This window comes from Zeus faber, assembly GCF_960531495.2.
Source record: "Zeus faber genome assembly, chromosome: 18".
Taxonomy (NCBI): domain Eukaryota; kingdom Metazoa; phylum Chordata; class Actinopteri; order Zeiformes; family Zeidae; genus Zeus; species Zeus faber.
The window spans coordinates 18625708-18697796 of NC_137210.1; the positions used below are offsets into that span (position 1 = coordinate 18625708).

At 43.2% G+C, this 72089-nt stretch overlaps 3 protein-coding genes across 5 annotated transcripts in view; 1 reads left to right on the top strand and 2 right to left on the bottom strand.

Moving 5' to 3' along the window:
• kcnj3a (potassium inwardly rectifying channel subfamily J member 3a) overlaps nucleotides 1–6452 on the bottom strand; it is a gene marked incomplete at its 3' end in the record, with an annotated part of 19403 nt that extends 12951 nt beyond the window's left edge. The window contains exons 1-2 of the mRNA XM_080019308.1: nucleotides 5717–6452; nucleotides 4606–4822 (exon numbers count right to left, since the gene is read on the bottom strand). Coding sequence (XP_079875434.1) covers nucleotides 4606–4822; nucleotides 5717–6400 — 901 coding nt within the window. The 5' untranslated portion in view covers nucleotides 6401–6452. The remainder of the gene's footprint in view (nucleotides 1–4605; nucleotides 4823–5716) is intronic.
• Nucleotides 6453–17152: 10700 nt separating this feature from the next.
• galnt13 (polypeptide N-acetylgalactosaminyltransferase 13) lies at nucleotides 17153–56447 on the bottom strand (the record flags this gene model as incomplete). 3 transcript variants are annotated; one of them, XM_080019305.1, is made up of 12 exons in its annotated part: nucleotides 24310–24489; nucleotides 29045–29074; nucleotides 29337–29471; nucleotides 32319–32417; nucleotides 33420–33559; nucleotides 36487–36667; nucleotides 37313–37430; nucleotides 37733–37903; nucleotides 41282–41489; nucleotides 42393–42559; nucleotides 45971–46139; nucleotides 56306–56447. In XM_080019305.1, the coding sequence occupies 12 exons, from the start codon at nucleotides 56445–56447 to the stop codon at nucleotides 24310–24312; spliced, it is 1740 nt and encodes a 579-aa protein (XP_079875431.1). The 3 variants fall into 3 exon arrangements, with proteins under 3 accessions (XP_079875433.1, XP_079875431.1, XP_079875432.1); XM_080019307.1 differs by lacking the exons at nucleotides 24310–24489; nucleotides 29045–29074 and adding an exon at nucleotides 17153–17293; XM_080019306.1 differs by lacking the exon at nucleotides 29045–29074.
• A 7863-nt stretch (nucleotides 56448–64310) lies between these two features.
• On the top strand, nucleotides 64311–64665 carry rprma (reprimo, TP53 dependent G2 arrest mediator candidate a; the record flags this gene model as incomplete). The annotated part of the gene is made up of 1 exon (XM_080018872.1): nucleotides 64311–64665. The coding sequence occupies one exon, from the start codon at nucleotides 64311–64313 to the stop codon at nucleotides 64596–64598; it is 288 nt and encodes a 95-aa protein (XP_079874998.1). The 3' UTR covers nucleotides 64599–64665.
• Between the last annotated feature and the right edge of the window lie 7424 nt (nucleotides 64666–72089).

Here is a 72089-nt window from a genome sequence, read left to right on the forward strand (position 1 = left end):
GCAAGTTATGAAATTAATTTGATTGCAGGTCGGTGATTGGATTCACGGACGCAGGCTCCTCAACGGCTGTTTGCAATCTGCTTGTCGGAAAGCGCTAATGAAACAAACGCGCTTCCACGTGTGTATTGCTTTAAAGAAAAAGAAAAAAAAAACAACAGCAGCCTTATTAGGGCTTTAATTAGGACACCTCTCCAAACTTTTTGATCACTCCCTAATTTGTATAAATCAGATCAGATGTGAAAGAGCTGATGAGTCAATAAGAAGGGCCGTGTGAGGCCCCGTGGTGGAACAGAAACACACAACCTAACAACGCTGTAAGCCACACTGTTAATAATTTAACGCCAAAACATGTCTGCGTTTTTTTTAAATTTCTTTTTCGAGGACTAAAAACAAACAATGCGTTACGTGTGTGTTTAAATGTGAAATGACGCGCGGCGGAAAATAAGCAAAACAATGTGTGCGCGTGTGCGACAGAAATTAATACGCATGCGATTTGATGTGTTACCAGGGTGCCAGAGGAAGAAACAGTGGGGACACAGAGGCAGCTTTTCGGAACTCAGCTTGGAGCGCATTTTAGTGGATTTCTCTGTTAAACGCGTTAAAAATGACAAGGCCGTAAACACTGCAACCGTTCATCTTAAAGACCCCGAATTTGATAATAATGATAATCTATGTCAATAATAATCCACGGGGAGAAACTATGCGGTTAGTTCTCGGGTTTGTCTGTCGTGACTCGAGGTTTTTTTTTTTCTTCATAAGTAATCTACACGGCTAATTTGGACCATTTGACCTCGGCAACTCGTCTTAAAACCTCTCCACGCTCGACACCTGTGTCAAAATGCCGTCTCTCTCTCTTTCTCTCTCTCTGTCTCTCTCTCCCCCCTGTCTCTTTCTCTCTCTCCCTCTCTCTCTCCTTCTCTCTCTCTCCCTTTCTCACTCTCCCCCTCTCCCCCATCTCTCTCTATCCCTCTCTCTGCCTTTCCCGCCGTCTCTTTCCCTCGACCCCTCTCTCCCTCTCTCTCTTTATCTCTCCCCCCCTCTCTCTCCCTCTCTCTCCCCCCCCTCTCCCTCTCTCTCTCTCTCTCTCCCTCTTTCTCTCTCCTTCTCTCTCTCTCTCTCTCCCCCTCTCCCCCTGTCTCTCTCTCTCTCGCCCTCTCCCCAGTCTCTCTCTATTCCTCACTCCCTCTCTCTCTCCCCCTCTCCCCCTGTCTCTCTCTCCCTCTCTCCCCCGTCTCTTTCTCTCTCCCTCCCTCTCCCTCTCTCTCTGCCTCCCTCTCCCTCTCTCTCTCCCCCTCTCCCCCCTCTCTTTCTCTCTCCCTCCCTCTCCCTCTCTCTCTCCCTCCCTCTCCCTCTCTCTGTCTCCCCCTCTCCCCCGTCTCTTTCTCTTTCTCTCTCTCCCTCCCTCTCTTTCTCGCTCTCTCTCGTCGTGATCAAGTTGCTGCTGCTGTGACATGACTTACTGCAAATAAAGGAACCTTAAAATTCTCTCTCTCTCTCTCTCTCTCTCTCTCTATCTCTCTCTCTCCCCCTCTCCCCCCCGTCTCTTTCGCTTTCTCCCTCCCTCCCTCTCCCCCTCTCTCTCCCTCCCTCCCTCTCTCTCTCTTTCTCTCTCTCTCTCTCCGAGACGGACTGGGAACAATTAGCGCCGCTCACAAACCATCCATCCGACACCAAAAATCAGCTCGGTTGAGAACGTGCGTCTCGCCGTCTTTTAGGAATCCTCTCATCGACGCCAGCGGGAAGAATAATCTCCCAGAGCGGCAAAGTAGTCTCTGCGATACGGACGGTTATGTCAGAAATCCCAATGACACCGACCTCCTCTGGAGTCTCTTCTTTGTTTTTTTTTGTTTTTTTTTTCTGAGACGGTCCTTTTGGGGAAAGACTGTTAAGTGGTCCCTCTCCAGATAAAGGCCACAAAGACTCGACTATTATCGAATCCCACGGTGATTGATACATGCGCAAACTTTTGTTTATAATCTCAGAATTTCAGGCGCATAGAAAAGGACTTGTTTGGCAAGTTGGGCGGATCTTTACAAGTAAACAGCAAACCCCCATGAATATTTGATCTCATTCTGTCTCCGCTGTATCACCTGTTCGTATTACAGTGCGACGCTTCCCACATTCCACACAAACACTCTTGGGAACAAAGGCGCATTTTAAGGTTTTTTTTTTTCTCCTCCACGAAACATTACATTTTAAATACCCTCCTGTGTTTACTGGGCTGTTTACTGGGAAGTGCAATACGATTCCATACCATAGAAATAACAATCTAAGTTTAGGTGCAGTGCTGCAATCGCGGATGCTCAAGGAGAGGTTGCCATGGAAACAGAGTTACATTGGCCAGAAATGAAAGCGTCTGAGGATTTAGACTTTCACTGTACATCAATTTTTAACCGTAGATTGTTTAACATCGGCCCCTTCACCAACCTAACATGACTACAACACAGAAAAAACATATGCAGTAAACACGCAAAATGAAAGAAATAAGGCTTAAGTGATATTAATTACAATTGGGACTTAGTGAGTAATTCTATTTGACAATGCAAATTTATGATTTATAATGAGTAGAAGCACTTTTGGTTAATATTAATTATGAATATAAAAATATATAAGAATATAAATCTGTGTAAAAACATATAATATATATAAAATGTAATGTAAATATAAAATACTTGACTGCCCTCAGAGTAAACATCATAATATAAGCTTATCTATGTGAAAATGATTAACTATATAATGTTAAGAAATGGTGAATGAATGAATGAATGAATGGATGGATGGATGGATGAATGGATGAATGGATGGATGGTTGGGTGGGTGGATGGATGAATGGGTGGATGGATGGGTGGATGGATGGATGATGGGTGGATGGATGGATGGATGGATGGATGATGGATGGGTTGGTGGATGGATGGATGGATGGATGGATGGATAATGGATGGATGGATGGATGACTGGATGGATGGATGGATGGATAATGGATGGATGGATGGATGGATGGATGGATGGATGGATGGATGGATGGATGGATGGGTGGATGTATGGATGGATGGATGGATGGGTGGACGGATGGATGAAAGAAATGTGGGGTAGCAGTAACCACTATTACACTGTGAGAAGTGAAAAGAGGCTCTTTAGTAAAATCTTTATTGATGTAATTGAAATGAAAGGCAGATATCTAGAGTATGTCTTGAATGTTATTGATATATAGCTACTGAATTATTTCGTCACATATTATGTGGGATATGTCTTAGCAATGGGAACTTGCGCACTATCTATAAATAATTGATTGGACTTTCTAGTTATATTAGACACTTGGCTTCACTTACACTGCGGGCAAAAGTTGCCCAAATCAGATTTTTTTTTTGCTCATATGTGACTCTGATCTGTTTTTTTTTTTCATAACAGTGTGATCAGCAATAAATGACATGGAATCTGGTCTTTTAGATTCTGATTTTGCCAAACAAAAAAAAAAAACGATACAAGCGACAAATCCGAACTGAGCACTAAGGCTTGCAGGGTGAACGTAGCCTTAGTGTCTGACAGTCATAACTACATATTCACACTACACATGAGGCTATTACTGCTGTGTTAATCTTATTTTTATAAGATTCTGCAGTATTTTTTGGATTTTGGATTTGAACATGCAGCCTTATTGTGATCACAGATGGCATTTCCCCTACATCTCACCTAAGACCTTGCATCAATACTATGACTATTCTAGAGATGACATTTTCAAATTCCAGTAATACTGTGCAAAGAAACTAACTAAGCCATAGGAAATGAAAATAAACTCAATGCTACGGAAGCACAGACGTAATGGAATTTATTTCCAAGAAAGTTGCCAGCAATAAAAAGGAATGAAAACGTGTCTAAACTGTCTAAAAAATATATTGAATGCATCAGGTTGGAAAGCGTCTGGAAAAAAGGTTAGTACTTAACTCAAAAGATTAATTGAATGACTGTACAATAAAATCCATCATGTAACAAGCGCTACCCTTTGTGATAAAATGTCATGTTTGCCCCAGAAATGAAGATCAATAGGCTCCAATGCAATCGATGATCTGCCCCAGGGTCAATGAGAAACCCATTTGACGGACAAAAGACCACTTAAATTAGTACAAACGTTTTCCATTGATCGTATAGGAAACCTGAGGAGAACAAATACACTGTGTTGTCTAAAGCCGGTGATTCTTCCTTTTTCATATCAAGGACCGTCAATTGGATATGAATTAGGCCACAGACCTAATTTAATGTCATTTTTGTCTCTTGGACCCCAAACTGATAAGATTTTTATTGTTAGATATGATTTAGCCCAAACATCCATACCTTGTCTATATTATAGTTAGGGAGATAACAGTCAAACTATGATCAAAACAGCTATTAATGTAAATTATTTAATGGTGCTTATGTCTTCTAAATGAAATAACTGAGAATTTCAACTGGTAATTATTTTAACTAGGACCCCTCGGAACTTCTTGAAGGACCCCATGTTGAGAACCACTGTGTAATCCACCAAATACTGTAAGCTTTCGATCTGAATGCTGTCTATAGGCGCACATGCCTATAGACAGCATCCTACAAAAGGCTTGTTTGATTACTCACCCGTGGTCTCCACTATTCCTTCAAGTATCACAACAATCTCAAACTGCTCCGTTTGCATGGATCTCTGGGACAGTTCGTAGAAGGGGCTTTTGGTGTCAATCACATGGCAGATAGTGAGCGGGGAGACGAGGAAGAGCTGGTCGGCCCCGGTGCTGAAGCCCACGTCCAGCTCCAACTGATCCAGCGGCAGGAACTCGCCTTCGGGCGTCTGGCGAGACTACGGAAGAGAGAGAGAGAAATGATTGGTTGGTTGGGGGGGTGAAGAATGGGGCGGGGGGGACAGAAAACCAAGTGAGCCTGTGTGACAGCCACTCGCATTTTGCATGCAATCAAAGCGATCAATCGCCTGTGAGTGGACAGCAGAGCAAAAAGACCCAATGGTGAGGCCTGCTCATGAGGAGCATCAAAAGCACATTTAGACTTAGCGTCGACCCACTGGCAGCACACTGGCGTCCAGCCCTGTCACTCAGATGGTCAGAGCAGGTGCAAAATTAGCAAATGGAAACCATACTGAGGACCTGGTTGAATAACATTTTGTACTTTTTTTCCTCTAAACTATCCAGATGGGTTATTATATATATATATTTTCTTCTCGGAAAGTAAATGTTGTGTAAGAGGGAGGTGAATCTTTGGAGAAATGGTGCAATAGCCTTCCTTATTGTGATCAAAACAGACAATAGCCCAAACATTACATTACATTACATTACACGGTCGATATTGACAAAATCAAATATCACAAAATTTGATTGGCTCAATGTTGGTCATTTCGTGATATTTTGGGGATGACTCTTGGTGCTTTCATAACATATTTACAGCCAAGAGAAACAATCCTTAGTAACACGGGTATTATATCAAAGGATGTAGAGGCATTTATTAGAAAAGATAAAAACAATTAATGAAGTCCATAAGATTCTGATGTGCAAAAGCACTTCCGGGAATGTGCAAAACCAAATGTGTGCAAAAGCGCATCTGCAAATGCAAATGTGCAAAAGCCACTGTACTATTCATAGGGTAGAGCTGGATGGAGCCGGATGTGTCACTGTTATTGTCATCTCATCCAGGAGCACCAGTGATACATCCCCATATCATTCCAGTTACTTTCAGCACTTACTTTCAGCAGTTTGCAGCGGATCTGCGCGGACACCATATGGCTGTTTCTCAGGTTTCCAACCCTGAACATCAGAGTCAGTTTCCCATCTCTCATGGAGATGGCGGCGTGTTCACTGAACATCAGGGTCTCTGCCCTCTTCTTGGGCTGGGACATCTTGATGAACATGCAGCCAATCAGGAAGGCGTCCACGATGGAGCCCAGGATGGACTGGAAGAGGAACAGAATGATCCCCTCGGGACACTTGTCCGTGATGTACCTGTACCCGTACCCTATGGTGGCCTCGGTCTCTATGAAGAACAGGAACGCCGAGGGAAAGTTGTAGACGTTGGCCACGCAGGGGGTGTACTTGTCGTCGCCGTGCGCCCGGTTGAGATCTCCGCGTATGTAGGCGATGAGCCACCACATGGAGGCCATGAAGAGCCAGGCCACCGTGTAGGTCAGGATGAAGATGAACAGGTTCCAGCGCCATTTCAGGTCCACCAGGGTGGTGAACAGGTCCGAGAGGTAGCGGCTGGTCTCTCCACCCAGGTTCCCATGCTGGACGTTGCAGCGCCCGTTCTTGTCCACGAAGCGCTGCCTCTTCTTCTTCTTCTCCGGGGGAAGGGGCTGGTTGAACCCGGAGCCGCTGGATGAGGTGGTCACTACCTGGTAATCGTCCCCAAATTTCTTTCGGAGTGCAGACATACTACGATGGCGAGAAATGATATAGATGATCCAATGAAGTCGAGTCCGTCCGTCCCCTCTTCCCGTGCGTAAATGTCTCCTAGTTGGAAACGGGGAAGCGCGCTGTCTTCATCTGGTGTGGCCGTGCACCGTCCTTTCTCTCCGCACACTGCCGCCGCGACGCCCTACGGCCATGAAACATCGACGGTGGAGCGGAAAACACAACAAAAAGTCCAAACCGAAGCCATAAGCAGCACGAGGCGCGGCGCACCGGGTCGGGGTCTCCAAAATGCGCCGGTCTCCGTCCCGAGTCCCTCCGCGGTTTTGTTGGCTGCGTCGCGGCTCATTCGTCGTCCGTGCCCGTCGGAGCGGTGGAGGATCTGATCATCACTGTCTCCTCGGGGAGTTGGGTCTCGATTCGGGAGTTTAAAGGCAAATCTTCCAGCGCCCCGTAAATACCGAATCTCCCACGCGCGCAATTAAATTGTTGGAAACCGCCTCGGAGGTGATAACATTGATTTTTGCGCACTTTACGTTTTGATGATAGTCTGATTCCGATTATCTCCCTTTGCGATCCGTGGCCTGTAAATTGCATTTAAGCATGTGGCTGTAAAATATTGATCTGGGTAGAAAAAAATAAAAAAAAATAAAAAATCACCGTCCCGTTATCGTCATTTTTGGCTGCGCGCATCGATGGAGGGAAAAAAAATCGTGTTCCTTATCTCATATTCCTAATGGGATTGCGAGGGTCTTCTCATGACTAGTTAATAAAGATCCGTCAGATGCTCTTTTGGCTCATTTCGCCTCTTCTTTCCCCTCCGATTAGCGTGCACGGATCCTGCGCACTTCCACGCTCGGTGCGCAGTGAAGCTCCCACTGTGGAGCTACTACCAGACGCAGTCTGGTGGGTGGGAGGAGGGTCCACTATCTGGACAGGCTCGTCTTTTAATAGCAGTGGACATATCTGATAAACTACTTAGAATCTCTGCAAATTAATTGGTGAAAAAAATTGATTTTATTACATGAATTGAGTAAAAACATTTTCACAGAATGCACCGCAGCAGCAATATGATAACTAACTCAGTTTTGTTTTCTTTGTCTTTATGTTGTTATATGGTTGGAATTTTTATCCAGACCATGGTTTAGAACTGAACTTCATAACAACACATATTTTGAGTGGTAATCCATAAGATTATTTTGTTTAAAAAAAAGAATGCAGCCATTTAGCCAAGAAACAGCCATTTGCATTATGCTCCTCTATAGTCTGTTTCCATTGTTTTCCCTGATCAGTAAACCATATGGATGAACATTCACAAAAGACAACGGCATCAACAAATGAAAAAATATCCCCACCACACCAAGAAAAAATAAAGAAATCCATTGATCAGAAGAACGAACGCTGTCGAGACAAGAAAACTACCGTCTTAGAGCGAAGGCAAGGGTAAACCCAGATGTTGGACAAAAAAATTTGCAGTTTCGTATGGAATTATGGCACTTGTGTGATCTTCTGGATTGTCACTTTAAGAATAGAAGCAGACAGAATATAATAGGTGCAACAGGAGAGTATCATATTACAATTAAAATGGCATTCCCAAATTAAAACTACAAATCATATTTCATATTTCATATCATATTGACGTAACGTCAATTCTCCAAAATATGCAACTCGCTTTTACCCACTGTTCCTCAGGGTCTGCTCTATTAATAGGAACTAGCAACCCCCACAACCACCAGCAACCACCAGCAACCCTCTCAATCCCAACAACCTCTAAAATCCCAACAATTCCAAACAACACCCGACAACCCCAACAATTCCAAACAACCCCCAAAATGCCAACAACTCCAAACAACCCCCAACAACCCTAACCCATGCAGACAGCTATAGATGCACCCCACTTTTACTGGTTGTTCCTCTGGGTCAGCCCTGTTAAAAGGGACTGACAACCCCCAACAACCCTGTGAACCCCAACAACCTGCAACAACCCCAGCAACGCCCAACAACCTCAACAAAACCCCAACAACCCTGAACCGTAACCCATGTGATGCAGACAGTTATAGCTTCACCCCACTTTTTCCTCTGGGTCAGCGCTGTAAAAACAAACCCAACAATCCCGTCAACCCCCAACAATCACAGCCGAACAGAGTAGCAGGGTTATTTAGGAAAAGCTTCCGACTCTCCATGGTTTCTGTAGTACTGTAGTCGATATGGGGAGGGGGAGGACACAAAGAGCTCTGATGGAGCTGCACGACTCACTCACTCATCATATAACCAAGCATGCCACCACAAAGGAATACACCCACACAAACCCACCCCATCTCACACACAATAATATAATGTCATAAGAAGAGTGAAATGGTCGTCTTCCACCCTCTCTTGCTGTGACTTCCACTCCACTCTCTCTCTCTCATACACACACAGGGTTTTCACATAATCAATAAATTAGTCATTAATAATTACGGCCCCTTTGCACATTCCCGTTCACGTTCCCGTCTCCATTCTCGGCTTGAGTAATATAATGAACTAGCAATGCTGTAGGATCAATTTCCTTAGACTTCAAGGAATTTTATAAAAAAAAATAAAAAAGGGGTGATAACATTAAACTGTTAACTGTACAGTAAATAGAATAATAAATTAAGGAAATTGGTGCCGTTCCATTTAAATGTTTTAAAGTGATTTTTCAATCTATTGCTGAAGAAATCCACTGTGATGAATCGCCGACAGCATTGTGATTTATTCCACCTTAATTCTTAAATTAAGCATGAAGATCTTCCACAAGGCAGCGCTGCAATATTAGGAGGGTTTTTTTTATGTCTGTATGAGATATTCTCTGTATTCCTCTCCATTCATTCTCCACCTCCATGATTTGAAGCATTCCCCAAATTTCACAATGTCGGCATTTTCTGCAAATCATTCACTGGTTTCCATTCAATGTTTTTTTTTTCATCCATTTTTTTGGTGCTGTTGTTGTCTGAGCGCCGAGGGATCGATAGGATTTTGGATTGGTTCGATACACATGAGACTTCACCTAAAGTCCCGAGGTGTATTTTATACGTTTTTGCACACAGACACATTTTTCCTCCAACTGTTCCAAGGCTGTTGGCAAGAATGACTATTACCTCGCAAACGATTGCATAACAGCCCGGCGTTGCGCTTTGGCTTTTGTCACTACACTCTTAAAGTGCCTCCAATTGTCGACTGTGAAGCTCTCTAATTCAATTCTCAGGAGGAGGATGGGAAGAGATTTCTCCATCAGTCAACAGGCCTTCATCCTTGTCAGGTAAGGGAAACACCAGCAGCCACTACAGCAGCAGAACGGGTCCTTTAATGATGAAGGAGCGGGAGGACGCAGGTCATCCACTCCAGGTTTTGCTTCTCATTAGGAGGAGAAGGCGACTCGCATATCTGCAAAACAAGGCTAAAAACAAGGCTATTAGTTTGAACGAACTGGCCAGCAGCCAGCCTGCAATGGGGAGCTGCTCTTTTTTTTTTTAATTGCCATCCTCCGATGCACACATCTAAGCAAAAGCTTGTTTGAGCTCTCGTCTTGTGTTCGCGCTGAAAAGGCAATTAGGAAACTCCTATATCCCTCACAGTGCTTTTGTTTGTGACAAATGATTCCATGTCAGCAACGTATGCTGAGTTATATTACACTGCATGCCTATATGATGGAGTTGGTAATATCAATCATTAATGCCATTCCTCAATGGTCACTATGATGATGATGATGATGATGATGATGGCTATTATCATCCATCCATCTTCTGTAGCCACTTCTCCTGGTCACGACGGTGAAGCTAGGAAGTAAGGAGACGCCGGCCAATCACAAGGACCTTGTTTATGACCTTGTGACAAGGCCGGGGCGGGGGGCAGAGGGACCCCAGGGAACCCACCAAAAATATCACAGATGTCTGGGGCCAAATTCAAAGCCCTGGTCTTTCTTAGGAGATTCTCAATTTATTTCTCTATCAATCAATCAATCAATGTATTTAAAGTGTAGAATCACCATGCGGCTTGGTCCCGATACATTTCACAATTAAAAGAATGCACAGGAGAAAACATACAGCAAGAAACAACAACATCAAAAACAAAGAAGTCAAAGAGACGCCTGCACATAGCAAAAAAGCAAATATAAAAATAAAACAACCACATTAAAAACATCAAGGAATGTTTGAAAAGATGACAGACCCGACTAAGTTCTATGTTCTAGGGTAGGCTGAAATGAAGTGAACGGAGGTGGGTTTTCGGTCTATTGATTTCTGGATTTCAACCGAGCGTGCTTTTTTGACATGTACTGGGAGGCCATTCCAGAGATAAGGGGCACGGTAGGCAAATGCTCCGAAACCAGCTGATTTTTTTGTTAGCTAAGGGAATGACAAGGAGACCGGCATCGAGGGAGCGCAGAGGGCGTGCTGGTGTATATGGTATAATAATCTCAGACAAGTCTCAGCAAGCCTTGTGAGTTAAAAGAAGAACCTTAAAATCCGCTCAAGCTTGCACTGGTAGCCAGTGAAGAGAGGCCAGAATGGATTTCATATGATCAAATTTTCTAGTTTTTGTCAAGATTCTAGCTGCAGCATTCTGAACAAGCTGAAGACTTCCAGTAGCACAACTAGATAGACCAGACAAAAGGGCATTATAACAATCAAGTGTGGAGGATGGAGTGCATGGATAAGAGTTTCAGCATTCTGCAGTGATAGAAAGGGTTGGATTTCCAGCAATGTTACTAAGATGAAAACACTCTGTCTTGGTGATAGCCTTGATACGAGACTGCAATGTCCGACCAGAATCAAAAATCACTCCAAGGTTTTTGATGGCCGAGCATTCAGGAATACCACAACCATTGATATTAACACACAAATTCTCAAACAAGTGTCCATATTTGGCTGGTCTAACAACTAAATAACTCTGTTTTTATTACATTACATTTAGTCATTTAGCAGACGCTTTTATCCAAAGCGACTTACAATTGTTCAAACACCGACGGACGCAGCCATCAGGAGCAATTAGGGGTTAAGTGTCTTGCTCAAGGACACTACAGCATGCTAGCAGGAGGAGCCTGGGATCGAACCAGCAACCTTTAGATCACTAGACCACCAGCTCTACCGCCTGAGCCACCATCCCCTTTTATCAGCATTTAACAGCAGAAAGTTCATACCCATCCATTTTTTTTAAAATTTCTGATAGACATGCCTCTAATTCTAGGAGTTGGGAAAGGTCATGTGGCTTTACCGGTTCATATACAGTAGCTATAGTATCATCAGTGTAGCAATGCAATTAAAAACCACCATTTGCAAATAATGTCACGAAGGGGAATCATAAAGATAGTGAAGAGCATAGGGCCAAGGATCGATCCCTGGGGCACACCAAACTTTACTTCAGAAAATTCAGAGATTGTACTATTGTCACTTACATGTCGAGTCATCCCCTGGATGTCAATGTGCTTCTCCAAGCGGCTTAGAAGTATGCTGTGCTCCACAGTGTCAAAATCTGCACTCGAGTCAAGAAGCAGCAACAACGATGTTAAGTCACAGTCAACAGGAATAAGTGGATCGTTGACTACTCTGGTCAAGGCAGTATCAGTGGGGTGACGGAACCGAAAGCCAGATTTATCGAATACAATAATAACTATCATGTTCTTGTGTCGTTTCAGGTGGAATTTTGGTTTAGAACTCCACGCTGAATGATTCCAGACAGTGGAAATTACAGTCAGCAGTGGCATAATGGCAAGGAATGTGTCTAATGGCGTGCCCCCCGGCAAGATGGGAGATCAGGGACTTAGCGGGGGGCTCTGATTTGAACAATCATTTCAATAATGTCAGTCCTCACACCCCCGCACAATTAGTTCTTCTGGTTTTACTTGTTTTATTGACTTTGTCACTCAGACTTGGAGCACTGGAGGAAAAAAGGGGGCTCCAGCGTTGAGTTCGCTCCTCGTTCAGACACAGCGAGGAGGCAGAAGATTTGAAGAACACTCTGGGCTAGATTGGGAAAAAAAAAATCCAGACGAGTGGATGTCTCGAGACGCTTCTGAGTGTGTGCGCCGCCCGGGAGAAACGTCCTCCACCCCGCTCCTCCGCCCGAGCGTGAGGAAAATAGGGTGCGACGGCTTTTTCTGTTTTCACCGTTAAGTGATTGATTCTCTTGCGCAGCGACAAAATGTCCCATGTCCATCATTGACAAATCTGGAGTGGGGACATGAAATCGCCACTTTCTGCCTCTGCCCGTTGGAAGACTCCCATTAGACGCGGATGAGGAACTGTTTGATGTTGGTGTGTCACCCATTTCGCCAGAATAGCTTGTGCATTACCTGATGAGGGTGAGCTGAGATTGATTTATTAATCTAATCAGACCAGCGCAGCGGCAGAGATGCATTCGTCCGGCGGTCTGCATTAGCTTGATGACACTCGAGGTCACTTCCTGGGAGGTTTGAGCCAATCACTTCAGATGAGTTTCTCTTATTTTCCATCGCTCCTGTAATCTCTATAATCAGAGATACAGCATGGTCACCGCCTCTCCCTTTCAGGTTCGGCCTGATGGATTTCGTTCTTCGACCCCCCCAAATTCACTATATCCTCATTCAAAATTCTATGTAATCTTGTTTTGATGGCAACATATTGATTTCTGAATGCTTAACAAACAATCCCCCTGCTCTACAACAGATGTGTGCTATATATATATATTAACGTGATCTGGAACATGTTTGGAGCACTAGCGGGGCCGTCCTCCATTCTTGGCGTGTAATGTGAAACCATATGGTGGACGAAACGCAGTGGCACGTCTCAGCCAGCGATTCCACGGAGCCTCACAACTGGGTCATGCGTTGTATCTCGTGGAAGTCAAAGGATGTTACGGCTGCCTTCAAATATCTTATTGCTAAAAAGGGAAACCGCCGGGCGTTAGGTGATCTTTTTTTCCTTTTTTTTCGGCTGAAGGTGAAACGATGACCGATAGAGGGAATGTCACTACTAATGGAAACAGCTTTTCAGGCGGGGGAATCACCGCAGTGATAGCACTGTATGGGTACGGCACGGCGGCGAGCTGATTAAAAAATAAATAAATAAATGGGTATGGAGGGAGCCAGAAAGGACAAAAAAAAAAAAATAATCATTGTGTGTAGATTTTCTACTCCTTTTTACTCAGGAACCGATCGGTGATTTGGTTAAAAATAGCATCGAGAATAGGGGTGTTTTCTGGAACAAGCGCCGTGGTGATTGATGATTGATTACTACACAATTACCGTTGAAAGCAGCAGGGTCTCGCCTGATAATCACTGCTTTGGTCGCTAAAAGGAGATTACCACATCGGAGAAGCTTGTTAGAGGCACTTCCTCCCTACAAGTCGATAAAAAATTACTCAAGAGATTGCAAACATACATCAGAGGAGCCTTTCGGTGGAAGCTGGGGTTGTTTAAAAAATAAGAACAATGCTGTGTGTATGAGTGTGTGCGTGTGTGTGTGTGTGTCCAGGCTCTGCCGGAGGATGCAACCCCCTCAGAGACTGCTTGCCTCAAACCATGTCTAATTAAAGCTGCTTTCCGATGCAGGCGCTCTGGAACCCAGAGTCCCCTCAACAATTAAGTGCAGGATTTCTCTTCTGGTCTCGAGTCAGAGAGAAAAGGAGCCGTCCACAGGACTGATTACACCCCCCCCCCCCCCCACCCCCCCACACCTGCCCGCCCCACCTGCCCCCACTCTCCTTCCCCTCTCCCCATTATTGGATTCACATTCACTAGATGGAATCCCACATATTGAGCAGGGCAAGAGGGAGACTGACCATCGCACCATCAAGCTCACTGCCCATGCATGGAGGAAAATAAATGGTGCTGGACTGCATCCTAAAAGCCTATGACACAAGTTTTTTTGTTTTTTTTTTCTTTCTTTTTGCATTATCTGGAATAAACCAGTAGATCCACAATCCCAGTCGCGCCACCCAGTACGATGACCCGTCGCAGACAGCCCGCGGCACTCAAGGGTTAACCTGCCGGCGGTGGTCTCCACGGTGAGAAGCTGTGGTGGCGGTCCCTGTGAGAGGCTGCAGTGAGCCAGGTCAGATAAGGCCTCCATTAGGGCCATTATTTTAAAGCGTCTCACCTCCTAATGGACTCCCCAGGCCCAGCCGGGTCCCGGTTATCTTATCCCCACTGGTCCATTCGACCACCCCGCTCCCCCCTTCCTCAGGTGTGAGGACGGCTGATTGGCCGACCGGGCTTCCCGCTGAGGCCCAACCCGAGTGCTGATGTGCACCACAAGCCATTAATATCTGGTGCCGTGGGACGACTTTGGAGCGAAAGGGGAGCTAATGCGTGTGGAAAATAACTTATTTCCCTTCACTTCACTAACTTAAGTTATTTACAAAGCCGATTTACAGAATCAGCACGATGCTTTTGCTTGTTTGAATTGATAGTAATAGTCTGGAATCACCTTATCTTGTAACCTGGGATCTTTACATTACCCTTTATTTTACCAACTATATTCATACATGCAGTGTAGAATTACACTTTGTATATTTTTATATTTTTGGCTATTTTCATTTTTATTTTATTCATATATATTTTTTTACTTTTACAGGCTGTTGAGCTCTTTTTTTATGCTAATTGTCTGTATAGAAATACACCAATCCTCTCACCGCGATAAATCCCTTGTATATGAAAATGTACTTGGTGGAATAAACTCATTCTGATTCCAATATTTATATTTATATTTATACGACCGTTAAGCATCCTTTGTCTGCACTAGAATGCACTACAACTATTACCGAAGACAAATCCCTCATATGAAAATGTACTTGGCCCCATAAACACATTCTGAGATTCTGATAAGACATGTTTGACTTAAAAGCTTTTGTTTGTTGTTGTTTTTTTGAGAGAGCGAAAATGTCAGTAATGTTCCGTCACTTCCCAGCCCTTCAATACACTTTGCTGTCGATATCACTCAGCGTTTGTAGTGTCAATTAATCTAAAAGGGCGGACGCCTTTGTCCGTAACTCAAACGTTCTCCGCCTAAGAAGAAAGCTCCAAAATAACGATTCGTGACGGCGGCGAGAGGCGAGGACGCTCCCGCGACCTCCTCCGGTTCCGGACGTCTTCTTGGCAACGGGGAACAACAGGAGTCTTGAGACGCTTTAAAGACCAAGGTTTGGGATCCAAGATTTTTTACTTTTTTTTTTTCTTTTTCCTCTTTTTTTTTTTTTTTTTTAATTAGAAAAAAAAGGTACAAACAGGAAACATCACTTTAAGACCAACACACTGCGACATAAAACGACATTCCTATCATGGTACCACATGCACTTGAAGGGGATGAAGAAATGAGAAGGACGCGATGTGAAACGGGATGATTGGGTTTTGAGTCTGAACGCCGAGACACCTTCTGGTGGTTCTGGGAGTCCGGTTTTTACAATCACATTTCACTGTCACCAAAAAAAACCCAGAACCGCTGGATTTTTTATTTTATTTTTTTTATTATATTTCTGGATATCACATCGATCTGCTTCTGAGCTGCGGCCGACTCCCCTCAGGGGCGCATCAAGTTTTACAGCTTCTTAGAAAAATAATTGGTTCTGTACTGTATGTACAACAACGGCGATTTAAGACATGTTTTAAGTTATATTTACAGTTATATTTAATACCTCTTTGTTGCCTGATTCACAGCAATCTGTTCTGGTAGGCGTCAACATTCGATGAAATGTTCCTGATTGGATCACTGATCAGTTCTTTCTTATACTTATATACTGATATACCGGTGATCCTGAAGCTAAAAATGTTCTCGTACATTCTCCCTTTTTTTGTCACCAGGATAACTCGGTCGAAACAAATGCGAACCCACTTCCTTAAAGGCACACGCGCAATCACCACGTTCCCAGACATCGCGATGCTCAGAACATTGTAGGAAACTAATCAGGTAGTCAATATCCAAAGATAGAATAAGAATTAGAATAAGAATTCAAATGAACCTGATGAGGAAGATGAGAATATTTCATAACACGGTATGAAATCCAAAGCGCCACAGTGCAGAAGAGACGTTTTAACATTGGTTGGTGTTACATTCTTTCAATTTAAATCCGAACTAATTTAACAGCAAGTGCAGTGCTATTTAACTCCAGAACCACAGTCTTTCCTTCAAAAAAGAAAAAAAAATTAAGTTGATCTTGTACTTTAAGGCATACCTATTCCATATCAATCTAAGGAACGAATCAAATCAGCTGCAGCCCTTCCCCCGGTCTCTTCCAAGGCTGTACACAATGGAACATTAACTGATGAGCCATGCCGTTGTTCCCAAAAACAAGCAAAATGTCGTAGCAGCACTGGGTTTTCTTTTTCCTGCAGTAATTTTTCTACGGACCATCGGAGGATGGAAATCCTTAGTTTTGTTATAGTTATTATTTTTTTTGTTTACCAAAGTGACTTTTCCTATCAGTACAATGGTAAAGACAGATATGGAAAAGCACATCACCACCATGATAAGTCTTGCATCCCGTCATGGATTTCCTTATGGATGTAGGCCGATAAATAGAGCAGGACCACCATGGACCACCGTGGAGCTCATAGTCCCTATGGGCAGCTACAGTGCATCCGTCCCCAACCATCTCCTCCCTGCACCCGAGGAGAACCGAGGAGGAGGTCACCTTCACCACGGCTGCTTTTGTCTGACCTACAAAGGTCCCGCTGATACCTACAAGCCTGTGGAGAAGAGAAATGAGGGTGTCCAGGTTGGTTGGTGGTGGTGGTGGTGGTGGACCAGGGTGGAGGTGGCGGTGGAGGTGGATGAGGTGGGGTCTCAGATGCTCAGGGTCATGTTTCGGAGCAGCCACTGCTGCGAGCGCCCCCCCGTGCAGTCCCTGAGCGTGGGGACCATCTTGTCCTCCTCCGACGGCATGTCCAGGCACTGGTTGCTGTTCACGTGCAGCAGGGTCAGGCGCTGGGATAGAAAAAAGGAGGAGGAGGAAGATAGAGAACGAGAGTGAAAGAGAGAGAGAGAGAGAAAGAGAGAGAGAGAGAGAGAGAGAGAGACAACAATGCAGGTTATTTATATGGGGGGACAATAGCATGGGTCCACACAAAGCCACACACAGAACGCGGCAATCAATTTCTCCATCACACCAAGAATAAAAGAACTGATGGAAGGAACATGTCTGAAATTCCATTTGTCCATAGAAAAAGTACAAAAACAGTAATTTATTGACCCATGGGGGGGGGGGGGGGTCAGGTATCCCCCTTTTCCAAAAGTGCTTTTGCATTCTAAAAAAAAAATTAAAACGTTTTCATCAACATAAAAGAAAACGTCCTCTGTCTCCTAACAACACTGTGTATAATGCATTACGCTGAGTAGGGTCCCGTGTTCCAGCATCTGCCTCCCTATTAATCAAATAATCCAAAAGTCATAGGACACTCTGGAAGAATGCATCCGAAGTGAAATTGTTTTATTTATCAAATGCACAGCATAACACGGGGTCATTCTGAACAGTGAAATTCTTGTGACACGGCAAGCGACAACAAGGTAGAAGGCCTTGGAAAGAAGATATTAAATGATCAAAGAGTCCCAAATGAGCAAAAATGGCAGAAATATGGCAAGAATAGAAAAAATACACATAATAAAAAAAAAAACACTCTGGGGAAAACAGCTATGTATCCTGGTGGTAGTAGACAAAGGGATAGTATGACTGAACATTAAAGAATAAGAATATGAAATATTATATGAAGTGGAGGTGTGCCGACGAATATGCACATTAAATTTAGGAAATGTACATTGAATGTACAAGTGAAAAAAGCATATGTTGTTGGTTGAGAAGCCTGATGACTTGGGGTAAAAAAATGTTTGCGAGTCGGGTAGTCCATGCCCAAATGCTCCGGTAACGCCTACCAGACGGCAGCAACGTGAACAATGCATAGCCACTGGGTGGCTGCGGTCTTTCATGATTTTCCGTGCTTTTCTAAGGCATCCTGTGTGGTAGATGCCTTGCAGGGAGGGGAGATGGCAGCCGATGATGCGTTCCGCTGTCTTCACCACCCTCCGGAGGGTCTTGCGATCAGCAGCAGAGCAGCTGTCGTACCAGGCAGTAATGCAGCCAGAGAGGATGCTCTCAGTGGTGCCCCTGTAAAAGTTGATGAGAGTTTTGGCAGACATGCCAAACTTTATGAGTCCCCTCAGGAAGTACAGTATCTAGGCGCCGCAGGGTCTGCTTGCCCGGACCGATGAACACGCCTTCAGCTCCATCAATGTGTATGGGGGCGTCAATCGACAATCATTCAACAATCATTAGAGGTCAATTAGTCGGGCAGACGTTGAGAGAGAGAGATTGTTGTCCTGGCACCATGTTGCCAAGTCACTGACCTCCTCTCTGTAGGCGGTCTCGTCGTTGTTGGAGATGAGACCCAGGATATTGGCGTCCTCTGCAATGGTGGTGCAGGTCCTTACTGATGCTCCAATGAGGGAACCCCATTTGAGCACAGAGAGAACACGCAAACCCCACACAGAAAGGCCTCTTATCGGGAGATAACCCACCGGAGAGCGGTGCCAACGGCGCCCCAGGCGGGAATCGAACCCAGGACCTTGTTGCTGTGAGACAGCACAATGCACCGTGCCACCGTACCCTACAAACAACACCTCACGTATGTGTTTCCCTTAACCAGGTCGGAGAGGCTGGTGTGCACTGTCAGATTTGTTGGGAGTGTATGTGTGGTGCAGATATGGGTTCTGACTAGCCGCTCAAAGCACTTCATGATGATGGAGGTCACTGCTACAGGGCGGTAGTCACTCAGGCGGGTGATGGAAGCTTTCTTTGGTACGGCGACAATGGTGGTCTGTTTGAAGCAGGTGGGGACTGCAGATTGGTTCAGAGAGAGGTTGAATATAGAGGTAAATACCTCCACAAGCCGGTCGGCGCTCTGTCTAAGGACACGGCCTGGAATGCCATCTAGCCCTGGTGACTTCCGTGGGTTTTCTCTTTTAAAAGCTCTCCTCACGTCAGCTGTAGTTAGGGACAAAGTGCAGTCGTCCTGGTCCTCAGCTAGCCTCCCAGGGGTTGGGCATCACTACTATTTCTCCCTTTATAGTATTTATTATATATATAATTACATTATTTAGTTATGTTTATAATGATATATTGAGGGGGACAACTCTGTTTTTTTCCCAGCAAGGGGGGGTCCGGACCCCCCTGTCCCCCCCGTCATTTTTCCGCTCCTGCATGGGGATGGTAGCTCAGGAGGTAGAGCTGGTGGTCTAGTGATCCAAAGGTTGCTGGTTCGATCCCAAGCTCCTCCTGCTAGCACGCTGTAGTGTCCTTGAGCAAGACACTTAACCCCTAATTGCTCCTGATGGCTGCGTCCGTCAGTGTTTGAACAATTGTAAGTCGCTTTGGATAAAAGCGTCTGCTAAATGACTAAATGTAAATGTAATGCATGTAGTCTGTTTTGGCATCTCTGATGGCTTTCTGTAGGTCATATCTGGGCAAAAGGCCGCCAGGTCCCCAGAGCTACAGGCAGAGGACTGTGCTCTGAGCTTCCGTAGTGATGGAGTTGATCTCGGGCAGCCTAGTAACATGCATAAATCCATATCTTACTGCTGATCAATGGCCAGTGTGCACACAGCTCCAGACCAGACAGAGAAATGGAGTCGCATCGGACATAATTAGACGTTCAAGTCCATTTCATCAGAGGAAACTGATGAGAACTACTCTCACTTTTGTAATGCAGTGGTTTGAGTTTCCTCATCAAGTTTACGATCACATTGGGAGGACAATGAGTTTCTTATTCACCTAAAAGAAAGTTGAAGAAAGTAGCTTCATAGGCACTGCCTACTAATGCATTATTATCCTTGTCCATACCGTTGTATACATATTATAATTAATATTAATCATCATAAACAGAAATATCCAACTTTATTCATATTTGTACCCAGTCAATACTTACTGCCACTAAGGTCCCTCTCATAGCCTTTTTTTTTTTTGCAATTTATTAAACATTTATTTTCTTATTTTATTTATCATTATTTATTTATACGTTTGTTTGTTTATTTATTTATTTATTATAACATGCATTTATTAATATAATTTATATTTATTATTACATTTAGTTATTGTATTTATAATCTATTTTAAAGCTACTCATCTGTCTGCACTAGGACTAATTCCTGGCATCTGTGAATGTACTTGGCCCAATGAACAGATTGTGATTCTGATTCTGAAGATCGGGGAAGCTCAGTCTGTGAATGGGAATGAATAAGTGACACAATTCAATGTCTTAAAATTCATCAAACTGTCATATATAGATTACTGGGGGTTCCTGTGGTAACATACATGTAAAGAATCATTCACTTTTCCACCTGGACCTCCTATCTCCTATCATCTCCAGCCATCCCAATCATCTCTGACCAAAAATGTGATCAAATGCTGCATTACAGAGTTTATAACAATCCCAGCTTGACTTTCCAACCTGAAAAGCAACGCAACAGGATATGTACACCACACCAAGATATTTACTTAATCAGTGGCTCTCAATGTGAGGTCCGGAGGCCCCCCGGGGGGCCCTTCATGGGGTTCGAAATGGAAATGGTTGTTTTGTGTTAGTTTTCAAGAAACAAGTTACAGGGATTCTAAACTCTAATGGCTGAATATTTACCTTATTTTCACAGCTGCAGATTTTGAAAATGACATGTTTTGGGTCTTTATGTGATCATTTTTACTGTGGTGCCGATTCATTGCGTTGATAATCTGACAAACCATTGTGCATTTGAGTATATTTTAAATCAATCAGGCGGCAATTACTATGGCTGGAAAACAAACCAAAACGACTTCCAGCCCGGTTATTTCCGTAAGACACATAAATAACAATTTGCATGTAAATTATTTACAGCAGAAAAACATCAATGCATCATAATGATTCATACAGTATACTGTATGAACCAGCGACCGTGTTGTCTGTGATGGAGTTGATGTAAAAAGACTGATCGCGTAAGAGCAGTATCTTTTGATCCGAGGATGTTGGATAATCCTTCATTAAAATGTGATTATGTGTTAAATATTGACGGTGAGTCCACAATCTAATATCTAATATCTAATCTGGGGAGCGCACAGCCGAGCCGTGTCCTTGTTTGATCTGAAGCGTCGCTCAAAGTTATAAATCATGCAATTGTCTGAAGTCTGCTTTGATACAAAGACCAGGCACACACACACACACACACACACACACACACACACACACACACACGCACGCACACACACACACACAGGCACACACACGCACACACACGCACACGCATACACACACACAGATAAACACCAAAGAAGCAGGTGTGTGTTTGTCTGTGTGTGTGTGTGTGTGTGTGTGTGTGCGTGTGTGTGTGCCTCACCTTAAACACCTGTCATCACACAGTAATAGAGCCGACCATAAACGTCCTTTATGACACCGTTGTCTTCTCCAGTATCTTTATGTTTTCATAAAAAAAAACAAAAAAAAAAACGATTCCTACAAAATGCTACCCAAAGCTCTGAACCTGACAAAGTTCTGTCCTCCCACTTTTAGGAGTAAAGACAAACAAATTGAAAAAGTTAAATCTAATATTCCTAGAATGACGGCGCCCGTCTAAAAGAGGTACAGTTTCAGCAGCATGTGTCAAACGGCAAGCCATGGAAACAGACAGGTGTTGTGCCTCTCAGTTTTGCAAAAACAAACAAAGACGGAGGTCCACCATGTCTATAAAATCATAAAACACCGAAGGGATACTCAATCAACGATTTTTGTCTTTCACTCACGGAGTCAGACGTACTAGGAATCGACAGAAACGACGCAAGAGGAGACATGCGAGGGCCCTTGCGGGGCCACGAAAAGCCACTCCACGTCGAATGAAAATATAAGAACTGTGGAGAACCTTGTCCTCTGCTCATTACTATTTCATGGCCCCTGTGAGGCGGAGAAAAGTCCTATCTCAGCCTCCCAGTGAACCAGGCGGTGTCAGAGGACTGTGTGTGTGTATGTGCCTGTGTGTGCGTGTGCGTGTGTGTGTGTGTGTGTGTGTGTGTGTGTGTGTGTGCACAGCTGAGACCAGCTAATTAAATGAGGCCAGGTTCCTAACATCGGCCGTGGGCGGGGGGAACATTGATCCCCCTTTGTCGCCGAGCGGTGGCACACTGGACCTGCTGACGGCCACAGAATTCCTGTTCAACCTGGAAGGAAGTGGCTCTTCGGGGATGGACCGGGTGTGCGGCAAATCTAAAGACACAGCAGAGTGTTTCTGTCAGGGCGGCAGTTCCGCGGACCTCGGGCTAATGGCGGCGCGGCCCCTGTGTGTCCTGTGTGTCCTCTCTCAGCAGCGCCATGAAGTGGAGAGTGTGGAGGCAGCAAATCAGGCCATCGAACAGCAGGTCACTTCTCCACCGCAACTCTGACACAGACCAGCAGCCTCAGGAGCCGCTTACCCAATTTATCCAACACACACACACACACACACACACACACACACACACACACATACACACACACACACACACACACAAACACACACGCACACGCACACACAAAAGAAAAGTGAAAACACTGCGACATGCAAGAGTGCGTTCGCTCTGCAGCTTCCACGGAGATACAGCTATTCAGGAGAATGAGGCGGAACAGAACTGGCAACCTGGAGACCGTATTCAGATCAGCCAGATTGGATAAATACATCGATACCCTCCGTAAATGACCACAGGAAAAATAAACCCCATAAAAAAATAATGTAAATAGAGGGAGCGTTGAAGAGCGGTGATAATTGAAATGCGCTGCCTGGACAATGGGAACGTGGCGCAGGGTGTACACAGCTGCTCGGAGGCCGGCGTGGAGTGCTTCCATGCAGGACTCTCTACCCCGGGAGGGCAGGGCCATGAAAGCACGGCTCAAAATGAAGGATCACTTCAAAAGAACTTGTAAACAATGGAGAGCCCCGTTTCAATTTGCCCAGCGCGGGGATAATCAGCTAAAAATAAACACGCACACAACCCCATCCGTCGCCACCGCCGCCGCCGCCGCCATTTCAGGCTTATTGACCGAGCTGCGGCCGTCCGGGGGAAAGCCTGCGAATTTCCACATCAAAATAAAATATTTATGTTGGGAAATGAATGTCAAATGAGATCTAATTTAGCATGAAGCCCAGCTAAAGGTCTTGCAGATAGCGGCCTGCACATGGCACCATCTTGATGGGACGTCTGTCATGGCCCTCTGTGTCTGTGTTCCTGTCTTATTGCATTTACTTGGAGAAGGTCAGCGGTAATAGCGACTAAATGCCTTTGAGAACTATCTGCATCAACGTTTTGACTAATGGCTGGAAGCTCCAAATCTAAAGCAGCGGCTATAAATAACCTGCGTTGCGGTGATTCCTTCCACACGGATGGCACAATAAAAAAAAAAAAAGATATTGATCCCCCTTAACCCAGGGACCCAAACCGGGGTACGCGGCCCGCTAGGGGTCCTTGGGGGAATTGCAGGAGGGCCACAAAAACAATCTACTTAAAAAAAAAAGGTTTTTATAAATATAATGAACAATATAATCTCATGATGGTTTTTTTGTTTGTTTGTTTGTTTGTTTTATTACTTTTAGTATATATGCTTTATGGAGAAAATATGTAATTAAATATATAATTTAATACATTTGAATTAAAATAAAAATATATGAGTTTTTTCACATTTATTAATATACTACAAACATGTTTAATACATACAAATTGATTAAAACATTTGTAATATATAAAAATATACCGTATGCATAAAAACATCTTCATATATAAAATGTATGAAAAATGATTAACTATTTGAAAAAGTAAAAAAAAATAATAATAATTAGTACTATAATAATAATAATAATTATACTATAAAGGTTTGGAGACTAACACTACACTACTACAGCTGGTCTACCCCAAACTAGCAGCGAGGCCTAGTTGCACTGACCTGCTCCAGCCCGGGCTCATATTAGTAATCGGTGGGGCTGAAGTAGAGGTGTCTGAACACCTCCAGGCCGGTGTGGTTTCGGAGGGTCCAGCTCTGCAGGGGGCTGTCGTTACAGCACTGCACCGTGGGGCCGTACGAGGCGTCCCCCAGCCGGCCGAGGGTCGGACACGACTGGGTGATGATGTGCAGGAAGGAGAGCTTCTGCAGGAGCCGGGGGTTTGGTGGTTGTTGATATTGTTGTTGTTTTACTTTAATGAAATTAGGATTAGGATAGGAGTAGCATAGTGAAATAAGCTCTGACACAGAATGCACTCTATTAAATGTGAAAGTACCACATTGGCCTTTCTACTTAAGTTAAAGTATATAAGTTGTACTTAAAGTATAAAAATATTTTGTTCTGATATAACGGAGCCCATAATACAGCATAAAGTGCTGACTGTAGCTTTTTTTCTTAGCTTTTTCATGCATATTCTGAGTATACATTATAAACACAATAGTGGAGGTGGTGTCATATATTCATATACAAATATGAATATAAATCCTTATTGCACTACTCACAGAGCACTAAGGTTTAACTTGACGACAAATACATGTGACAGACGTTGCCTAAAATTAAACATTAAACACAACATTTCCGGGGCGGGGATGGGGAGTTTCACTGCCATTATTCTGTGTGTTTGGGAGTCTTTTAGAAAACAAGGGTTGTCACAAACGTGACATTTTAGATAGTCATACAAATTCATAGTCAGTCATACGATTAATAGTCATACAAACAATTCAATTTACAATTAATCGTCGTTTGTTGCCCCAATATATGCCACCATCATTATATAAGATTCTCAGAGTAAAACCTTTTTACCGAACATAAAAGGGCTATTATTATTTTCGTCATTATAATTTTTGGATTATTCAATATTATGTCAGCTTTATTTTCTATCTATCTATCTATCTATCTATCTATCCATCTATCTATCTATCTATCTATCTATCTATCTATCTATCTATCTATCTATCTATCTATCTATCTATCTATCTATCTATCTATCTATCCATCCATCCATTGATCTATTTATCTATCTATCTATCTATCTATCTATCTATCTATCTATCTATCTATCTATCTATCTATCTATCTATCTATCTATCTATCTATCTGTCTATCTATCTATCTATCTATCTCAAAATGCAGGTAGTCATATTACACATATTATTACTGTGGAATGTAACGATTTTACAAATGAACCATGATCATCTCAAATAATCGTTGATCAGGCGATTATAGGAACTATACTACACTACTATAAAGGAAGGAATCTCTGTCTGTCAAATCACTGTTTGACAGTCCTTCAATTATCTCGACAACCGTTCATCCGATCTACTTCACACTTGACGGATATTTTGCTGGGGACCCAAGGACGTGCCGTGTCGAATTTCGTGCAATTGGGAAGGACGACACACACGTGTAAGATAAATAAACTTTCAATAAACAAGCGAACAGCGAGCCACTCAGCTCACGGGGCGGGGCTTGGCGAACAGCGAGCCGTGTGCTTGAGCGGGGCGTGGCTTCAGGGCTCTGTGACACTTACGTCCGCAGTGCAGCCCATTCTGAACAGGCAAGTTTTGAACAGGTCAATGGATGTCATGGATCTGCCACACTCACAGACAAGATGGATAAAATTTGTATTCGGGGCAGTACCTGACATGCCGTCGTCCAAGTTTGATCCAGATCAGTCCATTGTGCAATAAGTGAGTTAAAAATGTTTTGTTTTTTTTATCATTGCCACAACGCACGCATGCGCAAACGATGACGCACACAGGTCACATGATAGCATTGCAGCTTAGTGATCGGTCGACAAGCGGGACCTCTGACCTCAGAACCTTATGGACGCCATGGATCGGACGAACCCACAGGCAATCTGAATAAGATGCATATTCGGGGCAGTTCCAGCATGGCGTCGTTCAGGTGTCATCCAGCTCGGCCATTCAGTATCAGAGGTTTGTGACCAACAATCTTGTGTGTGCGTTTGTGCAAGTTGACGGAGCACACAGATCGCCATGCACCGATATAGTCACGATTGAACTTGAACTAAAGGAATATAAGTGTTATTCATAGGAAATTACAAAGTGACAGGCATTACTTTATTACTATTTACCGTTATTATGTTTGAAAAAAATTAAGTATTACCAGAAGACAATTGGATTAAACAAAGCGCAGCGTATTAAACGTCATTAATATATATTCTTCTGAGGACAACTGGCCCGCACCGGAGTAAGTTCTACAAAATAAAAAAAACAATAACATAACTGTGAGAATTGATTCAGAATTGTTCAGTCGTGCACCATAGCGGTCTCTGTGGTCTACCAGGTCGTTTGCTTCTTCCAAATATACCAAATTTTATATCAGAGTTTATTTTGACGGACCGAACATTTTGCCAATGCCTATGATCTTATGTTTTAATCCTCAATATAATTGATGAAACTGTGCTTTACTCTTATTGATATTATTTCATTTTTCATTATTATTTCCTTATTTCCTTTACATTCATATTGAGAGTGGCAGAGATTACTTTGAAATTGATGCATAAAAAGAACAAATTGGTGCAGAAAGGACCCCCAGACCCCTCCTCGTTTTGTGCTGGGGCCCCTGGCAAGGTGTCCCTTACTTTTCCCCATTGACGGTGGCAACACTACACGCAGTGGCTCAGACCTCACCAGGCCGGAACCAATGAACTTCTTTTAACAGGGTCGACCCCACTGGACCCCGCGTATATTTGTAATTGTGGTAGCTCCGACTGAATCCACAGGTGATGAGGTGGATTTTTTTTTTTAATTGTTTTCCAGCTCAAAACAACCGGAATACAGAGGAAGGAAATAACAAAAAACCCTCTCAGGTATTTCCTGTCCGGCTACCTCTGACTAGATGAAAAGTTAATGCTGCCGTCGACGCGGACTTGATGCACTATCAGTCATATTCAGTCACATTAGCGCTAAAAATAAAATAAAACCCCCACCTGACCTTTGACAGTGTTGAAACCCCCACTGCTACTTCTGACAGGGACCAGTATTCATTTATGAATTATTCAGTTTTCCGTATTAGCAATGTTCCCAGAGAACAACGTGTAATGAGCAGATCCCTGGTCAGGTCCCCAGGCTTCCTCCCTCCATTACTTCCTTCGTTACTTCCTTCCTTCCCTCCTTCCATCTTCCTTCCTTCCTTGCTTCTCCCGGGTCAGATGAGACATCTCAATCACACACCATCCCATTCTAAAAGACTCTTAAAGGGCCACATGAATGCCCTTAAAAATAGCCACATAAATTGTTAATAATAAAGGATGCTTTCTCGTTGAGAGGCTCAAAATGCATTAGGGCTGTTTTTTTGGAATCAAAACGGCCCGTACGGTTTTATTGTCATTTTCCTATAAGTCAAATTATGGGGTTTTTTTTGTTGGCGTTCTCTCTCGTAAGCAGCTCGCAACATCTGCTTTGTAAAAAGTGGGTCAAAACCGAAAACGAGAAACTTGAATAATTCATGATTTATTTGTTTATTTATGTTTATATTTATTTGACCCGATGTTTAAAACCCTCACATTTTGTACTTCAATTTTTTTTTACCAGTTTATATAACCGCAAAAAAACCAGCACTGTTTTAATTCATTCACATTTATGATTTGCAGGAAGAGTGGACACTCTGGAAATTCACCAAATCAAATTAAATTTTGGTGATGTGCCTCCATATTCCACATTGAGGGAGGGGGGGGTCACTCAATTACACATAGATATTTAATTAAACTGACTAATGACATCCAAATATGTAGAAATAACAGTTTTTTACAACTGTTTGCACACTAAAACTAGAACTTGAAACCAAGACTGAAACCTGGAACTTGTACCAAATCCCGAAACCAAGGCTGCAGAATAACAAGCACAGTTTCTGCTTTACACACAGTTTTCAATTCTAAATCACACTTTTTTTATTTGCAAAACACACAGTTCTCTGCATTAGGCACAACATTCAAAGATAAAATGTCTTGTGTTCCTTTGGAAAGCAGCGGCGATCACAATGCAGAGCTTTATTTACCAGTTACCAGTTACCAGTCCTCAGGTGTTAACACAGAGCTCCAGTACTACACAGTTTCTGTTTTTAAACCCCTTTCATTTACCCAACGTTTTCCCTGGTTTTCCCGTGTTGGGTATGTAAGGTGTTACATATTAAACACAGGTGTTCTAAAAAATACATTTTGCCAATAATGTAAATAAAATGTAATAAAAAGAATAATAATGTAAAAATAAATAAATAAAATAAGATCAAATAAACCAATAAATAAAAAAAATCGATTTGAGTAGATATAAATTAATGTTACTATCTTTTACAACCCGCTGAAAATGCAAAAGGAATAAACCTACTGATAAAGCAGTGTTTTGAGTTGACATCTGTGTGTTTTTGTTGCTGTTTGGTAGAAAGATCTATTCATAGCATGATGTGTGTGTGTCATTTTGATGGAACAACGAAAAAAAACATTTTGGAATGCGAAGGAACAGTTTTGAATGCAGTGTTTGCTTTTGCTAGGGATTAGTAGAGTTTTGTATTTTGTGTTTGTGCGTAGAGTTTGGAATGAAAATGAGCCGACGATTCAGAAAAGGTGTGTAAACAATTGTGGAAAAACCGTAACAGATCTGTTTTAGGATAATATATTACTATGACACAACACCCACACGGCACATGATGTAAAAAGGAAAGAGGATTGGAAGACCTTACCTCAAAATCACACTGCCATTTACCAACATACTATATTTAGAGGAGAGAATACTCGTGATGTACTGATTATATGGCAGATAAAAAGCTGCTTTTATGCAAAATGCACTTCAGACACTGTGGCAATCCAAAAATAAAAACTGAAACTCTGACATGTGGCACCATCTGGCGGCCAAGACAGGAAATACATGTATTTCCCTGTATCCGTGTTCAGTGGTTTAATAATACCAATGTCTCGATCAGCTCACATCCCATCGTAAAAAAAACAAAACTGTGGGGGAAAGAAATTTCTTACCTCGGCATCGTACTCAAACATCTGGTTTCCCTTCATGTGGTGACACTTGAGCATCACCACGGGGCCGTTGAGGCGGGAAACGTCCAGACACAGGTCGTCCGTCCTGATCTCCTTGTCCGCCGTGTACGAGAAAACCTAGACGACAAAAACATGCTCATTTGACGAAAGCAATGCCAAAGCCGGAAAGAGTACGTAGTCAAGCCTACGAAAAAAATACTTTGGGTGAAGTCGTCGCGTCGTCCTCCACCTGAGAAGAGGAGGAGGAGGAATCGAACAGGCTCGGAAAGGCGAACGGCAGAGATGAGGGAGCGGTTTCGGTGAGGTGCACAAGGACTCCACAACCAGCGAGAACGGCTTCGCTGGTTGGAGTACGAGGGGCGGCTACGGAGTGAGGTGCGGGCGGAGAAGGCGCCGGCGACGGCCGTCCTTCTGAACATGACTTCATTACGGCGACAAACGGTCCAGCGGACGCCTGCCACGCCCCGCGTCAACACCCCCTACACACCTCCTGGAGTCAACGGCCACGCTACCCCCGCGCCCAGGGGCGGGGCCCTCATCTCACCCACCTCTGACACTGCTCAGAAAGTCAACGTCTGCTACCCTCTGTTCCATTCTATACCGTTTTTATTAAACCGGTTGCACTATTTGTGTGATCTTATCCAAATATATAGCATTTTTGTATTCAGACCAGAAACACAGGTTTCTCAGGTTTCCCTGCTGCGACACTCCTGATTCAGATGAACATGCAGGGCAGGTTGTCCCCGGGACTAGGATTGGGAAACACCGAGCCAGGACACCATTCAATAGAAAAGGGTCAATAACAGCAAATGGAGTACATTGAAGGATCTTTATTTACAAATAGAATTTTTTAAAAGAACGCCCGTCACCGCCTCTGGTATCCGTTGTGTGTTACCTCTCGCGGGCATGAAAGACCTCCGTGTCAGGCTGTTATGGGAGGTCAGTGGCAGCATCAAAAGCCAAAAGCTTCTCTTTGTTTATCTCACTGTGCGGTGCACGGCAAGCAGCAACAACGTCAGGCATTACACACACGTCCGCATCGTTGCGCTCGGCGAGGCATCCCCCACAGCCCTTCAGACGTCCAAATGCATTTTCGGCCCCCAATTTGAGTGGAGCATAGACGGGAGTTGAAGGTGTCCTGTTCGGGAGTCAGGCCGATGGCGACGGGTCGACCCTTTCATGAGCCACTTCTTCAGAGGGTACGCTGCGTCTCCGATGGGGTGCATGGGTACCGCCGCACCGTCTACGTGGCAGAAAAATAAAACATGGATAGATTTGTTTTTCTTTCTTCCACTGTTACCTGCTATATCGAGGTGCGGGGAGAAAAAACAAACCGTGCGGTGGACCTACATACTTAGCCATTCACCAGATAAGATGCCTTTGCACGTCAGTGAAAAAGCCTGGCCAACATTTCGCATCAATAGCCATCGTAGTTGATACGCACCTCACGGGGAAGCAAGTAACCATCTTGTTCTTCAGCTATCTGGAAGATAGGAGAGCTGCCGAGCACTCGTGCGTCATGTGTTAGACCAGGCCGCCTCGCGTATCTGTGAAGCTGAACAAAAGAAACCACCATGAGCAAAATGCACAATATTCCCACAGTTAACATTAAGCTGAGATAATAACAGGGCTAAATATTTAATGTATTTAATTAACGTTATCATTGAAAAAATAATAATCCTTACCGGAAATTGCGGTCGACAACCCCTTGCAGTACAATTGAAAGTCATCCTTTCTGATTGTGATAAGAAGCTGGATCATCCCTCGGAGAGATTATGGGAGTGCGGCTTCGGTCGGCGGCACCGGCAACCGGAGGATAACCCCGCTCTGCAGATCCACCTGTAGTCGTCTGGAGCTGTTCCCCTCTCGTCAGGCGAATCAAACGCTTGAGTAGGTTCTCCTTCGGAGCGGATGTGACTTCACGCACTGGGCCACATGCAGCAGAGAGCCGCTCGGCGTGGCGTACCCCCGGAGAACGACGGCCGGTGTCCGACGTGCAGTTCGAGTGGTTTTTCGCCCTCGTGTAATGTTTCGTGTTTAGTGCGGGTTTCACCAGACCTAGCAAATACTCCAACGTAGACCAGGACGTGCCAAAACCACGTCTGCACCGCACATAATCAAAGTTCTGCAAAGCACCTGCACAGGATATTTCCCCGCTCTGTCCCTCACGCCTCCATACCTTTTCACGCGGCTGGGATCTTGGTGGACGGAGCGTAGCTGCTTCCTACTCTTTTCTGATTTCCTCTACCGTATTTTGCTTTCCACTCCACTCGTTGATATCGCGGATACGTCCGAATGCACGTCGTCGTGGTATCAACGCAAAAACAATTACGGAGGAATCGGAGGCCGACAAAACGCCGCGATATCCGCAGCGTCATGCGTCGTTGGGTCAGGTCCTGCCTCCTGCTCGCTCTACACAGGCTCCGCCCCTCGTCGAAACTAAATGGAGTGTTTCCAGGAGGTGAGAACACGTCCGACACGGACAATCTCCTGTTGTGAGCGGTGTGTGTGAACGGGAAACTCTGGACAATGTCCGGACCTTGTCCGCAGTTCATATGAGAAAACCGATATAGATAGACCAATAGACAGATAGACAGATAGACCGATAGACTGATAGACCGACAGACAGATAGACAGACAGATAGATAGACAGGATAGACAGATAGACATTTAGACATTTAGACATTTAGACATATAGACAGACAGGCAGATAGACAGATAGATAGATATAACATTTTTATATAATAAAGTAGGAAACTGCAAGTTGGCATAAACCTGTCTCCATCTATACTGTGTGGAAGAGGGTGGAAAACCAAATGGTTATGAAAAATTCAGAAAAATTAAATCATATTAAATTAAATTAAATTAAATACAACATTTCTTGAGAACCCCTATTAAGATCCCTGCAATATGCTTTATGACTAAATGTCAAATGTAAACGTCCTGTGCTGTGTGTCTCCCCACCTGGTTTCCTCCCATCCCGTGGCAGTTGAAGAAGCCGACCTTCTCGTTCTCCTTCCGTCCCATGTTGTCCACGCACTGGTTGGTCTCAACGTTTCTGATCTGCAGGGAACATTTGGGGAGAGGAGGAGGAAGACATTAAAGATAATTAAAGGAGAAATGGAACATATAACTTCACACTCTCTCTGGGACGGGTAACATAACGTTTAATCACACGTATGCTATCCAGCAACAGGAGCAGTGTAGATTAAATTCCACAGGAAACATATGAAGTTATGGCCTCACACTCCGTTAAGCAATCGAATAAATTATGGGTCTCACAGTGAAGCTGCTTCTATACGTTGCATAGGCAGTTTATTTAATGCCGACCAAGCAAGAAAAGTCATAATCTGTTGATATGAAATGTAAATTGGTGAAACTGTTAAATGTGTGTGTATGTGTGTGTGTGTGTGTGTGGAGACTGGACAGAATCAGCTCTGAGAAGTGGAATAACGATGGTGGAGGGAGAGGATGTGCGTGGTGATGGAGAGAAAGAGAGAGGGAGAGAGAGTGAGAGAGAGAGAGAGAGAGAGAGAGAGAGAGAGAGAGAGAGAGAGTCAGCAGCACAGTCTGGCTGGTATGAAAGTTGAAGGATTACAAATTGGTTATTATGCTTCCTGCAACCCAAAACAGCTGATTTTGCAGCAACCTTTCTAAAAAAAACTGCAAAGTTTTATGCAAATTGTATTTGTTGTGGTTAAATTACTGTAATTGAAATTAAATTACTGACAGTTATTACATTACTGCCGATGACAAAAAAGAAAATACAGTTTTTTTGCCTGGGTTCCAGTAATAAGCATAAAAAATAAACTATCACTTCATCAAACAGAACACATCACGGTTTGACAATGTGCTGGGGAACGGATTTCCCCATTTAATGCAGAAAAGTCTGCAAATATTGCGGAGATTGGTTGAATCTGTATTAAGAATTGCAATTGCAAAACTGTAATTTACTGGAGCCGGCGTGCGTGAGCATTTAACTTTTCCTCGTGCATTTTACTCAGGATCTCTGACTTGGCGCCAAGCATTAGATATAATTCTTAGAAAACAAGAGGTAGCTCATACTTCACCAAGTGAGTAGTATCTCCTGGGGATCTGGGAGTCTGGGTAGATGTTCTCCAGGTACCAGGAGAAGGGTTTGCACTGCAGGGCTTCACGCAGGGCTTTACGAGACGACACATCCCCGTAGTCCACGCGCACCACACCTGCAAGGACATGAACCAACACCCGGAAGGCATCAAACGTCTAGAATGAAAAAAATATTTTTGACAGAACTTGCAGTGTTACAGACGCACACTAGAGGGACCCTCGGTATCGGCCCATCAAATCGAATGGAAGGTCAGGATCATGAACCGAAGGCTGTTGGCAAATCTGCGTTTGTTTGCTCGGTGTTACCGCATAGATTAATTGATATGTATCCTCTCCGGGACATTGCTTATTACAATTTCCAACATAACTGCGTGTGTTGAATCCATTTAAAAATGAAAGTTATAAGGCAAGGTCTTGTGACGTAACTCATGAACAGGAAAGTGCTTGCACCAGGAAGCAGACGCTCCGAGGGGCGCGTCTCAAGGAATCACAGTGTGCATATCAATAACTTGGTTATTTTTTTGTTTTATTTCGTGAATTTGCTTGTAATAAATGACAACAGGACGACAACTACAGTACTATGTTGTTTTGCAATTTGTACCGGCACTAGGCAAATTGTCCGATTTAAGGTATAAATACGTAAAAGACTACTCCCCTCATTCTCTCTTTCTCCTCCTCTCTCTACCTCTCAAAGCCTAACCCTCCCTTTTCTCTCTCTGCTCTCAGATCTTCGGGATGATGAATAGCCTCTTTGATCACCAGGACCTCCGCCGTGGAGCAGGGGACAGCGAGGGAGATACTCTCCTATTAGGGGCACTTGATACCGCCCCGAAAACTCGGCCTCGGCTGCCGTACGGTCGCTCTGCGGGAGGCCTTGCAGTGGCCGGCGGCCCCAAATCATCCTCCCCCCGCCCCCCAAAGTCCTGGAGGAAGGGAGCAAGGAAAGGGGGGGCAGCTCCACGGAGCGGCTCATCCATCACAGCCCCAAGTCCGTCTCCACACCTACCTCTGCGTCCCAGAGAAAATGTAAAAAAAGGGGAGCGGTCAGAAGCCGACGCGCCGTTAAAAATCTGAAGATTATGGATGGGGGCAGGCGAGCGACCCAGTCATCACGTGCCGTACGATCAGCAGATTATTATAGAGGATGATCTCTTATCGGTGGGTGGCCTGGCATTGGAGACACTTGGCCAGACGTCTCCGGGCCCCGGCTGTCCGCTAAATGGTGATGGCATTAGCAGGCCTGCAGATTGAGGAGCACAGTCGTTGTATTGTTCTGGTGGGATTGTGTCCGGCCGGGATCTGGTGGAGATTTACAGGAATTCTGCGTCTGCTCAGAAAAGTCGACGTTTTTTATTGTTTAATTTCCAAGCTCGAGCGCGAAAACAATTAAGTAAGGGATAATATGCAGGCGGTCGGTCGTCGTCGCAGAATAACCACAGACTGCGTGTCCATCACTGAGGACACGGTCACTAACATGGCTCGTTACGGAATTAAAGAATACACTTAGATGGAATATTGATCTGAAATGATTTTATAACTAATATGTCTAGTTTCAGAGAACTCGGCAGACAGCGGCCATTATTCAGAAATAAGTGACTGCTGATTGCCACTATTGGCCGATCAGAATGAATAATGTATTAATTGAATTAAAATATTTACATAAAATAAAAATTTCTGAAAGATCATGGAAAAATGAATCATTGATGTATTAATTGAGCTACTCTGTGTGGATGTGAATGTGAATGCTTTGCTGAACCCTAATGAAAGAAATGAAAAGGGAACTTTATGGCCGTTAAATGGGCAAAAGGCACCAGGCACTAAAAATTAAAAAGGCGAAAAGGCGATTTTCTTTTTAATTAGATCAATTTGTCAGATGTTAAGATAATGTACTACCAGCAGACACACAGCAAGTCTGCTTGTGCTATAATGAGAAAAGATTTCTATTCATATCCATGTTTGAACTGTGACACACTAAATAATACATCTGCCAAAATTCTAAAAACCATAAAACTAATACTTTTCCCTCATTATATTCAAGCCACTAGAGCTAGAACTAGTGCACATACAGTACATCATATCTTTAGGGGATGGATATTTTTTCATTATCAACCTGCATTCCTGTTAATTTAACATCAATTTGCATTGAAAATGTCCTAAAATTCCCAATCTCACAATGATGTGGAGTGCTAGGCCGAATGAAAATTGGTGCAGTATTGCTTTATTGGTGCAGCATTTTCTACTATTTTCTTCTCTTCCCGTTGCTGCAAACAGACTGTGTTCATTTTCAGCAGCCTTCTTGGAGGCTCAATAGCAAAACACCTTGCGGCTCCAGGGCGACTTCACAACAACAGGCTCTTAAGCCATCGAGCGAAGTAGCCGAAGTTGTACAACAAGGAATGAAGGCTACCTTTAGAGGTAGTTTGCGCACAAACAGACAAACTAGGTGTAATGAACGCTAACTTAACACGATCCAAAGCACGATATCACTATTTCAGTTGCACCAACTACATTGAATCTGAATCTTGGATCAAGTGTTTTTCAACCATTGTGCCGCAGCACCGCACTGTGCCGTGACAGCGCGCCGGGTATACAGGGAAAATGTTTCCAATTACACTTTAAATACATCAATTATGGAAAACAGCCATTGTGTTACAAGGTCAAAATTGCAAGGCCGCGCTAATTCACTTAATTATCACTTCCAGCCAGGGGGGCGGCTCCGTCTTCCTCAGAACAAGTTTCATACTGAAAGTGAGGACTACAGGTAGTGATGACAGGTTTGACTCATTCCGTTCTTGACGGCACTCGGTAAAGACTAAAGAGATGTTCCGCCTCTCCGTTCGTTTGATTCCATCGGTGGAACACGCGGTCAACTAGGGAGGACTCCCTGAATGAGCCTTCGCGAGTCACGTGTTCGCTGCGAACGCATCGTTTGGGATTCTTGCATCAGTAACTATCAGTTGGCCGTGACACTGTGCGCGTGTGCCGGGGGAGTCTTTCATTGTCCAACGAAAAAAGGTTGGGAAACACAAAACATGCACGCTACCTGGAGAAATGATGTAAAAGAAGTCCTTGAAGTCGTCCATCCAGACCTCCGCCAGGCGCCTGTTGTTCTTGTTGATGACCTGTCCGGTTCCTCCAGGGAAGCTGTAGGGCGTGGCCTTCCGGAACACGTGGCCCACGTGGGAGCAGGTCACGATCTCCAGGGAGCCCCCACACTGCCAGATCTGCAAGAACAAGTGAAAATAAAAATAAAAATATATAGAATTTTTATATACAAAATATATATTTTGTTTATATATATAAATGTATACGAAAATATATATATTTTCCAATACTGGGAGTAATTCTTTATAATATAAGGTGTCTTCAAAGTATATTTCTGCACGTTTGTATTTTTTTGTGACACAGGACCAGGAAAATACAACTCCAGTTATAAGAATGCATATTTTTACACACTAAAAATATATTTTTAGTATATAAAGTTATAAGTACATTTCTACCCATGTGTCCTTTTTGTGAGTACTCTTGAAGTGTGTTTTTTACTCATTTTATGTACTATTTTATAGTACAGATTTAGTACACTAGTCATTAATATGCTGTAAGTGCAGTGTAGTGTAAATACACTTAAAAATGGACAGTGAAACATTAACATTACTTAAGTTGTACTTGAGTGTACTTATTAAAGATCTATTGTTTTGATTGAAAAGCAGCCAAAAACCAATTAAGAAAAATATATCATAACAGTACATTAGTTTGAATATGTGAAAAGTATACAAAATATATTGATTATGCTTTTTTTTCCCACTTGGGAAATATTGTCATACACATGAAAGACGTTATGAATATCACGGTGGGATTTTACGACTTACTCTAAAAGACATTTCCAAGTTCTCTCCGCCCCAAATATCCATCCCCGGGTCATAGGTTCCTATTTCCTCAAAGTAGGTCCTGTCGATGGAGAACAAACCCCCCGCCATGGTGGGAGTCCTGCAGGAGAAAACATAATAATAATAATAATAATAATAACAACAATTATAATAATAATAATGTGATGATATTGACTGAGCAAATGGAGGAATGATTTTTAACAAAGGGACTTAATTGTTTTTCGGCGCTCCCTCTCACCACCACTGGCCTATTTTTAGCTGAAAGCAAACATCAGCCTCTGATTCTTCTTCTAAAAATAACCTTTTGAGTCTTATTGGAACACAGAGACGGAGGGATCTGATCACAGAATTCCCTCTGGAGGTTCTTTGGACCTTCGACATTTGGATATTTGTTCTTTGTACCTGACGGGCAGCGTGCGGTCGCCCTTGCGGCGGTCCATCTCACGCTGGGGGACCGGGTACCAGCGGAAGTTGAGCTTCCAGTTGAATCCTCCGTACGTCATGTCGGACCCCGCCATGTACTCGAAGGTCTCATCGCTGATCACGTCGATGATGGGGCACACCACTGCTTTCCTGGAGATACACATTAAGATTTATAGATATAAGATATTTGTGATATTGGTCTTGTTGATTGTTAATTGTTCTGGGTTTATTTTTTATTGTTCATTTCAGGTTCTTTATTATATTTGTTTATTTTTTGGTTTGTTGTTATTGTTTATTGTTCATTTGCAGGTTTATTTTATATTGCCAATTTTTCATATTAATTTAATATTATTATTTATTCATTATTATTATTATTATGATTATAATTATTATTATTGCCCACGTCCCACAGACGTGCTAGATCGGATTGAGATCTGGGGAATTCTGAGGCCAAGTCAACACTTGAATTCTTTGTCATGTTCCTAAAAGCATCCCTCAACAATTCTCGCAGTGTGGCAGGGTGCATTATCCTGCTGAAAAAGGCTACTGCCATCAGGGAATACCGTTGCCATGACCGTTGCCACTTGGTCTGCAACAATGTTGAGGTAGGTGGAATGTGTCAAAGTAACATCCACATGAATGCCAGGACCAAAGGTTTCCCAGCAGAACAATGATGTAACACAATGTAAAAAGAAAATGTGCTTCATCAAACCAGGCCACCTTCTTCTATTGCTCCATGGTCCAGTTCTGATGCTCACATGCCCCGCTTTTGGCAGTGGACAGGGGCCAGCATGGGCAGTCTGGCACTTTGAATGCAGGTACACAGCCCCATACACAGCAAGTTGTGATGCACTGTGTGTCCTGACACCTTTCTATTATAGCAGCATTAACTTTTTCAGCAATTTGTGCTACAGTAGCTCTTCTGTGAAATCGGACCAGAAGGGCTAGACTCCTTTCCCCACGCGCATCAATGAGCATTGGCCGCCCATGACCCTGTCACCGGTTCACTGGTTGTCCTTCCTTAGACCACTTTTGGTAGGTACTAACCACTGCATACCGGGAACACCCCACAAGACCTGCCGGTTTGGAGACGCTCTGACCCAAGAACCGACTGTTCACTTGCTGCCTAATATATCCCACCCCTTGACAGGTGCCATTGGAGCAAAATGATCAATGTTATTCACGGGGAGGGACAGCAGCACCTTGGACAGCAGCACCTTGGACAGCGCAGGTTGGCTGGTAGAGTGCAGTTGGGGAAAGTCATTGTTTATCACTATTTTCATTCCCAGCTGCTTCCTTACTGGGAACAGCAAACACATGGCAGTTGATTGCAAGTGCCCCACTTACGTGCCTGAAGTCTCCCTCACTACTCTCCCTAGCAGAGAGAAGTGAGGGACCTCTCAGTGCGCTGGTGGTTATGCTGAATCTTCAGTATGGTACAGTAAGGCGGCCTGTCCCTCAAGTATTGATGAAGACTCCCTGTTCAGGGATTACTGGATGATTTTGTATTAAGGACTGTTTTTTGGGGGTTTTAAGGCAAGAGGAGCTCTACAGGCCAGAGTTTGGGATAAAGAGAAGGACTTCTCTGAACTTACCTCAGCTAACCACTTCCCTGTTAAACTACTGTAACTGTGCCTTTTGCCTGTCCTGCGTGTCCGTCCCCCCAGTCTCCAAGGAGTGAGCCCCCAAAGCGAACAGAACATCAATTGATTTATTGACCCCGCACGGCCTTTATTCTTTTTGGTAAAATAAAACAAACCAACCTTTTGTTTAAATTAAATACAGTCTATGGCCATTTTAATTTCAAATTTCAAAGAGCCAATTGCAGCCATGGGTGCCTGATAGTCACTAACTATCTATCTATCTATCTATCTATCTATCTATCTATCTATCTATCTATCTATCTACCTATCTATCTATCTATCTATCTATCTATCTATCTATCTTAGCCATTACAATAACTTTAAAATTGTTTTTTACTGAATATTATGCACTTTTAATCACATTTAATATAAAAACACAATCGGCGAAGGTGGGTGCTTCAGTATTGACCCTGATATGAGCATGCAAAGTCACAGTTCAAAGATTATCGAGCAGTGTTAACAATACAATTACACAAACCAAAATACTCCAAACTAAAACAGACGGCTCCTTCATTTACAAACACAGAAGAGTTATCATATGAGCAAAGGCTGTCACACATCATAAATTGCCCTCTTTTACAATGAAGCCTCTGTGCTAAAAAAAAACCTGCGCGTCGTAGTACCATGGAGGCAGGTTTTATTTTTATTTTACTATTCCCTCCTGTGAGTTAATGAGTCTGTGCGTTGTAAATGCCGTAGAGCCGCACTCTGCTACTATTTTCTGCAGAGAACCAAATCAGCCGTGCACTTATAGGCATCAATATACGTGCACGTGTAATGGTCCCATAATATAATATCCTCCGTAACACAATGCTAATTTTGTCATATACCTGGGGCAGGATAAATGGCCGGCCCTAAAATAGGAGATGAAGTGGAACCTGAGCAAGATGATCAATCCATCCATTTTACAGCTCCACACACTCCCACAATAATCCTCCAGAACAAAAACAATTGAAGCGAGAACGGTGGAAAAGAGCTGAGAAAGGCAGTTCCTGAGTTTTCCGCGAGTTAGTTTTTGTCATACGATTGAATATTTCCTCCCACACACACGCACGCACGCCAGACACACACACACACATACACACAGTGTTTACTGCGACTGCAATATAAGGTTAAAACAAATGAGCACTAAACTCAAACTCAGTCCAAAAACTCCCCTTCCCATTCACGCTTGTTCCTTTTGGACCCACGACATTGAATGCTTTCTAATGCTTTGGTAATGTCTTACTAAAGCAAAATGGAAAATGGAACCTCTTCCTGATATTATGTGTTGCTGATAATTGATCTGAAAGGCCTGCTTCACACTGAACTCAACAAACAGCAAAGCCGGAAGTCCTGAAGCTGCGTTGTGGAATTTCCGTGTGTGTTCAAGGCTCCGGGACGCGTTCAAATTTTCCAACGCAAGTTTCGGGGTCTCAGGGCCAACACTACGACCAGAAGGTACTATACATTAGTGAAGTTTTTTTTTATTGGAACTGGGCTTAAAACACAGTAAATATGTCATGTATATAAAATAACGACGTTATTAACGTTAACCTTGAATGTCACCATTTCACTATCATTATAACTGTTTTTATATAAGTGAATTGTGTGTATTACTTTTTTTGTCAGACTAACTCTATAATTATGGAGTTTTAAACTCATGCTCATAATTTTCCAAATACTTGGAAAATTGTCAATTTCCATCTGATCAAACTGCTGTTGATCCAGAAAAAAATGCGCTCTCCCCGGCATATTTTGTGATTTTCAGACAAAGACTTACCACTAAGGGGAGGATCAGACCGTCAGACACCTTTTTGGATTTGGTGTGAAGCCGGCTTTTATATGGTCCCAGTCCCATGTTTCAGGGAGAAACATGTTCTCCTCCTCCCCCTCTTCCCCTCACCTGTCCTCCTTGATGCGGGCCAGCAGCGGCTCGAGCCAGCCCACCGTGCACTCGCAGTGGGCGTCCAGGAAGGTGATGACCTGCCCCCTGGTGGCGGCCGCGCCCCGCAGCCGCGCCCGGATCAGGCCCGAGCGCTGCTCCATCCTCAGCACCCGAACCGGGACCTTCAGGGTCCGGACGTAGCTCTCCAGACGCTTCTTCAGGAAGTCTGAGGGAACACGGAACATTTATCTTAAAGGCATTTCACTTATTGAGCAGTTTTTTTGTTTTTTTTTATTATTTCAATTACTATTGAAGGCTTTCAACTGTAGGTTCTTTGAACAAGTTTGAATGGAATTCAATAGAGTTCTGTGGAATATAAACATGGAGCATAATGGAGAAGTGAGGACAATAACACACGTGGATCTGGGCATGGGTGACATAAGGTTATTATCGATGTTGAATCAGCAGAAGATTTGGTTGTTTCATTTAAACACAATTACATGAAAATGTCTGTGAATCTAAAGGTAAAAGCAAGTAAAATAATGAAGGAAAAAAATAGTTCTTTGCGAAATAGGGAATCAGATTATTTATTCTAGTGGAACACCATGATATATTCAACAAGGCAAGGCATTTTATTTTGCTGTACAAAATACAGTAGATTTTCTACCAGACTTCGTAAAATCACTTTAAGAAGTCAGAGTCAAGAATGGTTTAAAATTAGATTCATAGTTGCTGGATGTGCATCTTAACACAAATCTCTGATGCCGGCCTATTTAAAACTCTTCATTGTCAGATTGAGCTCAAACACCAATTTCTTTTTGTGACATCTGCTTAATAGCATTTAGCATGAACAGCAGTTATAAACTGTGAAATCTTATCTATATATAAACATAATAAAATAAATATAAATATCTGTAGCTATAAGCTTGCTCCATTCTGATGATGATGTCTGCACATTAACTGGAAAAAGCTCAATTCTGTCAGTTTCCCATTGTTTTCTTATTCATTCCCAATGGCAATGAGCTTCTAACAAGCAAAGGGTATTGTTTTCCCATCACCGACTGAGTGGTGAACTGTTCCTAATTAGAGTCTAAGAGATCTTTTGATAACTTTATGTATACGTACGCACCTCTCTCACTGGCGTCGTCCACCAGCAGGATCTCGAGCAGCAGTTGTCTGGGTGACCTGTTGATGGCGCTGTGCACAGTCCTCAGCAGGGTGCTCCACGCCTCGTTGTGGAACACGATGACAATGCTGGTGTTCGGGAGGTCGTCTGGGTGCACCTTGGTCTTACAGCTGGCGGGTCAATGGTGAAACAAAGGATGAATTAATAATAATAATAATAATAATAATAATAATAACTTTTATTTGTACAGCACATCATACACAACATGCAGCTCAACATGTTTTACATTAAATTGAGTGAGTTAGGATAAAATCATTACTGTGTGAATTGATAATATTCATACTTCATTTACTGAGGAATAATCGGGGTCCTTCAAAGTCCAAATTGATGACCCAAATCTGAAATGCATTAAGTTATGGTAATAGGTAAATAGGTCAAATTCAGTTTAAGTAGTCATTTTAGACCTTGAAGAATCATTTTTAATCATTATTATATTTGAATTATTGACCTTGAATATCATTTTCCGAACTGAATGGTCAAACCAGGGCCCAACAATAACTGGTTGCCCAGTTGCCCCAAGATGGCAACAAGATTTGGGCCACCGTCAACTATCTTGCGAGGTCTGGTTGCCCACATTTCATATGTAAAACAAAAAAAAAAACCTTGTTAAACCTCCATCCGTACAGTATGTTTAAAAACTTCCAACAAGGGAATGATGAATGATGATCATTATCTCTCAATTACAAAATAATTAAAAATTTGGCAACCAAAAGTTCATGGCGGCCAACTTGGCAACCACTAAAGGTCTGGCCTGAAAACCACCTTTTTGCCCTCCGGCTACATCTGCTGTATGCTGTTTGTCTATTGTCGAATGCCTATTGGAAACGTTATGCTTCCCCACAGAGAGAAAGACGGACAGACAGACAGACAGACAGACAGACAGACAGACAGACAGACAGACAGACAGACAGACAGACAGACAGACAGACAGACATTTATCTGTCCGTCGACTATAGACTGCTAACAAATGTGTACAGAACACAAAATAATACAACATTGTCCTTGGGAGATTCACTGCAGAACACCACCAAAAAGGTAAAGACGCAGGCACACTGACAGCTCTGTCAGCTGTGGCTTTGATGTTAAATAAAGAATGAGCTCGCGTCGGAGTCGAGGAGCTGGCATAGGAAGGCCAGGACAGCCAGCGTGTAGTTAGAGTGGGAGTGGGAGCGGGAGTGGGAGGTGACGGAGGGTGACAGGAACCAGTGGAGCAGACACCCTAAGCCCCCCCACACACCCACCCACCCCCCATTCAAGGTGACAGGAGGGACTGACACAACTAGGCCACCGGGGAGGCCATTAAGACGCCTGATTCCTCCCCTCCAGGGTGGCACGTCTGCACTGCACCCGCCCCACCCCATACAGCCATAGCATATTTCTGCTAAAGCCACGGTGGTCTGCCTTATTGCTCGATGGAAATATAGGATAGAAAAGTGCCGGAGAAGTCGATTTAACAGGAAATCCAGAGTAAATCCACTTTCTTCCAATCATTTTCTAATGCAGTTAAATAAATGTTCACTCCCTTCAGGAGCGTAACCCTCATATAAGTGAGAACCGTACAGAAAAAGCGTGGATGGGAAATAAAGATATTTGTTCTGTAATTTTGGGCACAGGAACCTCAGACTGCGCTTTAATAAAAAGGATGTCATAACTCGTGTTCCGTGGTGATATCACGGCGTGAATCGCTCGAGTGGAGGAACAATTCCTATGCATATCAGAGGGACGTCGAGAAATGTGCTTATATTTCGAGCTGCTTTTTGGGTTGTCATTATCCGGCTTACTGGCTCTGTGGCGACTGTAAACATCGCCAATCACCCATTCTACTCTCTGCTGTAATTTATACCCTCAAATATTATGGATTTATCATGGATCATCCTTGATAATCACAGCTTCTACGACATCTAATATTATTACGACGGACATAATATCTGTGAACGTAGAGCAATTTGAAAATAATGGGTCTTTATCGTTTGCATTGCATCATTGTCAGGCTTGAGAAGAGTTCATCCCATGCTGAGATCCTTCTGAGGAGGAAGAAATCTCCCGCCGGCAACGAGTTGGTCAACTAACTTGTTAGAATCCTGGAACACTTTCAAGGCAAGTTACAAAACCCAGCTCTAGATGCATATGAGTCCCTGAGAGTCTTGGTTGCCCTAGGAAACCAGATTGGGTCAATTGGCAAACATTTCGTGGGCTCTGGTTGCGCCCTTTGGCAACCACTATTTAACATAAAAAATATGGACAGCCAACAGCAAAACGTGCACCCCAAAAAATTACATTTGTTGCATTGGTGATATTTGAATATTGCTGTTACAGTCGGAACCAGAATGCTGCAAGTGTGTTGGTTGATTTATTCACGTTACTCACCGGTGCACACAGGCACCTGTTCACGTTTGAAAGACTTTCTTCGTCATCTGTTATGTGAAAACATCAGATTTTCACACAGTCCGAGAACGTAAGTGTACATCCTGCGCATAGTTAGTTTATAAATTCCCAGCGCACCACAGAGTGTCTCTAGTGTCGGGCTGCTGACAGCGCTGTCAGCCGAAGAGTCAATCATTACAGTCAGGGATGCAAACAATTCGCTTTTCGGTGAATGATGTTTTGTCCACATCAATTTTGGTAACTTTACTGTGTGAATCCGAAGAGGGGTGGGGTTTTTTGGGGGGGGGTTGGCGACCCATTTCAGCATTTTTTATTTTTTATCCGTCCGAGAGAAGGACGCCATCCTCAGTTGATTAACTAGTGAACTCGTTCTCTGATATTATGTTTTAGAACTAAGACACGGACAGAGCTCTGAGCATGGCTCAGACCTCATCTGGTGGAGAGCAACTTTTAAATGGAAAGATGCAAATTACAATTTACCGTTGTTGACAATGAGGAGACAAACAGGACTGCTGAGATTATTGTTGTATTGTCTGTAATAAAGCTTTTTAATATTATTTTATGTTACATTTTCATTATTAAGCTGATGTATAACTGCATAGTATCTTAACTACTCAAAATATAAGTTGACTTAAAATGGCAACCATATTTTCAGTTTCGGCAACCAAAAGCTGATGCCTGGTTGCCAGCCTGGCAACTACTTTTAAAAGTAAGTGTTGAGCCTTAGAAGGCAAATTTTGGAAAATATATGGTGACTATGGAAAAACATGGGACTTGTAGTGTAATCCACCCAACAGAGACAATCTTTTGGAATTCCAACAAACACCTGTTACAATTCATTAGTGCATCTGAATGTAAAATGTAAAGTGTGATATTTATGTGTGTATTTATGTATGACTGTAGATATACTGTAGATGACTCTATTTTGACTCCATATTTAAAGACACAGGAGTCCTGTTGTCTGGCAGCGTTGCCAGGGCGACCCCCGACTAAGCCGACTTCACTTAAGGTGACTCTGGTGTCAGCAGAAATGTCAGGCTGCTGAGGTTCATCAAAGGGAAAGGAGAATTCACAGGGCTGGGGATGTTGGAGGAGCTTAAACCTGTGTCTGGAAAAACAGTCTGTGCTTGACTCACCCGTCCAGCCGGACGTCTGGCAGACTCCTATTAAGTGCAATCATGTCACTGGCCATCAAGTTGAATTGGTTAATCTTAAAGAGCTCCTTCATTTTCTCATGCTCCTCTTTGGGGATGTTCACCGCCTTGCCCATCTCCCCCGGACCCTCGTGGCTCCGCGAAATCACCGCTGGAGAGCAGAAAAAAAAAACACGATTATGATGTTGTACAAGAAGTGCACTCATCTTTTATTTCCTTCTGACACGGTGGTGAGATGCATTGATGACAGAATAAATCTTCAGTTTATCTCTTCAGCTATTCAACACGCTGTCTGAATGGAATACCGACAAAATAATTTCTCACAGAACCTGTATTGTCATGTAGGCAATACTATGTTAAAGAAAATAAAGAAAATAATAAAGAAAAAACTGTATTGAGCCATTGTGGGACATATACAGTATATATATATCTATATATATATCTATATATATATATAGATATATATATATATATATATATATATATATATATATATATATATATATAGTTGATGTATATATGTATATACATCAACTAGAAACAGACATTTTCAAGGCAGAATCACTGACTGTACCTATTAACACAGCTGAGCTGGAATAACTATAACAACCCAGAAACAAATCTAACCCAACCATACTTCACAGCATAAACCAAAGTACCAAAACAAAAATTGTGTTATTATTACACATGCGGTAGGCTTAGTTTGACATTAAGCACTTTGACATATTCTTTAAAACAAGAGTTTTATGTTAGAAACAGGAGATTCTAAATAAATACATCATGACTGATAAGAAAATATTTCATCAAAATGCCTTAGTTGCCTTAGTTTAGTTGATGATTGTCATGCAATTAATTGCGATTACAAAATTAGTTTTATTTTTTTGTTGTTCATTTTATGCCATATAATAGTGGCATAAAATGAAACCTGTAATAATCCATGTCTACCTGGTTCAGAAAAGTCACTTATCAAAAAGAATGGAACATAAAATGTTGGTTAAAAAGTACATTTTTCTCAAACCAACTGATGAAAACACACATAATTCCCATTCCATTTGTCGTGACATTGGTTTGGAATTCCCCATGGAATCTGCCAATTTTTCAAAACAATCACGTTCAGTTGATATAATTGCGATCAGGCGATATGGAATAATTGTGACAACTGACCAAATATTTGCTCAAAATCCCTTAAATGATTCTACATTACTGCCATCGTGCTATACCTCCGTACACACTGTACTGCACATCACGTCATGCAGCTGCTGCTGCACATCCCATCATCAAAGGTAAAAAACTGTCTGCCATGGATTTATGGCTTCCGTCCCTCTGTCACGCACGCACGCACACACGCACGCACGCACGCACGCACGCACACATGCACACACACACACTTTCTGCGGTAATCTCTTGAAGGCAGTGATTTTCATGAAAGGGGGTCATTAGCTCCATGACCTCAGATAAAGAGGATTCCCTCCGACCCCTTGTGTCCGGTGGATTGTCATCCCCGGATCCGACGGCGCCTCTTCCTCAATGGCGTCACGGACACTCTCCATTAGGACGGCGGCTTAAACCCCCAAGCACCCGGCCACAGAGCGGAACGGTATTATCCAACAACTTGTCCGTCAAACGCTCCCTTTTTTACCAGCCGCTCAAAATCCAAAGAGGGTGAGGGGTTGTTTTGAAGAGGAGACACACACACACACACACACACACACACACACACACACACACACACACACACACACACACACACACACACAAACACACACACACACACACACACACACACACACACACACACACCTACACACATTGCACACATTGCACAAATTACAAGCAATTTCAGGTCACAGAAACATTACACCCACCATCAACAACCAAAGCCATTAATTGTCATTATTAGTTAATGATCACCTACAGTACGCCTGTTTACCAGTTATCGCTTTATATGAAATAAACCATGAATGATACAAAGTCAATTTAAACATCTTCGATACACTCTTTCTGCAAATGGCAGTGGATGCAGGCAATTAAAACTAATGAATAATAATAGTACTACTATCACCACTCATACCAGTTATGAATACTAATGAGGATGATCAATGCTCTCATGCTGATACAAATCTGAATCTAAAGGATAAATGCAGTTTCTTATTTGACTATGACAAATTGCAGCACAGCGGTCTACAAGCTTTGTAGAAAAATAAAAATAATAATAATAACAATGGAACCACGAGTAACTGTCATCCTTTTTTTGCATTCATTCGAAATCTAAATCTGTCATCTTTCACTTGTGCTAAATGGCGTCTCACCACCCAAGCTCTTAGAGTTGACTGAGCTCGACATGTTCTTTAGTTATAGCATCTTCTTAGGTTAACTGTAATTTCTGGCTTTTTTCTGCTGCAATTTTGAAAGGGGGATTTACCATGTTTTTTTTATGTCGTTTTAAGGCTTAAACGTTTGCCTGATTGGATTGCATGCAAGTACAGTGAAAAGCTGCAGCAGAGTGGTAAGTTTATTTAAGGATTCTTCTGTTTGATGTGAGGTAAGAGAGGGGTTCATTGATAAAACTCTTTTTCTTTTGGTAAATATGCTATTTATAAAGCAGGCCATACAACATCATTTTCACAAAGGAAACTATATATTTATATGCATAAGAGCTCTTATGGAGTTACATTTTTTGTGTTATATATTATCAGTGTTGGGCAGTAGCGGCATTACTAGTTTAACAACATTTCTCAGTAGCGTGGTGGTACCATCGCTGTTTTCTGAAAACTGGAACTAGAATATTTTACAGGAATATTACTGTTTTTTACTGCAATATTTTACCGGGCTTTTACTGGAATTGCCAATTTATTGGAATGTTACTGGAATTTATGGGAATATTTTGACCCCAATTGGAGCCATTCCATGACAAAGCAGAGTATTGCATATTTCCAGAAAATAACCGTGGGGAGGTGGGGTTGCAAAACACAAACTTAAATATATGAACAAGTACAGTACATACAGGAAGGAAGAGGTTGGGAAAAGTTAAGAAGTTAAGATTACTCTGAAATATGACTTTTGTATTTAAAATGTATGTAGATTAAGCTAATAGTACAGAGTTGGCCTAATAAAAAATACCACCTTTTAAACTGCCAATCATAAACTGTAAATAGATAGATAGAGTACTTATTAATCCCAAAGGGAAATGAAAGTGTTACAGAACCCACTTAATACATAAATATAAATACATAAATCAAAATACAAAGACAATGAGGTAGGTAAAAGAAACAAATACAATTAAAGGCTGAATTATAAACAATAACTAAATAGACTTTTTCAAATATAAAAAATAAATAGAATAGCTAAAACTAGAATACAGACTAGAGAACCATAACCATACCATATACTATTTGCTGGGTATACACTGTTCAATTGTGTTAATATGCTGCAGTGTGGTACACTGGCAGTAGTGCAAGCATGTGCATGTGTGTGTGTGTGCAAGCATGTGTTGTAGTGTGGTGTGTTGCGTGACGAATAAAGACTGTTTCTTCTTCTTTCTTCTTCTTTGAAGTCAGGAGGATATTGCTATGGTATTAAAGGTGCATTATTGTCCATGGATGTTAGAATTAAGTGTGCATTGATACTTGAATATTACAATATACATATATTGTAGAGTTGTATTTATTTTGTAGACGGTCCACCCAAACAAAATGTCCTCCATGGAAATGGAAGGTGAGCACGCCAAGTAGAGGGGCGCACACCAGAATGAGGAGGAACACCCCGTTCCCCTCATACAAGACAGTGTAGCACAGTATTTTAGGGGCGGTACCCCCACCGTTACCCAAGAGCGATTTGACAAGTTGATCCTTGACTTCATCATTCAAGAACTGCATCCACACCGTGGAGAGACCTGAGTACAGCAATTTATTCAGAGAGACTTGACCTTCTAGGCATTTGATATCAAGGACATCATTGGGGAGAAGGCTTGAGGATGAGCATTTATCAATGAAAAGCACACTGTCTAAGACTTTACCCAAACAAAACCATGTTTGTACCACAACAGATGCAGGGCCATCAAACCTTGAGGTGACTATCCACTGGGTAAACCAAGAAACCTTAAGCGTCTGCTCTGGGGCATGGGTCGGTTGGAAGACGTGCGCAGAGATTTCAACATAAAAGACAAGGTGGTTGTTACAACCACAGATAATGGATCAAATTTTGTGAAGGCCTTCAGCGTCTGCAGAAGTTCAAAGAACCAGTCAAGACAGAGAAGAGGAGGATGAGGAAGAAGCGGAGGGACACCCTGTCTTCATAAATGTCACAGACATCTTAAATGAAACAGAAGAATGACTGGAGACACAAAGACTAGACGTCGAGGGTGCTTTGACCCAATTGGAGCCCTTTAAGAAAATATATCAAGATCAACAATTGGCAAATGCCAGGCACAGTGGCACAAGCAACACAGGAGCACACAAGCTTCAGATATCATTAAAGACAAGTTAGGGTGCCAGCTGATAGTTCCCAGTCCAACAGGGTGGAAGGAACTCCACTTAGCACGCCGTGGAGAGCTCCAATCCCTGTATCCTGACAAAAGAACAAGACCTCCAGGAAACCTGTGAGAAGCTTCAGGTGACTCGCTTCAAAGCGGCAGAACTCACCTTCCTACAGGAGTATGTTCAGGTAAATATTACATTTATTTTGATGGCGACTTGAGTAAACTGGTGTTCAGGCGCTGTAATCCATGTATCTGCAATCCATGTAACTGAATGTTAAACTACTTCTACAACTACTAGGATGACGATGATTATAAATAATAACAAAAATAAAATTTTTATATATACTAAATACTTATATTGATTATTATTATTACTATCACGTTAAAGTAGTTTTTTTCCTTGTCTTTTTCCTCTTTAAAAAGTTTTGGCGCCCCTGGCCAAGGCCCTTGACGCACTACAGTCTGACAGGATGGCCTCACGCAGGAATGTTAGTGGCAATAATAGAAATTCTCCTTGAGAAGATGGAGCAGATGAAGCATGAGAGCAGCCCACATCACGGCCGACGGCGTCATCAATGTGGTGAAGCGGAGGCTGGGATACATTTTTCAAGTTTGCAAGGTTGCTCACGTCCAGGCTGGCCTCCATCCCCAGTGGGAACAAGGCCGATGTTGTGTCAAGCCTGAAAGCGGAAGGAAACCTGCTTCAAGCCCAATCTCCAGGCGGTCGCACGCATACAGACGTGCGAGGACCCAACCGACGACGGCGATGAAGCAACCGGAGACCTCCCGCCGCCGGCGGCGAGGACAGCGATGAACGATGAAGCAGATCTTCCTGAAGCGTGACGCAGGAGTCGCCCGCTCGTGCAGCTTTGGCGTCGAAAAAGAACTCGACCTGACCCAGGAGAAACAGCAAGAAGGATCGGGGGGGGGGCCGGCCTGGCGGAGGAGGAACCTTTGACCCACAGCGGCAGAAACTCGGCGAAGAGAGAGGGATCTTTTTCTCACACACTCTCGACACCTGCTTTTTTGTTATTATGTGGAGCACGTTTGTTTGTTTTTGTTTTTGTTTTTGAGAGCATAGCTTATTGTTTAATAAACAATTGAACTCAGCATTTTCTTTGCCTAAATATCTGTTTGACATTTTTATTGATATCACTGAGATAGCATTGACTTGGAATGAAGTTGGTTCATTATAAAAATAAAAAATAAAAGCAGCTTGGACATAGTAAACTACTTTTTGCCATGTTGCTGTAGCCTAGCAACATTTCTCTGGGGCGTAGCTTCGGTAAATGTAGAGTACCTGTTAGCTTAGCCTGCTACACTTTTCAAGTAGCTTGCCCAAAAATGATGTTTTTTTTACAGCATTGGTAAAAAAAAATAATGTATGCGGGTACAGTTGCAAGTACAGCAGAAACTACCGAGACAGAAATGATAGGAGTCTAGTCTCTGTGGTGTTTGATCCCAAGACAAAGAGCGTCCATTACAAACGATGGCGATGTGGATCACATGTGATGGGGGAGGTTCCCAACAGGGTGAACTAAAGCGGTGGAATCCTCTCTCTACTGAAGGAGGTTAAAGCTGCGGAGAACACACTCCCCTTCCTCGAATTAACTTGTTCTACACACACGCCACAACCCACCGCGTGGCCGCCGGCTTTCTAAACCACATGCAGTACGACGAGCCGAGTCTACGTTTATTATATCCTACGTCTGTCGCACTGACGTGCCTGTCGTCAGACGGAGCCATCGACGCCTGAAGAGTTCCGGGGGAACCTGGAATCCTGTCGCTCCAGGTGGACGTCCCTGCATTCTGCTGAGGAGAGAGAGCGAGGGAGGCTTTTTTAACTCTCTTTCACTCCCCCCCCCCCCCCCATCTCTTGCTCCCTCTCTCTCTCCCTCTCTCCCTCCCTCTTTCTCTCCCTCTCTCTCTCCCTCTCTCTCTCTCTCCCTGTCTCTCTCCCTCTGTCTCTCTCCCCCTCTCTCTCTCCCTGTCTCTCTCCCTCTGTCTCTCTCCCCCTCTCTCTCTCCCTCTCTCTCTCTCTCTCTTTCTACCTCTCACTTATCCTTCCCTCTCTCTCATTTAATTGCAGCACGATACTTTTCCACCCCACACACACACACACACACACACACACACAGACACACACACACACATACACAGACACACACACACACACAGACACACAGACACAGACAGAGACACACACATACACACACACACACACACACACACACACACACACACACACACACACACACACACACACACACATATATACACACAAACACACACACACACACACACACACAGAAAACACCCGGAGTCACCAAACTTAAAGACCTTAAAACTCCTTCGCTCCCCTAAAATGGTCGACGTGGAGCAAAATATTCTCAGTCAGACGTTGCGGAAATAAATAATTCATACGAAAGAAGAGTTTGACTCGTGGAGAACAACCCCGGATGAACACGGACGCGACTCGCACCATCAAACGGATGGCTCGGCGTGGGATCGGCGGCGGGGGACGGGCTGCGAGGCCCGACCCGCTGCCACAGATCGGGGAGATACTCGCGGCGACGAAGGGGCTTTCCCCCGAGGCGTCGGCGGACTCGCCGCACGACGGCGGCCGACGCCGACGCCTGGCGCCGGAGGGGTTAAAAAAGCTGAACCCTGCAGAGGTGTGACGGGCGTGTGGGCGGGGACCCGAGGCCTCCCCGGGCGCCTGCTCCCGGGCAATCAACTCCGGTCGTGTCGGTGGCGTTCCACTTACCTCCCTTCGGGGGGGACGGTTTGATGCCCGTTCCCGATAATGGACGTCGTTAAAACAGTGTTTTCCTATTCAACTACATTTTTTTATATATATATATCAATCAAATATCAATATATATATCTTAAAAAAATATCTGTACAGCTGTCCAACAAGGAGTTTTAGGAAAATGGGTATTATTTCAGAGCTCCCATTTCCCCAACCTGATCACGACTAATGCCGTATATACATAATAATGGCGGAAAGCCAGGCTGTCATTGTGATAAGAATTGAACTATGACAAAAGCGTGTTTGTTTACTTTTCAGGGGATGAATAAAGATAATAAACGTGTTTATCAGCATATTGAAGCATTTTGCAGCATATGCATAGAGCAAAAACATACAGCGTATTGCTCCAAATGCTTTTGATGTTCCTCAAGAAGAAATACGACGCAGTTTCTTGCCAGTCTCCATGTTTTGTCTTTCCAAAAGTTCAATTCTTGAAAAGCAATTTCTGGAAGTGGGAAATGTCCTGGTTGTCAAATCAACAAGTTCTTCTAAGTTCAATAATAAATTCAGCACACGTTCAACCGTCTGCTGTTGTTTATTGACAATATTACCGTAGTTCTGTGGCCTGGGAAATAGATCAACAATGTCGCTTATCATCACTCATTATTATCACGAAATTACATTGTCTCACACATTTTAATTTGCAGTCAAAATGAATGATGATTGACAGACATGACCTAAATGTATTATGATGTGAGATCTGTCGTTTTGGCAGGAGTCTGAAATCATAGTTAGCTAAATAAATAAATACTAAATGAGCTGCATTGATCAAAACAGCCACTCAAAGCATTTTAATTAATTATGGACAGCAATTGCATTCTTTGAAATGGGATTTTTAATTAATACATAGCAGATTCACAGAAGATGTTATTGCAATATATATATATTTATATAAACATGTGAAATTCCCTATGATTAGTGTGATGATCTCCCAAATCCTGCAGCAATAAGCAGAAATGGTATCAATAATACTGTTTAAGAAGAACATTTGAACAGTTTATTTAAAATGAACTAATTGATAAAAAAAAAAAAAAAAAAAAAAAAAAACCACAACACACACTTAAATAAAGTGACTGAAAAGTAACCCCCTCTCCTCAATCAACACTTTAAATGCGTGACTTTGCACGTGTGGACTACAGTAAACTCTGTTTACACAAAGCGACTCTGGATCCTGCGCTCGATGCATTATTGATGCATCAGATCAATAGTTTGTCTAGACGGAGTCACAGGACCACGTAAACTTTTTCCTTTCTTTTCACTTGGATTTTAAAAACTCGACCACCAAGAACTTTTTTACATTTCGCGAAACGTCGAAGGAGGTCCCGCGGACGCTGTTGTGTTTAATATCGTTTTTGACTGAGTAGCACCTCAAATTTGAAGTTAATGGTGTGGAGGTTGATTTCAATCATAAGCTTACACCATAACTGTGCACATATGTATTTATCACATTAACAGCCTGTTCATTATGGAAATTTGGGGATTTTTAGGAAACAGCATGGCATTAATTACGGCTTATAATTTCATATAACCCCACAGTGCAGTCTGACTTAATGGATGGGGACATATTATATTAACTTTTATACAGCGTTAATTGCAGAAACAATTATGGGGATGTTAACGAATTCTAAACCATCCGGTGGCAAGTGAGCACGTTGGCGAATTAATATTTTCACCTCAGTTAACAATTTATATCCCGCACCACTGTTTCAACCACCTTCCAACAGTATTGGAGCCGAAAACGAGCAGAAAAGCATAATGCTGAATATCTTTGTATCCAGTAAGTAAGCAGTATCGGTAGTTCTACTTTTTACTCTTTGGCGAACCAGGACTAGTGGAACGCAGCATTAGCTCTTCTACACACGAGCGAAAAGACCCTGACTGTTATATATTTCTTTACTATAAAGCCTGTGACTCAGTGGAGTACCGGCACTTATTTTTTTCCCACTTCAAATACTGTTTATATCTATCCGTCTTTTGGACGTTTGTTCCCCGTTCTACCCTGGAAGCAGCTTAGCGGGGCCTCCCGCAAACGCGCAGACTTGAAAGTGCGTGTGGGGCCAACAACGCTAAAGAGGAATGGGGGCGCTGTGGCGATTTAGGTCATACACACACGCACGCACGCACGCACACACACACACACACAGACACACACACACACACACACTGAGGGTAGATTAAACGTTATCCAAAAAAAATTAATATCAAAGCCTGGAAATTGAAGAGCATGGGATGGAGCACCACGGGTCCTGTCAAGGCTTGGTTCTGTAGGCCAAGAGGTCAAAGGGCGTTACGTTTTTTTTTTCTCCTCACACTAATTTCCCCAAATTATGAACACAAAACCCAAAAACCACACACTATTCAAACCTCTAACTTTGATGAGCAAAATCAAACCACAAAAAAACCCACGTTCCACATAAACCACCTTGGCCGTCAGAAGAAACTGCGCACTACTCATAACATTACACGCTGGGTGAGATCAATTCAAAACGCTGCTGTAAAACCTGCTTGCTGCATTGAATCAGGAATGAGGATTTTTCTGAATCATACAACCTTGATACATTTTGAACTGTGAAAACTGAAAAGAAAAATATTTGCTATGTACAAATTGTTGTAAGTTGTAAAATAGTCGGACAAATGTACCAAAAGAACAAACATGCAAGTTATACTGCAGTAAGAATAACAGCAAATAATATGTAAAATGAGGAATAACACACAAACAGCTGGTGCTATAAAATAATGTCATGAAAAAAATTTCACTTGATCATCACTTGAACTCACCAAATACAGTATATATATATATATTAATTAAAAATGTACAATCATTTTGCTTCCTACTGTTTTCACCTGGAGCAATGTGCTGTGTGCTAATGGAGTTCAGCTTGTGACAGAACAGGTGAACGCTGCTGTGTGTTATAGTTTGGAGCAATGATTCTCCCTTTCGGCAGCTGATGTCACCGTTTGCAACGTTCTCCCGACGGAAGCGGCGTTCAGAAAGCGAGTGTGTTCGTAAGACGCGGCGGGAGCTCACCTCTGAGGGCCGGCAGCAGCGAGTGGTCCTTCCTGTCGTCGCATTTGTTGCACTCGCTGAAGTAGAGCAGCAGGAAGACGTCCACCAGCACCCACACCAGAGAGGTGGTCAGCACCACCTTGCAGTAGGCGAAGCGCCGCATCGCCTCGACGGGGACGGAGGGCGGGACGGACGGACGGACGGACGGGCGGACGGAGGTGAGCGAGTGGGCGGAGGGAGGATCAGAAGTGAGCTCTGGAGGCGGGGTGGGGAAGCAGGGGGGAGAGCGACGGCGTCCGGCGGCCAGGCATGGTCCCGCTGCGAAAGGGAGACGAGAGGTGAAGCGGGAGGGCTGGCAATCGATGCCTCCTCATTTCAAGCGGCTCATTCGGGACCTTTTTTCCGGGGGCGTCCCGGTCCGACCCTCTACAATTAAGTCAAACAGCCGACGTGGTTTTTTTTTTTACTCCCAGTGGCGGTGAAATCTTAACACTTAAAGCCAGAATTGATGACGAGGCGAAGCGCAGCGCCCCTGGGTGGGGAGACACAATCGCTCTGTGTTTGTTTTTACAACAATTCCGATACAAATCATATAAAACAATCTATGACACTCTCCACTAATGGGTCAGGTGCAGAGCTAGTAACTATCGACCAACCATTGAATTATCTTTTTTCGCCTCATTTTATCGCACGATCATTATATAAGGCCATAATAATTGAATCATACACATCTGCCTCGCAAAGAAGAGACCTTTATTGATATCGAACGCTGAAACAAAACTTTGTCTCGATAGTTCATTTGCCTCAACCCGGCTACGGAGACTCTCTCCAATTTCCAACATTTGTTTAAAATCCCCCCGACGTTGGGATGGAAACTAATATACGATTGTGGAATCCAACAATTTAACAAAATAATCACAGTCGGCTCAAATCACTGCGGTCGGGTGATTATGTAATAATGTTGTGACAGCTCTGCTCTCAGGAGTCACTTCCCCTGCGTCGGTATCATTTTGCCACCGTGAGACAAAGGGTCTTACACCGCGTTGCGTCGTGTATGTTAGTTTTTTCATCTGAGCGAGGAAAGGCAAAATTCCAACACCGGCAGTGAGTGGAAGTTTAGTATTTTGCTCCAAGAAGTCATCATATCATAACGTTTCAATATTTTAAATGAAAAACAAAATAATCAATTAATGTGTGTACATAAACACACTGAACCAATGAAATCATGGCCTCGCGTTATGAACATCATATCATTTATTTTGTATTGTATAATCAAAACATAAGAGGCAAGATAAAACATAAGATACAAACAACATAAGAGTAAAATCAATATCGGATAAAAAATGCAATAAATTGTTAGATTTGAATGCCAAATGATAAAATAATGATAAGGCTTCCAAGATACGTTACAGAACATTACTATTTATTAGGAAGTAAAACATTTTTTTTGTTATGACTCCTATTGGCTAATGGGTTAAATCCTGAAACGCTTGAAACGTAGGAGGTCTGGGGCAAAAAATAAATAATGGGAATGTATTCGGTATTCTGATTATTATCATATTTGTGTGAAATAAAAGGATATAAACAGAAAGCTTCACTTAGAGATGATACGCACGTGTCTGTGTGCATGCGTGAGCTTGTGGGTGTGTGTGCATGTGGGTGTGTGTGTGTGTGTGTGTGTGTGTTGTATGTGTGTGTGTGTGTGTGTGTGTGTATGTGTGTGTGTGTGTGTGTGTGTACTCTATCTTTATGTAACAGCCTAACACCGCCTTCCACACCCTTTAAATACCTTTTGGACACGACCCTGCAGCCGTCCCTGTGGGAAATTTGACAATCTCATTTCCTTATCTCTAAGCTGCAGCGTGGAGCGCGCCGTGCAAGGCCCGCGCGCACTCCGCTCTGTCTAAACGTCTATCAGGGCGGTCGACACCAACGCCCGTGGGCCGAAGTGCTATCAGGTTCTAAAACAAGGCCGCGTGTTTCCAGGTCGCATCAAAGAGCATTGAGACGATCACAGAGCGATGGATCACTGATCAGAACGCGTGCGCCTCTTGAGAGGCACCTGCCCAAAGCCCACACTTACTGTACAGCAGGGCTCTGGTTGCTTTACGATATATATGTATGCAAACGGACACAACTGGATATGAGTTGTTGATATAGTTGTGTTATAGAATTTCTTTTTTTAAGGTATAGGTCTATTTTTAGGGTTATTGTACAGCTGCAACTAATGATTATTTTCATTATAGACTGATCTGTTGTTTATTTTCTCGATTCATCGATCCGTTGCTTTGTCCGTAAAATGTCAGAAAATGCTGAAAAATGTCGATCACAGGACTAAAGAAACCAGAAAATAGTGACAAACAAGAAGCTGGAATCGGTGAATTGGGAAATTTTATTCTTAAAAAATGACAAAAATGATCAATCAGAATAGTCAATCAATTATGAAAATAGTTGCCGATTAATTTAATATTTGGCAACTAATCAATTAATCGACTTATCTTTGCGGCTTTATTGTATATTAACCATTTTAATATTAATTTTTGTTATTTTTAGGCTTATTGTTCTGTTTTATAGTTCATTTTTAGATTCATTCCATACTGCCCCTTTGGTCTATTTTTGTCTATCTATCTATCTGTCTATCTATCTATCTATCTATCTATCTATCTATCTATCTTTCTGTCTGTCTGTCTATCTATCTATCTATCTATCTGTCTGTCTGTCTGTCTGTCTGTCAAACTACATTCTGTTTGGTGGCCAGATTTTCAACTTATTACCGCTTCCTCCAAATGAATATAATTTTTGTTGTTGTTGTTGTTGTTGTTGTTGTTGTTGTTGTTGTTCAAACAGTGTGGTTTCTTTATTTTATTGGAGGACATTTAGTCAAATTTGTTCTCGAACCGCTGGTCCAGTTTTTTCAATTTGTGTCTTTTTCAGTTTACTGCTACATTATTCGACGGCTCTCTGTGATACTCCATTCTGATTGGTAGATAGCGGCCACCTGCCGGCATCTGTCAGTAATTTCTAAATAATGACCGATGTTTGTTAAGAACTGACCTTTGTCGTGGGCAACCACATTCCATTTTCAATGTATTATTTAATTGAGTTAAGTATCCGTTTCATAAGCAGGATTGAGGTCAGAGTACTGACTACTGTGTCGGGGGTTATTCTGCTATAACGACCGTTGCACATGGGGCCATTGATGTGAGGGCACATTTGGGCCCCCGAGCCAACAGATGCATAGGGCCTGCTGTACCCCTGTGTACAACGGCATCTCTCACGTCATACTGGATTCTGTGGTGAATCCATCGACCTGTGGTCCTCCCGCCATCTGCTTGGCGTATCGTGGCATGGGGCACGTCAGGTGGTCTTTGGAGCCGCCACCGACAACACCGAGGGCAGATCCCGGGGTCCGGGTCATTAGCCAAACCATCTGCACGGATGAATATATTTCCTTTTGGCCGCTGAAGGGTGGGATAAAACAAGGTCTCACCACTCGTTACGAGCCGCGCATCCCACCGAATACATCAGCGCATGCCCTCGTAACCGCACGTTATCAACCTGCCTCCTCACCGGTGTCTTCCCATCCCCAGCATCATTTACCAGACCAGTGCTGCAGGGAAATCTTTTGGAAATCTTTGTGAGTGGTTTTTATTTTTATTTGCGTGTATTGATACGAGTGCCGCGCTGCGTGAAACAGTCCACTTCGTTTTTACATCCGCAGACACACGCCCGAGGCCAAACCTTACAGTGCGAGGTTGCATCACCTCTCGATGAGCAGCGGCGGAATATTTAGGGAGAAAACTCAGAGAGAAACGAAAAGCCAGATGCTCAGACGGCGAAATAGGCCTTGTGAAGATTTTAATCCACGGAAGGGCTCTCAGAGCGTGCATGCATACCGTGAGACACACACACACACACACACACACACAGACACTAAACACACACACTATACACTATACACACACACAATATTCAAATGAGGTTGTGTCCAAGTCACACTAGAACCTGTTTTGGGCTTCACCAAGCAGCAGACCCATCCCATTATGGTGTTTGGATCATTTCTTGTAGCCGTTGATTTATGGGCTTGTCTTTTACTTTCCATGGGGATTTAACCAAGCTAGATTAAGGAAACAAACTCAGTGGAGTATTGTGTATAGAGTATACCACCTCTTCTTTCTGGATATTTAAAGAATACTCATTAGGGCTGGACGATGTATCGATATAATATCGATATCATGATATCCCATATCATCTGGGATTTTGGCTATAATAAATATCATGATCTAGTAAAGTAATGCAAATTTCTGATCTTCATAGACTGTTCTCGTGTTCTAGTCAATGGCTCCACCTGCTTGGTCATGATATAGTTTCTCAGATATTTCTTGTGTGTAAATATCTCATGAAAGCGCCAATAGTCACACGCAAAACATCATCGAGTTATGAATATTGATGTATTCCTCAAAAATACTGTGATATATCACCCACCACATAACATCACCCACCCCCCAAAACCACCTTCAAGCCTGCTCTCCATTGAAATATATAGGACGGGAAACCCAAATCTCCTGACTTATCTATATTCTGGCCTCAACAAGTATCGCTACAGCCCAAGTCCAACCGTCCACTTCTTCCACCCTTAAGGACACCGAGGCCATCATGAGCAGGAGGTGATTATCAGGAGGCGGAGGACTGATCCTCTTAAGCACATCACTCCTATCCAACAGACCTAATCACCAGCACAACACTGCAGGCCACAGGGTTTCACCTGTTGTAGCGATGGATTAAGAAGTGACTTGTTGTCATTGGTGGGATGTGGCAAAAACTCAGGCACAAAAGCAAATGTATAAAGAATAAAACTCAACTTGCAGAGGGTGACAGCCTTTTTTTTCCTTTTTATCAGCTGAGAATGAGTGCATTGTGAAAACAGTTCTATAAATGCATTTATATAGCATGCTAAGGTAATTATAGGGAGAGCATCACATTATCATTATCAAAATCATTATTGCATATGCAAAATAATTGACCAAATGTGAATTTGCATTAAAACCATTAAGACAATGGTACTGTATCATCTCTTCACATGATGTCAAAGCAGTAAAAAATGTATATGAATATTCTACTTACATAATTATATAGGCAGTTCAGTCAGTGACCAATTCCAGGTTTGCAGCTTTCCGGCAACGTGTTGAATAGTGATAAGAGACATAATAATCTCATAGAAAATAAACAGCAAAATGAAACTGAGCGAATGATCCTGGAAAACAAACAGCTATTTTTTTTGCTCAGAATAAAACCCGCAGTACATCCCAATACAGAGCGGTGCACAACCAATAAAACACCGGTCCCGTTATCTCCAGCATGGTGTCTAACCTGATCAGACTCCTTATAATATAATTATCCCGAGTTGTTTTGCAGTCGCTCAAACTGCCGCATCCTCGTCGAGGAGCGTCATTTTTCGAATGAAATCAAAATCAAATGCTGTCACTGTCAGAAAGACATTGAGGCATGTACCTGCTGTATTCCGCCTGAGTACTATGTGTGTGAGGGTTGCAGGCAGACCATACACTCCTTTAGCGCAATCTAACCCTCTGCACAAAAATCTGCAGGACGCAACTGATTGCGCCGCTCTGATTGGCTGAGAGCTGCGTCAATCACCAAGAGGCGCGTCACTGCTCTCTGCATGTAGGCATTTGTACTGCACCTATAATAAAATAATAATGAAATAATAATAGTAATAATAATGACAGTAATAACAATAATAAAAGTCATATTATTTGGAAACGAAAAATTATGTAATGGGAAAAATAAATTAAGAAACAAATAAACAAGTACACGCATAAAGTAAATCCTACAAGACATCTATCGCATTTTTTATTTCAATCTTACTATTTTTAAGCATACACTTGCTAAAAGCCTATTCCTAATTATAAGGCTTCTTCATATTGGTTTCCTTATCTCATATGTAATGACTAAAAGGACAGCGTAGGCTCTAGTGTCATCCAATAAGCACGGTATTGTACTTTTACAACTGTAATTGAATCATTCATTTGAATTTCACGCGTGTGACGTAATCTTTGTGCCCTCACCAACACCTAAAATTCCGCACATCTTGAATCGCGCACGTCCCTGCGATGCGGAGATCTGAACTATGACTGTGTGTGTGTGTGTGTGTGTGTGTGTGTGTGTGTGTGTGTTTGTGTGCGTGTGTGTGTGTGTGTGTGTGTGTTGAGGGTGAGGATCTCTTCACACTGCATGTACAGTATGTGCATTTGTATGTGGCACAATGGCGCCATCTAGTGGCATTGATGACGGGCGTAGTGACGTCACTGTTCTATTCTATGGACGGCCGCCCGTCACACGTCCTGTAAAATATTCTTTAAAAACCCTTTCTTCAGCAATCTGTAATACCAGACTTACAGAAAAAAAAAGAAAGTTTAATCTGCGTCTGATTTGTGAAACAAAGCATATTTTTCTTGGTCGCCTTGGCGTTAAAAAGCAGGTACAGAATAAAACTTTAAAATAAATTCAAATTGTCCACTAGATGTCAGAGTGACTGTAACGCAGTATTGTATCTGACTGTGAACGTTATTGCAATGGAGTCGTTCTCTTCCGAGTGCTGATATACAGAGGAGTAGTAGTAGTAGTAGTTTTTGTGCGTCAAAACGAATAAAAAAGAAAAATATCTCAAGTTAAAACACTTTGACATATTGTTAAATTGAAAAATATAAACATATTTAAATATATTTTATTGACTTAAATATGTTTATCTTATCTTTGGTTGATTCGCCTCTAATTATGTGTACGTGTGTGTGCGTGCGTGCGTGCGTGCGTGTGTGTGTGTGTGTGTGTGTATTTATTTATTGATCAATTTATTAATTTATTTAGATAGAAAGATAGATAGATGGACGGACGGACGTACGGACGGACAGACAGACAGACAGACAAACAAACAGACAGACAGACAAACAGACAGACAAACAGACAGACAGACAGACAGACAGACGGATAGACGGATAGACGGATAGACAGATAGATAGATAGATAGATAGACGGATAGACAGATAGATAGATAGATAGATAGATAGATAGATAGATAGATAGATAGATAGATAGATAGATAGATAGATAGATAGATAGATAGATAGATAGATAGATAGATGGATAGATAGATAGATAGATAGACGGATAGACGGATAGACAGATAGATAGATAGATAGACGGATAGATAGATAGACATGACACACTATAATATTACATTACATTAAATAATTTAATATAATATAATATAATATCATATGATTTAGTATAAAATCATATCATATCATATCATATCATATCATATCATATGGTATGATATTACATATACAGATTACATTTCACTGCATATATTACATTTCACTGCATATATGTATGGAAGTATGTATATGTATGTGACAAATAAAAATCTTGAATCTTGAATCTATAATATGATAGGATATGATATGATTTAATATAATATAATATAACATAATATAATATAGTATAATATGATATGATATGATATAGTTTTGTATAATATAATATGATGTGATATAATTTTATATAATATATCATAACATAACAGAATAACTGCCCTTTCAGTAAATTACATTTAGTCGATCCTCCGGGGTTGACCTCGTGGCGGCGCTGTTGTAGTGCTCCCTCTCCCGCTCCCCGTCGCGGCTCAGCTCGGCTCGGCCCGCCCCAGAACCCTCTCACCCAACAGGTGCGGTCTATAACAACCCGGCGGGTCGCCGCCTCCAGTCTGCACTGGAACCGGGCACCGGGCAGGAGGACGCGTGGATCCCCCGCACGAGTGATGCGACGCCACAGCAGATCCACGACCTCCAGAGAGAAAGTAGCAGGCAAACTTCTCCAACTCTCCTCCACCACCACCACCACCTCCACCTCCACCCATCACTCCCACCACCCGCTCCACTTGAGGACCCCTTCACTCAGGTGATCCGACCGCTTCTGCCCGTGGACCCCCGAAGCCCCAGGCGCGGAGATGAACGCCACCGCGGGCTTCAACCAGACGGAGGAGTTGTTCTGCTGCAACTTTTCCTCCGTGGTGACGGACAACGGCTTGGTGGCGTCCACCCCGGACGAGAGGAGCCTGTTCATCATGAGGGTGGTGCAGATCGCCGTCATGTGCGTGCTGTCCCTCACCGTGGTGTTCGGCATCTTCTTCCTGGGCTGCAACCTCCTCATCAAGTCCGAGGGGATGATCAACTTCCTGGTGACGGACAGGAGACCGTCCAAGGAGGTGGAGGCGGTCATTGTTGGAGCGTATTGATCCAAACTGTGCATGGACCTTGGGCCAGGAGATGGTTAAGGGGGGATGAGAGGCAGAGGATGGATACATGGACAACCATCTCCTGGTCCTCCCCCCCCCCTTTTTTTCCTTATTAACAACTCCACAGAACCAGTCACAGTAAAAGTGGTGTTTGAATCCCGGTGCTGGTGACTGAGGTAAAGGTGTTCCTCTCATTCTTAAAGTGGTAATCCATAAGATTATTTTGTCAAAAAAAAAAAATCAAAAAAAAAAAAATCCCATGTTTGATACTTTATTTAGCACTTTCTAAGAAACTGCCATTCAGTGTTTTTGCATTCGGTGTGTGTGCGCTCCTCTTACATGCTGTTCCCATTGTCGCTGGCGGGGTCCGCCACGCCTTTCCCGGCAATAATGCAAAGATCTGGCACGCGCAAGACGGGGGGGGGGAAGCGGCAGCGATTCACTTGATCAGGCGGCGTGGCTAGCTGTGGTCGGTAAACTGTCGATGTGGACAGCACATTCACAATAAAGAACGGCACCCTGGGATGAAAAACGTATCCACGCCGGCACAAAGGATTTCATGGATTGCCACTATAATCTCATTGGCTAAATTATTAAACCAACTCTGTTTGAACCCCCCCCCCCCCCCTTTTGATTCTGAAGTATTCCAACCCGCACCGTTGTCATTGAAGTAGTCTGAGCACCGTACTTGTCGAGCCGAACCCCTTTTTTGTCCAACTCTACGTCGTTGCTGCTGAAATACTTTCTACCAATTGCCTGAGCAACGGAGAAGGAATGTTTCTCATGCGGGCGGCATGTTGTATTTCATACGATACACCCACTTTTATGTACTGATTCAAATTTGATGATGGAACCTGTAAGTACGTTTTTCTGCTGGGGGGTGGGGGGTGTATTCCTCGTAATTGGCACAAATTCTTTCTCTAATTAAAGTTCTGGTTTTAATTACGAAAAGGTCTGTTTTTTTTTTTTATCTTTGTTCTCTGTTCTTCCCTTCCCCCTGGGCGCCGCGACCAAAACGCAGAGGCGGGCGACGCGCCGGAGTACGTCGTCTGTTAAAGGAGCCGCCCCGGGGCCTCCACGTCGGAAGCGGCGCGGCGCCACTCACCGAAGCCTCCTTCTTTCCGTCCAATCCGCTCGTCGATCGGTCCCTTCTGTTTCTTTGTCGAAAGCCACCCCCCACCCCCCCAGACACCAGCCTCCCCTCAACCCCTTCTCCCCAAAGACTGTTAATCCTCCACGGCGGGGGGCGGGGGGGGAGCGGCGGTTGTGCAGGGTGTCAGTGGTTATAAAACCCCCTCCGCGGATTTCTACTTCAACACGTTTCTTATCTGCCTCCGCCATAATAAGTTCATATTTGCCCTCATGTATAAATCTCTTTTTAACATTTCCTTCGGGCCGTACTTAAGCGTAACTCCAACAATGGCGCGTGAAAAAAACTTTGAAAGGCCTTCTGCTGACGCTTTGTCTCGTCCGTTAATTCAACGCCCCCCCCCCGCCGCAGTCTGTTGTGCTCGCCCCCCCCGGCTCACCTGGGCCCCGGCTCTTTGGAATTGACTTCCCTTCCCAACACAGGGAGGGGAGGCGGAGGGAGAGGGGAGGCGGTGTGCGACGTGTTGCTGTCCCAAAATAATAAGGTTAAGCCATTCAATCAAATTACCCCCCTCTTCAATATCCACCCCCCTGAATTTGAGTCTCGTGGTTATCTCCCCCCCCCCCCCCGCCTCCCTCCTCTCCCTCAACAGATGGGCCTGTGCTCCGTGCCGCGCCACGCTGCCTCACGTGGCTTTATCAAAGTGTGACGCGGCGTTGTCAGCGGATCAACAACGCACCGGTGGCGCCGCCCGGAAAAGTCATCTTCGAGTCCAATCTTCCGGCTGTCCGTCTGTTTTTCGCGCAGAAATGAAAGCGCCGGTCCTACTAATACCAATGATAGTAAAGCGAGCGTTTCCCTCCCCACCACGCCTCTCAATAAGCGCGGGATGATATGTTGATGGATGTCTGGACATGAATATCTTGTTATTAGAGGGGAGAAAAGTTCCTCCTAAATCCTCCATTAATAACCCGATAAATTACATTATCGCATAACCCGTATCACAATATTGGAATTTTTAGTGCCGAACAGCAGGCTGAATTCTTTTCTTTTTCCGTTCTGTTTTATTTATTTTTTTCTCCTCCCGGTTCCTCATGTGATTGTTTCATTAGTGAGGGCTGGGAATAGCTCGCAGGGAAAACGTTGTGGCAGTTTAATATCCAGCAGAGAACAATCTTCCATCTGCAACTGTGTCCCCGCGCCTCTCCCCTTACGCAATTATTCAAGGCTGAAATATTCCGCATCCAAACAATCTCTGGATTTGCCCCTGCACGAGTTGTGACGTCGAAACTGAGACACACGGATGTGTGTGTGTGTGTGTGTGTGTGTGTGCGTGCGTGCGTGCGTGCGTATGTGTTTGTGTGTGTGTGTGTGTGTGTGATTGTATCCATGTGTGTGTGTGTGTTTGTGTGTGTGATTGTATGTGTGTGTGGGTGTGTGTGTGTGTGTGTGTGTGTGTGTGTGCGCGCATGTGTGTGTGTGTGTACGTGCGCGTGAACAAAATAGCCGAATACACGATATTCTTCTTGATATGCCGCCGACACTTCTCATCTCAAACTTTTCACGCACCATTTCCATCCAGACAATAACAGGATGACGGCAGCGAAACAGTCGATTTAAAAGCCCTGGGAGTCAAGAAACGGGCGCAGCAAACGACTCCACCCATGGAATGCAACATTTACAGGCGCGTGGCATTTTCAGAAAAATAAAATAAAATGTAAAAAATTAAAAACACAGTGCAACCTTTTCCCGGGTGTCATGTTTTTCTGGGGGGGGTGTTTTTTTTTTTTTTTTCCAAAGGCGGAGTACGTGGCGCCTGTAATCGGAGCGGAGCGGGGAGCAGGGTTTATAACCCGCTAAAAAGCCCCTCCGCGGCTCCCCTGGAGCCCTGTCCCGCGGGCGCCGCATCGGCAGGGCGTTGATTGTGGCGGCGGAGAGGCCCCAGGTCCTAGCTTACCCCGGCGTGATTGGGTTGTTGGGAGAGAGGCCCGGTCGATGAACTGGATGGCGGCTGAAAGCCCCAAATAGCAGCGTGGGCCGCCACAATCATCGTCCCCCACCAGCCCCACCCCCTTCCCCTTCCCCCTGTCCTCTGCCCTGGTCTTACCCCGGTCCTGGCGTAAACAGAACAATAAAGTAAAAATGTTAATGCCGTGCGCTTTGATTGTGACAGTGTACCGATGATTTGATGTTGGGGGGGGATTGTTCCCCCCCCCCCCGGTGCGCTTTGATTTTAGGATAAAATGCACTCGCTCACATTACCCTGAGTTTGATTGGCGCGCGGATTTGCAACAGGATGGAGCTAGATCTTCCCTTTTTTTTGGCGCCTGAATGATAAACGCTTCCGTCGAGGATTCCGGCGGTGTACGGCCTGAGATAAGCCGCGGGCGAACAACGTTCGATGACCGTCTTCGGTAATCACGGGGGCCCGAGCTGCGATGAGTCCCTGCGAACTGGTTTCGGGAAATAATTCCGTCACTTGGCGTCACAGCTGGCCCCCCCGGCCCCCGAGAGGAGTCACGACTCTCCTGTGAGGCTGATTGTTTCACACTGAAATGTCCCAGGGATTTAACATGGGAGCAACACACATCCCCAGCACCACACGTGTGAACGCCATAGATATGTGTGTGTGTGTGTGTGTGTGTGTGTGTGTGTGTGCACATGGATACACCTCATATAAACATGTAACCATGTATCCAATATGTACATACAAATACAGTAGATTATATATTCAGTATATCTTGCAAAACAATACAATAGTACAATATAATACAATATATATATATATATGTTCACACAGTATATATATACATATATACTGTGTGAACACACAGTATGTATATATGTGTGTGTGTGTATAAATCTATATATATATTGTATATATATTATTATAAATATATATATACATATATTGTATGTACAATACTGTACATACAATATATGTATATATATATTTATAATAATATATATACAATATATATAATACATTCCATACACACATGTTATAACACAACATACTGTATATATACACACATATATACTGTATATAATTACATTGTTGCTGGAGGTAACCCACCATAACCTGATGGTAACAATAAAATCTAAATCTTAAAAAAATCGAATCTTTTTGCTTTGTTTTTCATTTTGTTTTGCTGTCACACTCCAATAAGCTACCGTACTCCCAATATGAGATCGTATCAAATATTATTATTATTATTTAAAGGGTTGAAATGCCTTACAACCGGTCGCCTATCACAACAGGTTTCCAGTCCCGCCGGCTTTGCGCCAAATTAGCCTCATAAAAGGAAAATGAGTGTTTGTCGCTTTAAAAAAGAACAGTGATGTGATATTGACCCCAAAATCCATTTCAATCCCTGTGTTAGAGCGGTTCTGGGTTTATTGACCTTCTAATCACCCGACTCTCCGCCGGTCACCGCAGCTTCTCGGGGAGGCTGCTCCTACTTCTCTTTAAAAAGGAAGGTTTCAACATACACCGTCACCACAAGGTAATAACTTTTTTATTTTTCATTTTTTCCCAGAAAGAACTCCTGGAGGCGCGGACGGGAGTTCGTGTGACTCCTTTCTGCGGATATTGAGATAAACTCGAAAGTTGCCCCTTTGAGTTTAACCGTGAGGACTGTGATAACAGGGCACGCCGGGGTATATGCTGAATAAAAAACGCCCACGCTCTATTTGGAACAGGATTGTTATTTCCAATTTTCCATGATGCTTCCTGCAACGTGGCTATAGGCTGACAAACAGCATCCCTCCCCTTCCAGGCTTTAAGAGCAGGCTCAGCTTGACCTAAATGTGATATACACCCTCCGAGCTGAGAGCCTTATTCATCTTAAACCATATACCGTACATTACCCACATCTATATCTATATCTCTCTATATAGAGACAAATGTATATCTTTGTATATGACAAATTACCTCTTGAATCTTGAATTTTGAATACATTTATGGATATACATATATCTATATCTATCTATATATCTATCTATATAGCTAGAAAAGGATATATATATCTAGCTATATCTAGCTATATATCAATATCTACATATATATCTATATTTAGATATATAGGTAGATCTATACATAAATACTGTATACTGTATATGTATATATTGTATATATACATACACATATACACACAAATAGAAATAGAGAGTGAGATAGATTGATAGATAGATATATTCACTAGGTAACGATATACTGTATGTATATATGTGTGTGCGTGTGTGAGTGTGTGTGTGTGCGTGCGTGTGTGTGTGTGTGTGTGTGTGTGTAGATCTAGCACCAGATATGTGTCTTTATGTTTGTTTACAGCGACCATTAATCCAATCGCGGTCATCGTGGCTGCACCTCCAGACTCTACACCAACATTCTTCCATTTGCATTCCTCCTACTTCACGTTGGTGGATAAGCATCAATTATGGATCGTTGGTCTGGGGAGGTGGAACTCCCTAATTACACAGCAATGCGTTTAATAGAAATATGCATTATTTAGCCAACCGCTGGCCTCGGTTTACGTCACCCGTGTCATTGTGCTGTTTATACGTGTAAATTTAAACAGCGTCAGAGTCAAACTCACTGAAGAAGCTTGATGCAGGAATATGGGTAATAATGCATAAATGTGTAATAACACTTGTAAAAGTACACGATAGATTATTATACAAAATGAGTCTTGAGCAGTTTTTCTCAGCGTTGAATTTTCATGCTGTACATCAAATGTGACTGTGACTTCCACCCAAGCCCCGGCGGCGCCCGCACTCCTTTTTAACAGTTTTGACACGCCGCATTATCGTTTGGCCCGCCACTGCGACTCGAGTGTATTGGAACATGTATTTTTCATCAAACTGCTGAAAAGGTCCTTCCCTTTTCAGACGGTTAAGCCCGCAGCTCTTTGTGTTTGAGCTCTGACAGGTTCGTCTCGGCGGTGGCTTGTGAAGCCCACCCTCCTGGGCCGCCGGACGGGCCTGGATCGCTCCCAACGCCGCAGAAGCAGCAGACTCCCCCTCCAACCCAAAACCCTACGCCGCCCCATTGATCGTCGTTCGAGAGGCTCCCTCAATATCGTCACAAGCCATCCGACATAGTTGTACAATTATTTTCCGCCACTGGTGCAAAGGGAGAATCTCCTGACTGAACAAAGATACACTGACCAAAACGGTGTTCTGCTCAGCGCCGGCCGTAGAAATCGGTGGTGACAGTTGGGAGCCGCCTGCCAAGCAGCCGCGCCCTGGCTGCCTCCGTGGCGCACTCAGGAGCCCGGGATGTCAGGTGCACTCAGTCAGCACACCGGCAGCGAAACAACCTTTGGCCAAACCGAGCCTTAGCATTAGACACTGTGCATTCCCTCCTTACCCTCCTCATTCCATACGTACATACATAATCATATCCACTACTATAGCGATGACTCTCACGCCTTTTTTTTATTTGCGCTCAATTTGAAACTCATTATTATTAAATTGTTAGATATTATTTAGTCCGAAGTTCCATATCTGTCCATACTAAATTTAGGGAGATGGCAGTGAAACTATGATCAAAATAGTCATTATTGCCTATTATTCTCTTATTCTCTATTATTATTATTCTATCTTTTTTTTTTCGTAAATACTTTAGAAACAGTGATGGTGGGTGGGAAAGTCCTGAAAGGCTCGATGGGAAACTGAGCGCGGCACGGAGCTCACGTTGTAAGGACCCATAGGCATGGCACCTCTAATCGGATGTGCCATGTGAGCAAAGTGTCCTTTGTTTTAAAGCCGCGGCTCCACATTTGGGAATTCAAGCCTAATGGTGCGCTACCTACTACTGTCACAGCACATGAAAGTTAGACGGAGTGCTGTGTGAGAAAAGTTCTACAGGGTCATGACTTATTGAGCCTCTTCAAATTGCTTCTCCCGGCGCCGGAAGCCGCTCCTCGGTCAGACGGGAGGCTCGATTATGCTGTGGGTAATTGCGAAAAACAGTACTACTGTACACTGCAGGTGGGTGATAAACTGTCTCCATAGTGGCAAATCAGGGAATTTGTGCCAGGTATGGGTATAGTATGAACAAGTATGGAGGATTTAGTTACCCACAGAGAGATGGATGGATGAAATATGCATACAGCCATATAAATAATACTTTATCTCAATTAGGAAGAGAACAATTAGTAACCCCCAGGTTCGATTAAAGGGTAAAATATTGCATTTGTAAATAGATAAATAAAGCAAATGGTTCCTTCACTGGCAGTCTGTGTGGGAAGAGATAAGCAGTTACGATGTCAGACAAATTTGTCATATAAATGACAACAAGGAGAGAGGGCGGAGAGATAGAGTGGGAGACAGATATAGAGACAGATATGGAGATGGAAAGATGAGCAGATGGAGATTCATTCGGCGAAAGGAAAGAGCAA